Source organism: Carcharhinus amblyrhynchos, chromosome 24 (genome assembly GCF_965287045.1).
Source record: "Carcharhinus amblyrhynchos chromosome 24, sCarAmb.v2.hapA, whole genome shotgun sequence".
Classification (NCBI taxonomy): Eukaryota; Metazoa; Chordata; class Chondrichthyes; order Carcharhiniformes; family Carcharhinidae; genus Carcharhinus; species Carcharhinus amblyrhynchos.
The window spans coordinates 2,567,191-2,638,346 of NC_137347.1; the positions used below are offsets into that span (position 1 = coordinate 2,567,191).

General features: G+C 47.0%; 3 protein-coding genes across 4 annotated transcripts in view; 2 read left to right on the plus strand and 1 right to left on the minus strand.

Moving 5' to 3' along the window:
* LOC145357839 (uncharacterized) overlaps positions 1–1,075 on the plus strand; it is a 13,333-nt gene extending 12,258 nt beyond the window's left edge. Inside the window, exon 4 of the mRNA XM_080211375.1 lies at positions 1–1,075. This exon is cut by the window's left edge and continues 854 nt beyond it. The gene's annotated coding sequence lies outside the window, so the exon portion shown is untranslated.
* Positions 1,076–5,313: 4,238 nt separating this feature from the next.
* On the plus strand, positions 5,314–36,241 carry trit1 (tRNA isopentenyltransferase 1). 2 transcript variants are annotated; one of them, XR_013889412.1, is made up of 12 exons: positions 5,314–5,449; positions 7,346–7,483; positions 12,775–12,873; positions 14,592–14,764; positions 15,824–15,966; positions 17,017–17,128; positions 19,432–19,541; positions 20,685–20,762; positions 21,759–21,868; positions 25,241–25,358; positions 30,390–31,838; positions 36,028–36,241. XR_013889412.1 is itself a non-coding variant. In XM_080211685.1 (11 exons), the coding sequence occupies exons 1-11, from the start codon at positions 5,330–5,332 to the stop codon at positions 30,503–30,505; spliced, it is 1,317 nt and encodes a 438-aa protein (XP_080067811.1). In that variant the 5' UTR covers positions 5,314–5,329; the 3' UTR covers positions 30,506–31,865. The 2 variants fall into 2 exon arrangements, 1 of the variants encoding a protein (XP_080067811.1); XM_080211685.1 differs by lacking the exon at positions 36,028–36,241 and having other exon boundaries at positions 30,390–31,865.
* A 5,007-nt stretch (positions 36,242–41,248) lies between these two features.
* LOC145358007 (uncharacterized) overlaps positions 41,249–71,156 on the minus strand; it is a 79,471-nt gene continuing 49,563 nt past the window's right edge. Inside the window, exons 17-26 of the mRNA XM_080211684.1 lie at positions 70,128–70,181; positions 68,888–68,938; positions 68,268–68,357; positions 67,138–67,173; positions 62,220–62,264; positions 59,324–59,524; positions 54,202–54,268; positions 53,014–53,187; positions 49,554–49,631; positions 41,249–42,268 (exon numbers count right to left, since the gene is read on the minus strand). Of these exons, the coding sequence (XP_080067810.1) occupies positions 42,066–42,268; positions 49,554–49,631; positions 53,014–53,187; positions 54,202–54,268; positions 59,324–59,524; positions 62,220–62,264; positions 67,138–67,173; positions 68,268–68,357; positions 68,888–68,938; positions 70,128–70,181 (999 nt within the window). The 3' untranslated portion in view covers positions 41,249–42,065. The remainder of the gene's footprint in view (positions 42,269–49,553; positions 49,632–53,013; positions 53,188–54,201; positions 54,269–59,323; positions 59,525–62,219; positions 62,265–67,137; positions 67,174–68,267; positions 68,358–68,887; positions 68,939–70,127; positions 70,182–71,156) is intronic.

Here is a 71,156-nt window from a genome sequence, read left to right on the forward strand (position 1 = left end):
AAGTCGCCATAGTCCCAGAAGACCATAAACTGTTCTCCCATTTGAGTGGGGGGGGCGCGGGGAGAGCTGACTGCTGGTGATTCAACCTGAGGATCACCGCACCAACCTGAAGTGCTGAAAATCACAAGTATGCAGTGGTAGCATCAGTAAGAATAATGGAGTGTTTATGTTTCAGTGCTGACAATTCCGTATCATAATTCATCTCTTGGAAGACTGTCTGAAATAGAGACGAGCTCGTCAGGCTGCTGCTGGTTGTCTTTGTATCGTCACGCTGTTTTGATCGATTCCCACCACGTGTGACGGGTGCAGTTGAGGGTGGGGGAGGGACAGCACTACACTCGACAAACACAAGGATCCCACACAACCCGAACATCTGAGTTAAGAGCCCAAGTCTCCAGTCGCTCTAATTGCCTGGAATCAGGGTTAGACCCTGCACCTTTGCACCCAGAGGTTGAGAGGCTGGCGTTGAGACAAAGCCTCACTGGTGGTGGTTTGTGAAAGGTTAGGCTGACTTTTCTCTTTCAGGCACTGGTGATTTTCCAGCATTTTCAGGTTCTTGGAAGTTTTGGCTGGAGCAGGATTGACAGGAAGCTGTGTTGTGAATGATGCCGTGCAGAGAGTTGGGTACCTGCGATCATCGGCCAATGTTCAGCATTTAGACATCACCGTTAGCATTTCTGTACTATCCCTGCCTCCCCCCACCCCCCCCGTCAATGCAGAGAATGGTTTTGCTGCCACTCGTGGGGACAATCAGCATGAATGTTCTCCTTCTGCCTTCATTGTAAATGTACAATAATGTTTCAGGGAACTGGTCGTGAATCAAACAGCAAGAAGCTGAGACGAGGCCCCTGTGGTAATGACCTTAATCAGTAGGTTATTCTACAGTAACCTGGCAGATAGACACTTCTTAATACAGAAGATATTTGAAGCCACTGTTAAATGTAGATCCCAAAACCCAAAAATAAAATAAACCCTGCTGATTAACTTCATTAGCGATTTTATTTATTATGTTTTAAATCTTGTGCGACTGTAAAGACGGTGTGTTTGCCTCTCACTGTACTGGAGCACCATCCAATAAAACGGACATTTTGTAAAAGACAATGTTTTTCTGTCGCTTGCAGACAATCCCATTACGATACTGGCCATACACTGCTGCTCTGTATAGAGTCTGGTACACTGGCCATGCACACTACCACTCTGTACTCAGCACTGGTACACTGGCCATGCACACTACCACTCTGTACTCAGCACTGGTACACTGGCCATGCACACTACCACTCTGTACTCAGCACTGGTACACTGGCCATGCACACTACCACTCTGTACTCAGCCCTGGTACACTGGCCATGCACACTACCACTGTGTACTCAGCACTGGTACACTGGCCATGCACACTACCACTCTGTACTCAGCACTGGTACACTGGCCATGCACACTACCACTGTGTACTCAGCACTGGTACACTGGCCATGCACTGCCGCTCTGTACAGAGCCTGGTACACTATCCTTGCACTGCCACTCTGTACTCAGCACTGGTACACTGACCTTGCATTACCACTCTGTACTCAGCACTGGTACACTGGCCATGCACACTACCATTCTGTACTCAGCACTGGTACACTGGCCATGCACACTACCACTCTGTACTCAGCCCTGGTACACTGTCCTTGCATTACCACTCTGTACTCAGCACTGGTACACTGTCCTTGCATTGCACTCTGTACTCAGGCCCTGGTACACTGGTCATGCACACTACCACTCTGTACTCAGCCCTGGTACACTGGCCATGCACTGCCGCTCTGTACTCAGCACTGGCACATGTACCACTCTGTACTCAGCCCTTGTACACAGCCTTGCACTGCTGCTCTGTACTCAGCCCTTGTACACTGACTTGGAATTGCTGCTCTGTATTCAGCCCTTGTACACTGCCACTCTGTACTCAGCCCTGGTACACTGGCCTTGCACTGCCACGCTGTATTTAGACATTGTACTTGCAGCCTCACTCTAATCTTTATTTCTCTCTGATTGTTTTGGAATCATCGATTGGTTACAGCACAGGAAGCCATTCAGCCAGTTCTGTCTCTGTAAGAGCAACTCCACTAGTTCCACTCCCATCCATTCCCCTAGAGTCCTCCAATTTCTTTTTGAATACTTATCCAGTTCCCTTCTGAACATCACAATTGAATCTTGTGTCTTCAATACATTCTTAGCGCATTCCAGATCCTAACCACTATGTGCATCTGTCTCCACCACACTCTCAGACAGTACATTCCAGATCCTAACCACAAACTGTGCGAATCTGTCTCCACCACACACTCAGACAGCACATTTCAATTCCTATTGCAATTCCCTGTCTGCTCCAGTATCACAGAATCCGTACAGTTAAAAACAGAACATTCAGCATTAATTCTGCACCGATTCTCCAAAAGAGCATATCCTATCCCTGTAATCCCTTGCATTTACCACGGCAAATCCACCCATCCTAGGGCACTAAGGGCAATTTAGCATGACTAATCAACTTAACCTGTACATCTATGGAAGGTGGGAGGAAACTGGAGCACCCAGAGAAAACCCATGCAGACACGGAGAGAATGTGCAAACTCCACACACAATTGCCCAAGGCTGAAATCAAATTCAGCTCCCTGGCACTGTGAAGCCACAGTGGCAATCACTGTGCCACCCCACACTCTCCATTGGGACCTCCTGCAGAGAACAGATTCCTGTGTTTGAATGTATTAGCTTCTTGCAAGTGTAATGAGTCACGCTGTGAGCCTGACTGATAATCTTAAATTGGTTGTGAGTGTTAATCTTACTGTTTTTCAATGCAGAATCACATCTAATGTTGCATCATACATTAGTTGAGTAACAGTCAGGAATCTAACTGTTGTGAACATGTGAAGCTATGCACTATTTAGCATGTCTCACCACTGCCTGTCTTTGGGATGATGTGGAGATGCTGGCATTGGACTGGGGTAAGCACAGTAAGAAGTCTTACAACACCAGGTTAAAGTCCAACAGGTTTATTTGGTAGCAAATCACACAAACTTTCAGAGCGCTGCCCCTTCATCAGGTAAGTGGGAGTTCTGTTCATAAACAGGACATATAAAAACACAAAACTTAATTTACAAAATAATGGTTGGAATGTGTCTTTACAGGTAATCGAGTCTTAAAGGAACAAACAATGTGAGTGGACAGAGGGTTAAGCACAGGTTAAAGAGACGTGTACTGTCTCCAGCCAGGATAGTTAGTGAGATTTTGCAAGCCCAGGCAAGTCGTGGGGGTTACAGATAGTGTGACATGAACCAAGATCCCGGTTGAGGCCGTCCTCGTACGTGGAACTTAGCTATCAATCTCTGCTCAGTGACTCTGCGTTATCGTGTGTCGTGAAGACTACCTTGGAGAATGCTTACCCGAAGAACAGAGGCTGAATGCCCGTGACTGCTGAAGTGTTCCCCAACAGGAAGAGAACACTCTTGCCTGGTGATTATCGAGTGATGTTCATTCATCTATTGTCGTAGCGTCTGCATGGTCTCCCCGATGTACCATCCCTCGGGACATCCTTTCCTGCAGCGTATCAGGTAGACAACGTTGGCCAAGTGCAAGAGTATGTACCGTGTACCTGGTGGATGGTGTTCTCACATGAAACGATGGCACCTGTGTTGATGATCCAGCACATCTTGCAGAGGTTGCTGTGGCAGGGTTGTGTGGTGTTGTGGTCACTGTTCTCCTGAAGGCTGGGTACCTTATTGCAGACAATGGTCTGTTTGAGGTTGAGCGGTTGTTTGAAGGCAAGAAGTGGGGGTGTGGGGATGGCCTTGGCGAGATGTTTGTCTTCATCAATGATATTTGAAGGCTCCGGAGAAGATATCGTAGCTTTTCCACTCTGGGGAAGTACTGGACGATGAAGGGTACTCTGTCCACCGTGTCCCCTGTTTGTCTTCTGAGGAGATCGGTGCGGTTTTTAGCTGTGGCATGTCGGAACTGTCGATCGATGAGTCGTTGTCTACCTGATTTGCTGTTGGGGAACACTTCAGCAGTCACAGAAACATAGAACATTACAGCACAGTACAGGCCCTTCGGCCCTCAATGTTGTGCTGAGCTATGTCCAAACCCAAGATCAAGCTATCCCACTCCCTATCATTCTGGAGTGCTCCATGTGCCCATCCAATAACCGCTTGAAAGTTCCTAAAGTGTCCAACTCCACTATCACAGTAGGCAGTCCATTCCACACCCTAACCACTCTCTGAGTGAAGAATCTACCTCGGACATCCCTCCTACATCTCCCACCATGAACCTTATAGTTATGCCCCCTAGTAACAGCTACATCCACCCGAGGAAACAGTCTCTGCACATCCACTCTATCAATCCCTCTCATCATCTTATAAACCTCTATTAAGTCGCCTCTCCTCATCCTCCGCTCCAAAGAGAAAAGCCCCAGCTCCCTCAACCTTTCCCCGTCAGATCTACCCTCCAAACCAGGCAGCATCCTGGTAAATCTCCTCTGCACTCTCTCCAATGCTTCCACATCCTTCTGACAGTGAGGTGTCCAGAACGGAACACAATATTCCAAATGTGGTCTCACCAAGGTCCAGTGTAGTTGCAGCAAAACCCCATGGCTTTTAAACTCAAACCCCCTGTTAGTAAACACTAACACACTGTGTGGAGTTTGCACTTTGTCCCTGTGTCTGTAAGGGGACAGTACAGATTTGATGGGCCAAATGGTTTCCTTCTGCACTCTAGGGATTCTAACACTAACATAGTGCAATAAAATATTTTAGTTTCCATCTGCAAATCCTTCTAACTCCGTGTAAAAGGAGTTTAGACACAGAACAGTAACATAAATTACTGCAGATCCTGGAACCTGAAACAAAGTGCTGACAAATCCCCATCCCCTCCTCCTACAGCTGTTGATAAGGGCGCATGCGTTCCTCTTCACGCTGCCCCACATAAAGATGGAGACCACGCATGCGTTCCTCTTCACGCTACCCCCATAAAGATGGAGACCACGCATGCGTTCCTCTTCACGCTGCCCCACACAAAGATGGAGACCGCGCATGCGTTCCACTTCACACTGCCCCATATAAAGATGGAGACCGCACATGCGTCATTCTGCATTTGCCCCATATAAAGATGGCGGCCATAACTCGGACTCGGCCACGTAACTGCGCATGCGGATACTGGCGGCCATCACTGCCTTCCCGTCTCCCCGGAGTTCCGTAAACCCGGTCCCCCGATCATTTCCGGTCCCTTCTTCTCTATCCCTTCCCCCGATTATTTCCGGTCCCTTGTCTACCCCTTCCCCCGGTGATTTCCGGCTCCCTGTGCCGCTATGGCGCTGCCCCGGCCGCTGGTTGTGATTCTGGGGGCCACGGGCTGCGGGAAATCCCGCCTGGCGCTGGAGCTGGGCCGGCGCTTCAGCGGAGAGATCGTCAGCGCCGACTCCATGCAGGTCCCAGAGATTTGACTAGATTTATTATTGTCAGATGTATTAACATACAGTGAAAAGTGTTGTTTCTTTCGCGCTGTACAAAACATACCGTTCATAGAGAAGGAAAGGAGAGGGTGCAGAATGTAGTGTTACAGTCACAGCGAGGGTGTAGAGAAAGATCAGCTTAATGTGAGGTAGGCCCATTGAAAACTCTGACGGCAGCCGGGAAGAAGCTGTTTTTGAGTCGGTCGGTACGGGAGCTCAGGCTTTTCCCCAACGGGGGAAGGTGGAAGAGAGAATGTCCGGGGTCCATAATTATCCTGGCTGCTTTGCTGAGAGAACGGGAAGTGTAGACATTGGTTGGAAGGCTGGTTTGCGTGATGGACGTCGGAGCAGAATTAGGCCACTCGGCCCATCGAGTCTGCTCCGCCATTCAGTCATGGCTGATATTGTTCTCATCCCCATTCTTCTACCTTTTCCATATCCATGATCCCCTTATTAATCAAGAACCTATCTATCTCTATATTAAAGACACTTAATGACCTGGCCGCCACAGCCTTCTGCAGCAAACAGTTCCACAGATTCACCATTCTCTGGCTGAAGAAATTCCTCCTCATCTCTGTTTTAAAGGATCATCTCTTTAGCCTGTGCCCTCTGGTTCTAGTTTTTCCTAATAGTGGAAACACCCTCTCCGCATTCTCTCTATCCAGATCTCCCAGTATCCTGTAAGTTTCAATAAGATTCCCCCCCTCATCCTTCTAAACTCCAATGAGTACAGACCCAGAGTCCTCAGCCGTTCCTCATGCAACAAGCTCTTCATTCTAGGGATCATTCTTGTGAACCTCCTCAGGACCTTTTCCAAGATCAGAACATCCTTCCTTAGATACAGGGCCAAAACTGTTCACTATACTCCAAATGGGTTCTAACCAGAGCCTTATACAGCCTCAGAAGTACATCCCTGCTGTTGTATTTCTAGCCCTCTTGACATGAATACTAACATTGCATTTGCCTTCCTACTGCCAACTGAATTTGACATTAACTTTAAAAGAATCTTAAACAATGACTCCCAAATCCCTTGTGTTTCTGATTTCCCAAGCATTTCCCCATTTAGAAAATAGTCAATGCCTCTATTCCTCCTCCCAAAGTGCAGAACCTCACACTTTTCCACATTGTATTCCATCTGCTGCTTCTTTGCCCACTCTCCTTACCTATCCAAGTTCTCCTGCAGCCCCTCCCACTTCCTCAGTACTACCTAGATTGGGCTACATTCCTGACCTTCTGTACTTTCTTGCAGACTTGAGCTGAGCAGAAGCTACACCAAGCTGTGATATAACCAGAAAGAATGCTTTCTATGATTCATCTGTAAAAGTTGGTGAAATTCATAGTAGACATGTCAAGTTTCCTTAATCTTCTGAGAAAGTAGAGACGTTGATGGACTTTCTTAACTATAGTGTTCGCATGGAGGGACCAGGACAGGTCAATGGTGACTTCGACATCTAAAAACTTGAACCTCTTGACAATTTCCACTTCATCCCTGTTGATATAGACAGGGGGATATCCCCCCCCCATCCATCGTTCTGTTGCAGTAAACACTCTGACCAGTGCCCCCTCTGAGCTCAGCTCCCCCCTCTGTTCCAGAGATGAATATATAAACGTGTAATAAGTGGATTGTACAAAGGTGGAGAATTCACTGGGCTGTTGGGGTGCAGTTGTTGGTTGGGAAGGGTGGGGGGGGTTGAGGATTGAAAGTGGCAGATGATAAGGATGCTGGAAAGGAGCAGGATGAGATGTGAAATGGTACTGGGTGTTTAACAGGGGTGCAGTTCTCTGTTAAGAGGCTGTATATTGTGTGCAGAGAGTAGGAAAGTTCACACTAGGTGGAGCTGAGTAATGTTGATATTGGTGTGTACGTTACAGGTTTACAAAGGTTTGGACATCATCACTAACAAAGTGACACAGAAGGAGCAGCAACTCTGCACTCACCACATGATCAGCTTCCTGGATCCCCTTGTCTCCTATTCTGTTGTTGACTTCAGGAATAAGGCTTTGTCTGTAATATCCTTTTTTCAAAGTGGGGGTGTCATTTTGGGCTGTATCTGCGGTGGGCGGGGGGTGGTTTCAGTCTGATTGTTGGGGGGGAGGGATGTGTGAAGGGGTGTCATTTCAATGGGTATTAGGAAGGGGAAGGACGGTCGGGTATGGGTGGTGTCGGGGAGGTGGGCTGTCAGTAACTGCGGGGGTGGAGGAGTGGTGTGGTGGGAGTATGGTGGTGATTTCATGTCTCTATGGGCAGGGGGTGGGCTGTCATTTCAGTCGGGTGGTGGTGGGGGTGGTGATTTCAGTTTCTATTGGAGATGGGGGTTTTTATTCTGCTTCTTATATTGTTATGTCATTTTTGACATAAGGTGGAATACCCGTGGCTGATTTGTGTACCGATACGATTTGGATACCGATCCACTAAGACCAGAATCTTTGTCAGAGAAGTTGGTTGAGTGGCATTTTTTACAGTAGGAGAAAGATGTAGAGAAACTGAGAGGTTTGTGAATGTAACTCCAGAACTGATGCCAATGCTGAAATGATGAAGACTGGGTATACAAGACCAGAGAGAGTTATACTTCAGTTTGACAGGGTATTTGGAGGTTATATCTGCAATTAATCATAGAATCCCTACAGAAGGAGGCCATTTGGCCCATTGAGTCTGCATCAACAACAATCCCACCCCAGGCCCTATCTCACAACCCCGCACATTTACCCCACTAATGCCTCTAACATATACATCCCAGGACACTAAGGGACAATTTATCATGGCCAATCAACCTGACCCGCACATTTTTGGACTATGGGAGGAAACCGGAGCACCCGGAGGAAACCCACGGAGAAAATGTGCAAACTGCACACGACAGTGAGCCAAGCCGGGAATTGAACCCGGGTCCCTGGAGCTGTGAGGCAGCATTGCTAACCACTGTGTCCCCATGCTGCCTACCATGCTATGTATTGATCTCCTCATTTAAGGAAGGATGCAAAGGAAGCAGTTCAGAGAATGTTGTGTTTTCTTACGAGGAAAGGTTACATAGAACACTACAGCACAAACAGGCCCTTCGGCCCACAAGTTGCGCCGATCATTTCCATAACTACCAGGCCTATCTATAACCCTCAATCCCATTAAATCCCATGTACTCATCCAGAAGTCTCTTAAAAGACTCCAACGAGTTCGCCTCCACCACCACCGATGGCAGCCGATTCCACTCACTCACCACCCTCTGAGTGAAAAACTTACCCCTGACATCTCCTCTGTACCTGCTCCCCAGCACCTTAAACCTGTGTCCTCTCGTAGCGACCATTTCAGCCCTGGGAAATAGCCTCTGAGAATCCACCCTATCTATACCTCTCAACATTTTATAAACCTCTATCAGGTCGCCTCTCATCCTTTGTCTCTCCAGGGAGAAAAGACCAAGCTCCCTCAGCCTATCCTCATAAGGCATGCCTCCCAATCCAGGCAACATCCTTGTAAATCTCCTCTGCGCCCTTTCAATAACTTCCACATCCTTCTTGTAGTGTGACAACCAGAATTGTGCACGGTACTCCAAGTGGGGTCTGTCAAGGGTCTTATAAAGTTGCACCATTACCTCCCGACTCCTAAACTCAATCCCTCGATTAATGAAGGACAGTACACCATACACCTTCTTGACCACATCCTCTACCTGCGAGGCCGATTTAAGAGTACTATGGACCCGGACAGAAGAACATAAGAAATAGGAGCAGGAGTAGGCCATCTAGCCCTTCGAGCCTGCCCCGCCATTCGATAAGATCATGGCTGATCTGTCGCTGCTCAGTTCCACTTTCCCGCCCTCTGCCCATAACCCTTAATCCCCTCTCTTATCAAAAACCCATCAACCTGCGTCTTAAAAATATTTAGCGAGGCAGCCTCCACCACTTCAACGGGCAGAGAATTCCAGAGATTCACCACCCTTTGAGTGAAGAAGTTCCTCCTCAACTCCGTTCTAAACCGCCCCCCTTTTATCTTGAGGCTGTGCCCCCTAGTCCTACTGTCTTTTTTGAGCGGGAAGAGTCTCTCCACCTCTATCCTATCCATCCCATTCATCATCTTATACGTCTCAATGAGATCTCCCCTCATTCTTCTAAACTCTAACGAGTACAAGCCCAGTTTATTCAGCCTCTCCTCATAGCTCAACCCCCTCAACTCCGGTATCAGCCTCGTAAACCTCCTCTGCACTCCCTCCAAGGCCAAAATACCTTTGCGCAGGTGTGGCACCCAAAACTGCACACAGTACTCCAGCTGCGGCCTTACCAATGCCCTATACAGCTGCAGCAGGACCTCCCTACTTTTATATTCAATCCCCCTCGCTATGAAGGCCAGCATCCCATTCGCCTTCCTGACCACCTGCTGCACCTGCAAGCTGGGTTTTTGCGACTCATGCACAAGGACCCCGAGGTCCCTCTGCACCGTCGCCTGCTGCAGTTTTTCGCCCCGTAAGTAATAGTCCTTCCTACCATTCTTCCTACCAGAGTGGACCACCTCACACTTGCCAACATTAAATTCCATTTGCCATTTCCTGGCCCATTCGCCCAGCCTATCTAGATCCTTCTGCAGACTCTCCACACCCTCCGCACAATTTGCCGTTCCCCCAATCTTGGTGTCATCAGCAAATTTCGACACCCCACACTCGGTTCCCTCCTCCAGATCATCTATATAAATGGTAAAAAGCTGAGGCCCCAGTACCGACCCCTGGGGCACTCCACTAGTCACCATCCGCCAATCCGAATAGCACCCATTGACCCCCACTCTCTGCCTCCTATTTGACAACCAATCCTCTATCCACGCTAACACCCTACCCCCAACTCCATGTCCCTCGACCTTCTGCAATAACCTCTTGTGAGGTACTTTGTCAAACGCCTTCTGAAAATCTAGAAAGACCACATCCACCGGCTCTCCTCTATCCACCGCCCTAGACACATCCTCATAGAACTCCAGTAAATTTGTCAGACACGACTTCCCTTTAATGAAACCGTGCTGCGTCTGCTCTATCAAGCAATTCCCTTCAAGATGCCTCGCAATTTCCTCCTTAATGACAGATTCTAACATTTTACCTACCACAGACGTTAAACTAACTGGCCTATAATTCCCCGCCTTTTGCCTAACACCCTTCTTAAACAACGGCATAACATTAGCCGTTTTCCAATCATCCGGCACTTCCCCGGAATCCAGCGACGTCTGGAAAATAACCACCAAGGCATCCACTATCACCTCCGCCATTTCTTTCAGAACCCTCGGATGCATTCCATCCGGTCCTGGGGACTTGTCCACAATCAGCCCCTCCAGTCTGTCGAGCACCGCCTCTCTAGTAACAGTAATGTCATTAAGACCCTCCAGTCCTACCACCTTTCCATTGCTAACACCCGGCAAATTATTCACGTCCTCCTCTGTGAAGACAGAAACAAAAAAGTTATTCAATACCTTAGCCATATCCCCATCCCCTACCACTAGGTCCCCTTTCTCATCCTCTAAAGGACCAACATTCACCCTAGCCAGCCTCTTCCTTTTTATATATTTATAAAAACTCTTGCTATCCTTTTTTATATTAAGCGCTAGCCCAGCTTCATAGTTTCTCCTACCCTTCTTTATCAACTTCTTTGTCAATCTTTGTTGACATTTAAACCTCTCCCAATCCTCTTCTCGCCCACTACTCTTAGCTACTCTAAATTCCTCCGCTTTTAATTTAACACTTTCCTTCACCTCCTTCGTTATCCACGGCTTATTACCTCTCCTCCTACTATCCTTTTTGACCATCGGAATAAATTTCTGCTGAGCACCAAGAAAGATCTCCTTAAAGATCCTCCACTGCTCCTCAGCAGACCCTCCCTCCAACGCGCTCCCCCAGTCCACATTCGCCAATTCTTCTCTCATCCTACCGTACTCCCCTGTCCTTCTGATCCTCTACACTGCTAAGAGTCCTATCCTTGATATTGTACTCCTTTGGACAGGCTAGGCTTATATCCACTGGAGTTCAGAAGATTAAACGATGACTTCATTAAAATATATTAAATCCTGAGGGGTATAGACAGGGTGGATGTGGAGATGATGCTTCCTCTTGAGAGAACCTAGAATTAAAGGTCACTGTTTGTAAAGAAGGAGTTCCCCCATGTCAGACAGATTTGAGGGGGTTGCGTCTTTGGAACTTCCTTCCTGAAAAGGTCGTTGAGACAGATTCTTTGACTATCTTTAACACTGAGCTCAGGAGATTCTTCACAAGCAAAGGTTATCGGGGGTTGGCAGGAATTGGCTAAATGGGTTCAAATTAGACCACCCATGATCTTCATAGAATCACTACAGTGCAGGAGGAGGCCATTTGACCCATTGAGTCTGTACTGACTCCCACCCAAAGCCCCTCGCTGTAACCCCACATATTTACCCTGCTAATCCTCCTGACACTGAGGGGCTCTTTACCATGGCCAATCAACCAAATCTTATTAAATGATGGAGCAGGCTGGAGGGGCTGAATGGCCTTTTCCTGCCCCTAATTTTGTGTGTTCCAGTGTTAGGTATTGAAGAGGAGGTCAGCACTCACTGAGTGCAGGTAACTCCGAGGGTTGTTGGGTCCAGGGGGATTTTCAGGGACAGGGAGGGGTGAGGCCACAGAGGGCTTAAAAACAAGAGGAGTTTTAAACTGGAGACGTTGATGGACCGGAAGCCAATGATGTCAGCACAGGGGTGAAGGATGAACAGGATTTGATGTGATTTTGGATGGGGCAGGCAAGCTTTTGAAATGGTGAATAGGAGGTTAATGGAAGCCTGGATGTGGCAAAGACATGGATGAAAGCTTCAACAGCTGACCTGAGGCCGAGATGGGGTGGAATGATAATACAGGATGATCCCCGAGTACTGAGCAATCTGTGTGGGTTTCTTCCAGGTACAAGTTAGGGGGATTTCCCATGTTAAATTGCCCCGTAGTATCCAAAAGATGTGTAGGGTTAGGTGGATGGTAAATGTATGGGATTAGAGGGTGAGCTGGGTAAGATACTCTTTTGGAGAGTCAGTGCAGACTCGACAGTTTCATTCTGTACTGTAGGGATTCCATGGATTCAGCGGAGTCTCTGGAATGAGATTTGAACCCCATGACCTTTTGACTGGGGTGACAATGCTCCAACTGATCCTGATATTCCCAGACTTAGACTCTGCTCCTATTCCCTGGTTTGGCAAGAGATCGTACAGGATGTTGAGCCAATACCTACCTAATGGTGGCCTAAACCTTGTGTACTTTAATGTTCAAGTTGAATGTAGTCAGTCCTCAAACTTTAAACAAGAGAAATTTTCATTAACTTCACACATTGAAGATATCTTTGACAGACACAAGATTCCAATTATCGTGGGAGGAACCAATTACTACATCGAGTCACTGCTTTGGAAAGTGCTGGTGGACACAAAGGTACTGGGGAGCTTTCTGTTACAGTTCATCAGCCATCACTGAGCATTGTCACGGGGAGGGGGTCATAGAGAGGGGTAGGGGATACATATTGTATCACATAATGGCAGGGGAGACTGAACCCTCTGAATGAAAGATTTCAGGGCTAGTGTGCTTAGGTTGAAGTACAGAATACAGTTCTGTCAGTTAAGTAAGATGACTTGAATATGCCAGGGAGTGTAGCACATTAATTATTTTGTATTACCCTGGATCACAGAAATGTTAAAGCACAGAAGGCAGGCATTCAGCCCTGCTCCCAAAATGAGCAACTCACCTACTGCCATTCCCCTTTCTTTTCCGTATAACCCTGCACATTCTCCCTTTTCTCAGATAACAATCTAGTTCACTTTTGAATGCTTTGATTGAACCTCCTTCACGCAAACTCAGGCAGTGCATTCCAAACCCTAACCCCCATATCACTTGTTTGTTTCTTTTACTAATTCTCCCCGTGCTTGCGTGGGTTTTCTCCGGGTGCTCCAGTTTCCTCCCACACCCCAAAGATGTGCTATTAGGCTGATTGGAGGTAATAAATTGTCCCTAAATTAGTTTCCCTCAATGTGGAATGCTATAAGCATAGATAAGGGTCATGAGTGGAGGGGGGGACTGGTAATGTTAAAATGGCGGCACGGGCTCGTTGGGCCGAAGGGCCTGTTTCCCGGGCTGTTTTAGTTCTTTGTAAATCTGTAGCCCTGGTTCTCAATCCTTTTATGAGTGGGATCAGTTTCTGTCTATCCTGACTCTTCATTGTTTGAATACCTATCAAATCTTCCCTCAGTCTTTTCACAGTAACTTCATTGCAGTGTTAATGTAAGCCTACTTGTGAGACTAATTAATAAGCTAAAAACTTTTCTCTAAGGAAAGGTCTTAATTTTCCCAGTTTATCTTCATGAATGAAGTTCCCCATTCCTGGAACCATTCTTGTGAAGCTTTTCTGCACCCTCTTCTGTTAATGCCTTCACATCTTTTCTGAAGCGGTGGCTAGCTGAAATCGAACTAGTGACGTCTATAAATACAACATAATCTCCTTGTCTTATATTCTACACACCTATTAATGAAGGACACAGCATACCTTATAAACTGCTCTCTCAACCTGTCCCTGTCACCTTCAGTGGTTCCTGTATATATACCCATAGGTGCTCCAACCCCCTTTAGAGGTGTACCCCCTGTTGTCCCTCGATGTTCATCCAACCAAATAACTCACTTCACATTTCTCTGACTGCACTTTATCTACCACCTGTCTGCCCAGTCCACCAACTTGTCAATATCCCTTTGAAGTTCCACATGATCTCCCTCAAAACCTGTGAATTGTATCATTCACAGATTTTGAAGTTGTGCCCAGTATACCGAGGTCTAGGTCAATAAAAGCAGGAAAAGCGGGGGTCTCAGCACTGACTGCTGAGGCACTCCACTACGAGCCTTCCTCAGTCTAAAAAACATACATTTAATTATTTCTTCATGCTATTCTGTTGTTTGATGGATGTACAGAAGTGTGAGTAAAATCCTGTGCAAGTGAGGGTCTCTGATGAGACTGATGCTGCTGAACTTGTGAATGGTTTGATTCCAGTTGTGAATTTCTAGCCGTCTGTGTCTCTCACTTCAGGAGATCAGACTGCACTGCTCTATTTCTGACTCACTGTGATGAATTTGTGACACCCTGTTGGTTGGTATGCTCTGTCCCGTAGGAAGGGAAGATTTGTTCTGCTCCAGACGGGGGTGTTGGGAGTGGAACCTCATCGCCCAACAGGAAGGAAGAACTGGAGAAACTAGACCCTCAGGACCTCTACAAACGATTGGCTGAGGTCGACCCTGAAATGGCAGAGAAATTGCACCCACATGATAAACGCAAGGTAGCAAGGTCAGCTCAATCTGAGTGATAGCTATAGACTGAACATCATCAACTCTCCTTCATACAGAGCCGATTTAACAATTGTCCAATTCATTCCAGCCCACATACTGTTTTCTCACTTCTTGTCTTCACTCAAGTCCCTTGCATTGGAGTTACTGCTTAGACTTCACAAACTGCATGGTACCAGATGAGGGTGTCAGATGTGGCTCAGTCGGTAGTATTCCCTCACCTCAGACTCTGAAGGTTGAGGTTCTGTGACTTCAGCATGTAAGTCAGGCTGATGTCCCAGTAATTACAGGGGGAGTGCGGCACTGTTGAATGTGCCCGCTCTCGAGTACACCAGACGAAATGAGGGAGTTCTCCCTGGTGTCCTGATCACTATTAATCCTTCAGCCAATGGTACTAATGTATGTGGTCATCACATTAATATCTGCAGTTTCACTGCAGACAAGTGAGCATTCCGTACATTATAAGATAAATATATCGAATTGGCTGGAGGATGCTCATTAACGAAGGATGCCTGATCAACCTAGCACTGTTGAATTAAGGAGACTTTGGAGGTGCAGGTTATTCATGTTCATAATGTCCTCATCATTATCCTGGATTATGTGGGTGAAAGACTCACTCACAGCCCTGCGCTGACTGGAAAAGTAGCGGAGAGTCATCTAGGGCGCGTTCCCAATGCATTCCTCCCTCCTGGGAGCTGTTAGTTTCCTACTCCACAGAGGCAGGAAGCACATAGAAGCCTGGCTGAGCTGAAGGAGGTCATTTGGCCCATCAAGCCTGCATTATCCTTGTAACCCCACATTACCTTGCTAATTTCCCTGACAGTAAGGGAAACATTCGTAGCAAGTACTATATTCTGACCATTGTCTGGGTGAAGAAGTTTTTCCTTAGATCCATATTAAATTTATCAGTGACTGTCTGATGACTATCATCTCTAGTTTTGGACTTCCCACAAGTGGAAACATTTTATGTTAAAGTTATATCCATATCTAAGGAGGCAAAGTGCTGTAATAGTGGCCTGTCTGCTGGTAACTCGGTAACGTGCAGTGTTTCTCTGAGCAGAAGTCTGCAGGTCTATGAGGAGGCGGGAGTTCCTCACAGCAAACTTCTACAGCAGCAGCGCCAGGAGGAAGGGGGAGGCCCACTTGGAGGAGCACTGCGCTTTCCACGACCCTGCATACTGTGGCTGCACGCTGACCGAGCGGGTAAGAGAGAAAGTGAATAAACAAATCTGCTTAATGATTGCAAACCCTAGTGATTGGAAAATGCCTCACCAACTGGCCATCCTCATGGTTGTACTCTTTCCATGGTGGCAGGTTTCGAGCTCTCGAAAGGTGACAGGCTTCTGTAGTGTTTAAAGCAGCTTTCCACTGTGCAGCTGGGAACCTGTTTTAAATTGTATGATTGTTGCAGCATTTCCCAGGATCAGGAAACCTGGCAGTGTACTGTGTGCACCCATTGAAAGTAAATCAGAACTATATTGAGAACTGTACCTCTGACAGGACAGCAGAAGTGCTGAGATATATTTTGAAAATCTGTGCTTTATTTTTAAATATTAAATTTTGTTTCTTGTCTTTCTGCTGCAGAACATCCACATGGGAATTGGTTACATGTCACTGACAATATGTCCTGTGTTGTAGTCTTAAAGGATTGAAATCATTGCTGTTCACTGAACTGTAACCCCTCGGTGATTTGTAATGATTCTAAGATCTTCCTCTTGTTGGTTCAACTTTGTTTTAGATGCCCTTCGAGGAGTTAATTCTCTAAGAAATCAGCATGTGCAGAGTGAAATTGAGTGAGAGTAACAGTGCAAACTGGAGGGAAGGCCGAGGGGAATTCTCAATCGCAAGTCGCTAAGCGAAGAGAATATGAAGTGTTAGGTAACTGGGAAGAGTGAGAGGTTATGAAGGAGAAATGAAAAAAGGAGAAGATGCCAGATGATCAGGGATAGGTTGAGTTGGAACTTGGCAAAAAGAACTGAGAAGCCACCATCACCACAGATGATCAGGAATGCATTAAGGTTTGAGGGTTTACCTAGTAAGTGGAAGATGTTATAATCTGCGGCAGGTTTCAGTCTGGGCTAAGATGCACAATGCTATGTTACATCAGTGTTGGTTCCTGATGGCTGTGGTGTGATTCCCCTCCTGGTCCCTGCGAGTGCTTGTGCTGTGCACCTCCCCATCCCCCGAGCCTCCCCTACCCCAAATGTTTGCAAAGTGTTGCCAGTCTTACAGTTCTTTACATCCTGTCTCTAGTTCTAGATGGACGTCTGGATCGGCGGGTCGATGACATGCTCACCGCAGGCCTTCTGGAAGAACTGAATGGTTTTCATACACGATACAACCAGCAGAAAGTAGCTGAGAACAGGTCTGTACACAGGCAGGAAAATCTGTCCTGTTGGAATGTCAAGTTCAAAGCTGTTACCAATGCTGTTTTAAGACTAGAGGAAATTATACAAGTACGAAGGGGTGAAACTACAAAGATGCAGATTTTAAATTTGACTTGGTTTGGGACCAGGGTGATCGAGCAGGACTCGGTAGATACAGTTATCAGAATTGAACCTAGAGATAACAAAAAAGTGATAAATGAACAGAATAATTATCTTCTTCTGTGTCAACGATGCAGTCATTTCTCAGATACCTGAAACTCCTTTGGTATAATCTCCCTTTTCTGCATTGTTGAATTTCCCTCCTGTTGTACCATAACCACACACTTATCATTGTCAACAAGATCTCTAATTTTCTTGAACTGCAGTAGCTTATTTGGGTAATTCTGCGCTCAATAATTCCACACCGATTCCCTCTTCCCATCCCTCATATTCCTCATCTCTTTCATTTCTCGTTCTTTCAAGGCCTATGTCAAGACTTGTGTCTACACGAGACGTGAAGGCTCAGTTAGGGTGCTTGAGAGTTACAAGTTAGCCAGGAAGGACTTAAAGAGAGAGCTAAGAAGAGCCAGGAGAGGACATGAGTGGTCTTTGGCAGGTAGGATCAAGGAAAACCCTAAAGCTTTCCATAGTATGTCAGGAATAAAAGAATGACTAGAGTAAGATTAGGGCCAGTCAAGGATAGTAGTGGGAAGTTGTGCATGGGGTCCAAAGAGATCGGAGCAGCGCTAAATGAATATTTTTTGTCAGCATTAACACAGGAAAAAGACAATTTTGTTGAGAATAATACTGAGATACAGGCTATTCGACTAGATGGGATTGAGGATCATAAGGAGGAGGTAATAGCAATTCTGGAAAGTATGAAAATAAATAAGTCCCCTGAGCCAGATGGGAATTATCCTAGGATTCTCTGGGAGGCTAGGGAGGAGATTGCAGAGCCTTTGGCTTTGATCTTTAGGTCATCATTGTCTACAGGAATAGTGCCAGAAGACTGGAGGCTAGTAAATGTTGTCCCCTTGTTCAAGAAGGGGAGTAGAGACAACCCTGGTAATTATAGACCAGTGAGCCTTACTTCTGTTGTGGGCAAAGTTTTGGAAAGGATTCTAAGAGATAGGATTTATAATCATTTTAGAAAGGAATAATTTGATTAGGGATAGTCAACACGGTTTTGTGAAGGGTAGGTCGTGCCTCACAAAACTTATTGAGTTCTTTGAGAAGGTGACCAAAGAGGTGGATGAGGGTAAAGCAGTTGATGTGGTGTACATGGATTTGATAAGGCTCCCCACGGTAAGCTATTGCAGAAGATACGGAGGCATGGGATTGAGGGTGATTTAGCAGTTTGGATCAGGAATTGGCTAGCTGCAAGAAGACAAAGGGTGGTGGTTGATGGGAAATGTTCATCCTGGAGTTCAGTTACTAGTGGTGTACCACAAGGATCTGTTTTGGGGGCACTGCCGTTTGTCATTTTTATAAATGACCTGGATGAGCGTGTAGAAGGATGGGTTAGTAAATTTGCGGATGACATTAAAATCGGTGGCGTTGTGGACAGTGTGGAAGGATGTCGCAGGTTACAGAGGGACATAGATAAACTGCAGAGCTAGGCTGAGAGGTGGCAAATGGAGTTTAATGCAGAAAAGTGTGAAGTGATTCACTTTGGAAGGAGCAACAGGAATACAGAGTACTGGACTAATGGGAAGGTACTTGGTAGTGTAGTTGTGCAGAGAGGTCTCGGTGTCCATGTGCATAGATCCCTGAAAGTTGGCACTCAGGTTGATAGGGTTGTTAAGAAGGTGTACGCTGTGTTAGCTTTTATCGGTAGAGGGATTGAGTTTCGGAGCCATGAGGTCATGTTGCAGCTGTACAAAACTCTGGTGCGGCCGCACTTGGAGTCTGCTCTGCCATCCTTTTTGTTCCATTAATTGACAGATTGTGGGCTGCACAGTGGTGTAGTGGTTAGCACTGCTGCCTCACGGTGCCAGGGACCCGTGTTCAATTCCCGCCTCGGATGACTGTCTGTGTGGAGTTTGCATGTCCTCCCTGTGGGTTTCCTCCAGGTGCTCCGGTTTTCTCCCACATTCCAAAGATGTGCTGGTTAGGTGAATTAGCCATGCTAAATGTGCGGGGTCACAGGGCTGAGGCAGAGGGGACAACCAGTGTGTGGTGCTGTTTTGGAGAGTTAGTGCAAACTAGATGGGATGAATGACCTTCTGTGCTGTAAGATTTCTATGGATTTTATGAATATTGATTGATACTTGTGCCTGTATCTTTTTCCATTGGGACACAGCCAAGATTATCAACACGGTGTCTTCCAGTCCATTGGATTCAAGGAATTCCATGAATACCTAACCTCCAACAGCAACTGCAGTGAGACTAGGGAAAAACTGCTGACCCAAGGTAACAGCATGTACAGTAACACACTGAGAATAGTGCGATACTGGGGTTTGGTGATGTATCACTACCATCTGAGTGCATGAGATAAGGAGAGTTTGATTGGAGATCAGTGGATGTGGAGGCAGTTACAGTCTTGAGCTACATGTTGCAGCCAGACCCCAAAGCAAACTGAGCATTACCTCTGGCAGTAATGAACACTTTGTTGCCTCTGCAACAAGGGATATCATTGATTTCAGCCAAGCTGTAACTCACAATCGGATGGGTGTCTGACGTATCGCTTGCCAGAACAGATACCTTCTTCTCTGTCTATGGACGTGGGGAAACAGGCCAGCAGTTTACTGGTCCCCCTGTCCACTACTGTAATCCTGCCACCCATCTGAATTGCAAAGTCTGTATCTGTTCCGTGGGTGTGTGGTTAGCCAGTGGCAGTTTGCACAGGAGCCTGTGGGTAACTGCGTACTTTCCTGGCAATTCTCCTCTTCATCCATCCCTTCCCCTCCATCGCCACATCGTTGTTCCTTGGACAACATCTGCAAGATTAGCCTATTGGTGGCCATGGCCTTCCTCAGATGTCGATTAAACAGCTTTAAGGGAATGAAAATCTTGCCATTAAATGGCACCTTTCACATCCTCAGGACATCCCCCAAGTGCTTCACACTCAATCAATTATCTTTGATGTGTAGCCAGTGTTCTTATTTAATCATACACACCAACCAATGTACGCACAGCAAGATCCCATAAGCAGCAATGTGATGTTGATTGAAGGATAAAAGTTAGTCAGGACACCAGGTAGAACTCTCTGAATCATGCTATTGGACATTTCTTATCCACGTGAGGCACGCAGTTTAATACCTCCTCTGAATGACAGCACCGCTGACAGTGCAGATTTCCCTCAGTGCTGTATGGCATTACCAGTTGGATTGTGGGTTCAGCATCTGGAGTGGAGCATAAACCCAAAATCTCCTGAGTCCGACCTTTCCTGGCAGCCGTCATTGAGCCGATCATTGGAATCCTGAAGCAGATCTTGTTGTGGTTCTGTTACACTGTGAAGGAGTGTATTTACACACTGCTCGCTCTGACTCTGTTTGATGTGTGACGGGGCGAGTGCGTGCTTGTTCTATTTACACCATCTCCTTCTCCCGGCAGGTATCGCTGCACTCAAGCAAGTCACTAAGCGTTACGCAAGAAAGCAGAACAAATGGGTCCGCAATCGTTTCCTGAAAAGTAAGTGGCAGAACCAGAACTGAGGAACGAACCAGGAAGCCTGGTAAAGACGTGAGCCACCCACTTCTTGCGGGTAATATTAATGATCATATGTGCCCAGTCAGGAGTTTTATAGAAACATGCCGTCCTGATCTCCAAATAACTACACATGCTTATACCAACACTCTAGCAGGGACAGGTAGCAGTTTCCATTCATAATATGAATGGCTGATGGGGAGGAATCAGTAGTGAGAGTTACGAGGGAGATATTATTGTTCTTTAATACAAATTGTTACACTCTGGAATGGACGATCCACTGGTAACTTCCAAAAGGGAAATTGGATAGTTACTTGAGAAAGAAGGAGTTCTTAGGCCAGTGGGACTAATTGATAACTCTTTCATAATGTCACCAAAGATCTGATGGTCAAATTGGTACCTGTGCTCTGTGATTCATTGAGATAAAGGAGAACAAGTTAGTAAAAGTTACAATTCTTATAAATGTACTGTTTGTGCTTGGATTTAGCTCTTTAATGCTAAATAAATGATCACCAACGTGGTGGCAGTGGGATCAGCTTCAATAATGGCATTCTCTTTCCCCTCTTTTTCTGACACTTAAGCTGTTCTCCCTTCTTCACCTGCTTTCATTCTCTTTTCATTTCCTTTCTGATATTTCCTCTGGCTCGATTGCACCTTTCCTGTCTCTTACTCCTCTGGAGCTTGTGCTATCTCTCTCTCTCTCTCTCTCTCTCTATATCCTCTCCCTTACCCAGGGTATGTTTAAATTGAAATGATTTCAGGAAAATACAACTGAAGGTAAGCTGAAAGATCAAATAAATAAAAGCACAAACGGGACAGAAAATTGTGAAACCCTTTAAAGTGAGAGGTTGGCAAGTAGGAAGTGAAGTGTGTAAAATGTGTGGCAAACACTTGCTGTGGAATAACTAAAAGTAGATACGACCCATCCTGATGGATAACTGCAGATAATATGTCACCAGCTTGTGTGATTTTCTTTCAAAGGGCCAGGAGCTAACGTTCCCCCGGTGTATGGTCTGGACGTGACAGATGTCAGCCAATGGGAGGAGACCGTCCTGCGACCGGCGGCGCAGATCCTCGAAAGCTTCTTAAAGGTGTGGAAACCAAGAGGCATTGCTTGATGAGTGAGGTTGGATGCATTCTATTCCAATAACCTCTGGCTCCACATGTTCTTGCTTTGTTTGTTTAAGCCCTGAGTATCACTTGCTGAACGGTCTGTGACCCTCAGCAGTAAAACACATTGCAGTCATGAAAAAGAGTCAGCCTTGAGCCCACAGATCAAAGATAAAGCAGGGTAAGAATTGGAGCAAAACACATTCACAAAGAAAGCCACATTCCCATTGATCTTTGGGCTCCTGTGACTTGGGTCTCATTGCCTCACTCTGCCCATTGAAGCTGAAATATCCAGAGTATGTTGAGCTAATTTTGATCCCTCTATTAAAATCAGAACCATAGGAAGAAAAACTATTATAGTTCACTTCTCAAGGAATAGAATTAAAAGGTAGAAAAGGCATTTAAAACAAAGTGTGGCACCTTGGCTTTAGTAAGATGTACAGAGTAAAAAGCACAGAAATGATAAATCTTAATAAGAATGGTGGTTAGGCCTCCAGTAGACTATTAACATAGAACATTACAGCGCAGAACAGGCCCTTCGGCCCACGATGTTGCGCCAACCAGTTAAAAAACAATGACCCACTAATCTAAACCAATCCCTTTTCATCCATAAACCTATCCACGGAAAACCAATCCCTTTTCGTCCATAAACCTATCCACGGATCTATGGTTATTGTCACCAATTCCAGGCACTGCACTTTAGGAAGGATGTCAAGGCCTTGCAGAGGGTGCAGGCAGGGTTCTCCAGAATGGTTCTTTTTTTCTTACTAATTTACATGATGTAAACATCGCTGGCTGGGCCAGCATTTATTGCCCATCCCTAGTTGCCCTTCAGAAGGTGATGGTGAGCTGCCTTCTTGAATCACTGCTGTCATGTGGTGTAGGTACGCACGCAGTGCCGTAACAATCTTCTATCCTTCTGTCAGCCTGGACTTGTACCATTTAAACTTGTTATAAATGTGGATGTGCTGATAGCCACCATCTATCTCCTAAGTGAACAATACATTTTGAGCAGAGACACAGAAAGTGATTGATAACCTGAAACTGACACATCTATGGGCAACACTACATGATCTGAGATCGTTTGAAATGCTACATTCCTGGAATCCATTAGCCTATCGACACCAAAGCAAAATTCCAGGCTGACAACAAAGCTTGACTCAAGCCTAGCCTCCTCAGCCTGGTTCTCTGGATGATTCCTTGATTTGATTTCTTATTGTCACATGTATTAGTGTACAGTGAAAAGCATTATTTTCTTGCACGCTATACAATGCATACCGTACATAGAGAAGGAAAGGAAAGGGTGCAGGATTTAGTGTTACGGTTTTAAAAGATAGAATTAAGGGTGTGCTGGGCACAACTTGCAAGAAGTCGCCACGCTCTGGCACCATCTTGGAATTCTATCATCACCCGTAGAGTAGACCGTGTCTCTATACCAACCATATAATACTGCGTCAACACCAACTTTGAAGCAATTTGGCAACCCGGGAATTATAGACCGGTGAGTCTTACTTCTGTTGTGGGCAAGGTTTTAGAAAAAATTATTAGGGATAGGATTTATAGTTATTTGGAGAGTAATGAATTGATTAGAGATAGTCAGCATGGTTTTGTGGAGGGTAGGTCGTGCCTTACTAACCTTATTGAGTTTTTTGAGAAAGTGACCAAAGAGGTGGATGGGGGTAAGGCAGTTGACGTGGTATATATGGACTTTAATAAGGCGTTTGATAAGGTTCACCATGGAAGGCTTCTGCAGAAATTGCAGATGTGTGGGATTGAGGGTGATTTAGGAAATTGGATTAGGAATTGGCTGGCGGATAGGAGACAGAGGGTGGTGGTTGATGGTAAGTATTCGTCATGGAGTTCAGTTACGAGTGGTGTGCCTCAGGGATCAGTTTTGGGGCCACTGCTGTTTGTAGTTTTTATAAATGATCTGGATGAGGGTATAGTTGGGTGGATTAGTAAATTTGCTGATGACACCAAAGTCGGAGGTGTGGTAGATAGTGAGGAAGGGTGTCTTAGTCTACAGGGAGACTTGGACAAGTTGCAGAGCTGGGCCGAGAGGTGGCGGATGGAGTTTAATGCGGAAAAGTGTGAGGTAATTCACTTTGGCAGGAATAACGGATGTGTAGAGTATAGGGCTAATGGTAGGACTCTGAATAGTGTGGATGAACAGAGGGATCTAGGTGTATGTGTACATAGATCCCTGAAAGTTGGGAATCAAGTAGATAGGGTTGTTAGGAAGGCATACGGTGTCTTGGCGTTTATTGGTAGGGGGATTGAATTTAGGAGCCACAGTGTCATGCTGCAACTGTACAAAACTCTGGTGCGGCCGCACTTGGAGTATTGTGTGCAGTTCTGGTCCCCAAATTATAGGAAGGATGTGGAGGCTTTGGAGAGGGTGCAGAGGAGGTTTACCAGGATGTTGCCTGGTATGGAGGGGAGGTCCTGTGAGGAGAGACTGAGGGATTTGAGGCTGTTTTCGTTAGAAAGAAGGCGGCTACGAGGGGACCTTATTGAAACATATAAGATGATTAGAGGTTTAGATAGGGTGGACAGTGATAGCCTTTTTCCTCGGATGGAGAAAGCTAGCACGAGGGGGCATAGCTTTAAATTAAGGGGTGGTAGTTATAGGACGGATGTCAGGGGTAGGTTCTTTACCCAGAGGGTGGTGAGGGATTGGAATGCCCTGCCTGCTGCAGTTGTAAATGCGCCTAGTTTGGGGGCGTTTAAGAGATCCGTGGATAGGTTTATGGATGGAAAGGGTTTGGTTTAGGTTAGAGGGTCATTGTTTTTTAACTGGTCGGCGCAACATCGTGGGCCGAAGGGCCTGTTCTGCGCTGTTATGTTCTATGTTCTGCTTTCAGCTAGCTGAATGTGGGTGAAATTTAACATGAAGTAACCCTCACTGAATTCTGACATTCAGGACTCTTAACACTTGTGTGAATTAATATTCCTAATTTCTCTATGTTAAAGGTTATTTCCAGTTCTAAAACTCTTTCTGTGGGTGTGTACTGTTGTGGGTCAAAATATGTTCAAAACTTGGAAATAATTCCCTAACACCACAGTAGGTGTACCTACACCACTGCAGTGGTTCAAGACAGCAGTTCAACACCACTCTGTCTCTTGGGGACAGTTAAGGATGGGCAATAATAAATACTGTCAAGCCAATGAAACCAAACATACTCTGCTCAATTATGGGCTGTTTTGGGACTCTTTGGGATAGTTTATGGATGACTCAGTTTAATGGAAGCTGATGGTTTTATTCACCTCAGTGATTTCCAGCCCAGCATGTTGCTGTCATTTGATGTAGTTCCTCAAGTGATTTCACACTGCATCCTGTTTGAATGTTGCAGGGAGAGGAGCCCACAATGCAGCCTCTGACCATGGAATCAGACCAATACGAGGGGAAGAGGAGTCGGCGGGTGTGCGAATTGTGTGACAAAATCATCCTCGGGGATCAGGAATGGAAGGGTAAGAATGGGTTTGAGTTGCAGCCATAACCCAGAGTGAATGAGTGAGACTGAAGGGGTTCATTCTCACTGAGTGAGTGCGACTAAGTGCAGATGATCTTGTTAATCCCATCAACTGATACCTTGGCACAGAGCATGACTGATTGGCCTCCTTCGCTGTAAGTCTGTTGCTAATCTTTTCCTCTCTGACAAATAGAAGCTCTTTTCTGTCTGTTTTGTAGAAATATCCATCTGTGTGTGAGGTTAGACAGTGATTACTTCACCCTGTTGACATCCAATCTCCACTTTCAGACATAGAGGTAAAGTCGCCATAGTCCCAGATGACCATAGGCTGCTCTCTCCTTTGAGGGGGAGGGCTGACTGGTAGTGATTTAATCCAGATCATCACAAAGCATGTGAGGGGCAAGGTTGAGAATAACCTCAGCCGATACGGGAATTGAACCCGCACTATTGGCATCACTTTGCATCATTATCCAGCTGTCCAGCCAACTGAGCTAAACGACCCCTGAATAAGAATGTTTCTGCCCAGTTTTTAATGTATGGGGTGGGGAGGGAGGTGACAGCCAGTGATTGTGGAACAGATTCCCACCCAGTGCCCGTTTACCCGGATCCTGATTGGTACTGAGGTCTGTTGTAGCCTGCCTGCTAGTTCCTGGCAGAAATCAACAAACTTAAATCTGTGTCCTCTCGCTATGAGAGGACACAGGTTTAAGGTGCAGGGAAGCAAGTACAGTGGAGATGTTAGGGGTAAGTTTTTCACTCAGAGGGTGGTGAGTGAATGGCTGCCATCGGTGGTGGTGGAGGCGAACTCGCTGGGGTCTTTTAGAAGACTTTGGGATGAGTATATGGGATCTAATGGGATTGGGGGTTATAGATAGGTCTATGGCTTAGTAGGTATAGAAGTGATCGGCGCAACTTGTGGGCTGAAGGGCCTGTTTGTGCTGTAGTGTTCTATGTTCTAAACTTGCCGCAGGTTGGCAAAGGGGCTGGAGACCAATCTGCTCTGAGGTGTTAGAGTAACAACTTCAATTTATCAAAAGTCTTTAACATTCCCAAAGCAATTCATGGGAAAGTTATGAAAGAAAGTTTCACACAGAGTCAGATGAGGAGGTATTAGAGAGCTGATCAAAGTTAAGATTTGAAGGAGACGCAGGGAGATTTAAAGAGGGAAATCTAGAGCTTTAGACTGAAAGCACAGATGGAATGATTCAGTTCAGGGGTACATGAGTGTTGCAGTTAAACATGTTGTCGGGTTTGGAGGAGATTAAAGAGGGCAAGGCCATGGAAGGATTTGAAGATGCGGATGAGAATTTTAAGATGGAGATGTTATTTAGCTGGGAGCTGATTTATGTCACCAAGTTTGGTCTAATGGGTAAGCAGGACTTGGGATAAGCTGCAGTAGTTTAGATGACTTTGAGCTCGTGTGTAGAGTAGAGAACCAACCAGAAGTGTAGTGGAATAGTTAAATTACAGGTAGTAAGTTCATGGGAGGGTTTCAGCAGCAGATGAATTCATGCAGGAGTGGAGTTGGGCGGTGTTATAAGCATGGACAGAGGTATTATTAATAATACCATGAAGAAACTCAACTTGGGGGTCAATACCCAGATTGTGAACATCTTGTTCAGCTTCAATGTTGGAGAGGGATGGAGTGAGTAGGGAATGGGGACTCCCATTTGCACATCCCTGTGTGATTACTGGAAATTTCAGTCCTTTCAGTACTGGATGTTGGAAAAGCAGCCTGACAATTGAGGGTCTGTGAAGAGATCGAGAGGTGGGTAAGGTAGAGCGGGGTGTCGTCAGCATACATGTAGAAAGTGGTCATCTGTTTTTGGATGGTGTTGCTTACAGACAGCATGCAGATGACAATGAGGAGGGGCCAGGGATAACTCCATGGGAAACACCAAGGTATGGCAGCAGGAAGAGCAGCCTTTGTGGTCTACAGCTAGAAAGTTAAGAACAGATCTCACTTGGAGTAGCTTGATGACAATGGAGAAACATTGAAGGAGGTTGGTGCGGTCAAACAGGTTGAGAGGGTTGAGAGTGGATGGTTACCTTTGTCAGGGTGATATTTGTGATTTCTCTGGACTGTGGCGGGACAGGAACTTGACTGGAGTGATTCAGAGATACAGTTCCTGCAAAGCTGGCCAAAGACTTGAAGTGACAACAAATTCAAGGACTTTGGAGAGGAACTCGAGGTTGGTGATAGGGTGATAATTTGCAAGGGCCAAGAGGTCAAAGGTTGTTTTATTTTTGAGGAGAGGGATGAGGACTGCAGATTTAACAGAGAGGGGGACAGCCTCTGAGGAGAGAGAATCATTAATGATAGAAACCAATAGGGGGAGCAGGAGGGGAAATTAGGTGATCTGTAATTTAGCGGGAAGGGGATGAAAGGGGCAGGAGGTGGGTCTCATGGACAAGATGAGCTCAGGGAGGGCATGGAGAGAGAGGGGGAGAATATGTTCAGAGCTCAGGTGGGGGAGCCTTAGAGGAAGTTAGGCCAGTAGGTTAGGGAAAGCAATGAAACCATCAGAGGCAGCTGAGCAGTCTTCTGTGACAAAGACATTTGTGAGCTTTCATTTTATACCGCTCTTTCTGGAAACTGGATATCAAATACAGCCTGTCTTGTGACCCTGAACATAAGAAATAGGAGCAGGAGTAGGCCATCTAGCCCTTCAAGCCTGCCCCGCCGTTCAATAAGATCATGGCTGATCTGTCGTGTCTCAGTTCCACATTCCTGCCCTCTCCCCATAACCCTTAATTCCTTTGTCTATCAAAAACCCATCAACCCGCGTCTTAAATATATTTAGCGAGGCAGCCTCCACCACTTCAACGGGCAGAGAATTCCAGAGATTCACCACCCTTTGAGTGAAGAAGTTCCTCCTCAACTCCGTTCTAAACCGCACCCCCCCCTTATCTTGAGGCTGTGCCCTCTAGTCCTACTGTCCTTTCTGAGCGGGAAGAGCCTCTCCACCTCTATCCTGTCATCCCATTCATCATCTTATACGTCTCAATGAGATCTCCCCTCATTCTTCTAAACTCTAACGAGTACAAGCCTAGTTTATTCAGCCTCTCCTCATAGTTCAACCCCCTCAACTCTGGTATCAGCCTAGTAAACCTCCTTTGCACTCCCTCCAAGGCCAAAATATCCTTGCGTAAGTGCGGCGACCAAAACTGCACACAGTACTCCAGCTGCAGCCTCACCAGTTCCCTGTATAGTTGCAGCAAGACCTCCCTACTTTTATATTCAATCCCCCTTGCTATAAAGGCCAGCATCCCATTTGCCTTCCTGACCACCTGCTGCACCTGCAAGCTGGGTTTTTGCGACTCATGCACAAGGACCCCGAGGTCCCTCTGCACCGTTGCATGCTGTAGTTTTTCGCCATGTAAGTAATAGTCCTTCCTACCATTATTCCTACCAAAGTGGACAACTTCACACTTGCTAACATTAAATTCCATTTGCCAGTTCCTGGCCCATTCGCCCAGCCTATCTAGATCCTTCTACAGACTTTCCACACCCTCCGCACAATTTGCCGTTCCACCAGTCTTGGTGTCATCAGCAAATTTCGACACCATACACTCGGTTCCCTCCTCCAGATCATCTATATAAATGGTAAATAGCTGAGGCCCCAGCACCGATCCCTGGGGCACTCCACTAGTCACCAACCGCCAATCCGAATAGCACCCATTGACCCCCACTCTCTGCCTCCTATTTGACAGCCAATCCCCTATCCACACTAACACCCTACCCCCAACTCCATGCCCCCTAACCTTCTGTAACAACCTCTTGTGCGGCACCTTATCAAACGCCTTCTGAAAATCAAGAAACGCCACATCCACCGGCTCTCCTCTATCCACCGCCCTAGACACATCCTCATAGAACTCCAATAAATTTGTCAGACACGACTTCCCCTTAACGAAACCGTGTTGCGTCTGCTCTATCAAACAATTCTCCTCAAGATGCCTCGCTATTTTCTCCTTGATCACGGATTCTAACATTTTACCTACAATAGGCGTTAAACTAACAGGCCTATAATTCCCTGCCTTTTGCCTGCCACCCTTCTTAAACAACGGCATAACATTAGCCGTTTTCCAGTCTTCCGGCACTTCCCCGGAATCCAGCGAGGTTTGGAAAATAATCATCAAGGCATCCACTATCATCTCCGCCATTTCTTTCAGAACCCTTGGATGCATTCCATCCGGTCCTGGGGACTTGTCCACAATCAGTCCCTCCAATCTGTCGAGCACCGCCTCTCTAGTAACAATAATGTCATTCAGGCCCTCCACTCCCACCATCTTTCCATCGCTAACACCCGGCAGACTATTCACGTCCTCCTCCGTGAAGACCGAAACAAAAAAGTTATTCAAGACCTCAGCCATTTCCCCATCCCCTACCACTAAGTCCCCCCCTCATCCTCTAAGGGTCCAACGTTCACCCTAGTCAGCCTCTTCCTTTTTATATATTTATAAAAACTCTTACTATCCTTTTTTATATTAAGCGCTAGCCCAGCTTCATAGTTTATCCTACCCTTCTTTATCAGCTTCTTCGTCATTCTTTGTTGATATTTAAACCTCTCCAAATCCTCTTCTCGCCCACTACTCTTAGCTACTCTAAACGCATCCGCTTTTAATTTAGTACTCTCCTTTACCTCCTTCGTTATCCACGGCTGATTATCTCTCCTCCTATGATCCTTTTTAACCATCGGAATAAATTTCTGCTGAGCACCAAGAAAGATCTCCTTAAAGATCCTCCACTGTTCCTCAGCAGACCTACCTTCCAATGCACTCCCCCAATCAACATTTGCCAATTCTTCTCTCATCCTATCGTACTCCCCTCTGTTCAAACAAAGGACACATGTCCGGGAACCCACTTTCTCCTCCGCCATACAATGATCGCTCCTCCCAAGAGGAGCCTTCACCACAAGGTCCTTAATTCTACCCTGGTTTTCTGTATGTTTTGCCTGTTGACTTGAGATTATTGGGCAATAAAATTTCCTGCCAGGCTCCTCATAATATTGGTCTGTTTATCTTTCAGCACATCTCAAATCCAAGAATCACCAGCACCATTTGAAGAGAAGGAAAAAAGCTGAGGCCCACTTAAATACACAAAGCTCCCTGGGCAGCAGTGAAAACATCCCACAAAACACTTAGAGACTGTTCCAATGTGTGACTGTGTCATAGGAAGACACCCAAGGACCTTTGTGGTTGGTATTGGGTGATAAATAACACATGGCTACCTACTATTGAGTTAAGGCTGCTTAGGCCGGAAGCACGCTCCATGGAGCTGAAAAGCCCTCCATTGCTGCCCACAGAACTGCCTGTTGTTTGTGTTCTACATGAGTTGCATTGGAATTCATCTTGGATACAGTTGGGCTGCAGTCAGAGAGCTTCCTGATGGATCATTGTTAGAAGGAAGATTTCATGATTTTATTGAATTTTTGTGATACATGATTCTTGGAGGGTTCCTCGTCCGACATCCTCTCTCTTCGATCAATTGGCTCGCTCTCCCTACCTCCAATAGTGCTACAACTAACTCAGAAAATTAAAAGGAAATGATATTTTTTTAAACCCCCAATGATTCTTCTGTGTTTGCTCACAGCAATGGATCTTAAACTTTAAAGTCCTAACCTGAGCCGATGGTAGTGATATGGTGGAAGGTGGTTCCGGGTCATTCCTTGAGTGCTGGCAGTCGGCTGCTCCTCCTCTCTAGGCTGTACCTGTCAGGGTGTGTGTACAGCAGGAGGATCGAGTGGCCCAGTCATTGATGTGAAACGTGGCACTCAAAGGACTGGATGCCTGTGGGCAGAGATTTCTCCCAAAACATGCAACGCCATATTGTCCTTAATGTGGGTTTCTGTTAGACCATCTTCATGCCTTTCCTCCGGGTGCCCCGCTTTCCTCCCACACTCCAAAGATGCGTGGGTTAGGTGGATTGGCCATGCTAAATTGCCCCTTAGTCTCAAGGGGGGGGGGAACTATCGAGGGTAATTACATGGGGTTAGGGACTGGGATTGTTGTTGGTGCAGACTCGATGGGCCGAATGGTCTTCTGCACTGTAGGATTTAATGATTGTGTGACATTGATATGAGGAGATCAGGGGACATTTCTGAAATCTTAGTAAAGGAGGGAGATGTTCCAGTCAGACACACTAAAAACAATGAAGGGACTTTTATACCGATTTTAATTCCACATCGCTTTTAACATATCAATAAAATTGGATGTCTGATGGTTCTAAAATGATATGTGACTCCTCCATCTGTCAGTAACTCGGAGTAAATGCACAAGTAATGCAGCAAGTATCAGAACACTCTGCACGTGTGTTTAGTCAGCTGATGTTAGTGCTTCTGAAGAATCCAGTCTTTCAGACTGTGGGAGGAAACCGGAACACCCAGAGGAAACCCACGCAGACACGTGGAACTCATTGTTCCTGTGGAGCAGAGTCGAGAGGCAGCGATTTTTGGGCGTGTGAGGAGGCAAAAACAAGGTACATTTTTCTGTTTATACCGTTTAACTTTTTATTTCTAGTGCTAAGTCGCGAGTTTCGGCGGTTTTTTTTAAACTAGTTAGAAACCGGAAGTCGTCACTAAGACGCTTACCGGTAGTTGTAGTTTTTCTTTTCTCGTGCCCCTAACCCTATAAATTAGTGCAGAGAGGATACCCGATTCTCTACACTGGTAGAGAATCCCACCCTCCCACCTCCTCTAACCTAATTACAAGTGTGTGGGAAGTTTTTTTTATATATTTTTATTTTTCTGCTGGTAATTGATTCAGGGATGGCAGTTCAGGCTGTAAGCTGCATCTCCTGTGGGATGTATGTGGTGAGGGAATCTAGTAGTGTTTCAGGGGAGTTTACCTGTAGGAAGTGTGATAGATTGCAGTTTCTGGAGGAGCGTGTAAAGGAGCTGGAGGTGGAATTAGAGGAGCTCCGCATAATTCGGGAAGTGGAGGAGGACATAGATAGGAGTTATAAGGAGATAGTCACTCCTAGAAATAAGTCTTGGGTCACTGCCAGGAAGAGGGGAAAGAAGCAGTTGGGGGGACAATCACCTGGGGCTGTTCCCCTCCAGAATAGGTTTTCGGCCCTGGAGGCTACAGTTGAGGAGGAATCAACTGGGGATAGCCAAAGGGAGCAGGTCTCTGGGGGTGAGCCTATTGGGAAACCTCAGGTGGTTAGGGGTAAGAGATTGGGCCTCGTGATTGGGGACTCCACAGTTATGGGGACGGATAGGAGAGTCGGAGGTAAGGGTAGGGACTCAGGGCTGGTGTGTTGCCTACCAGGGGCTGGGGTCCGGGATGTATCGGACAGGGTATTCAGGACTCTTAGGGGAGAGGGAGATCAACCCCAAGTTATAGTTCATGTGGGGACGCATGACATAGGGAGGTTAAGGGAAGGGGATATTAAGCAGAGATTTATGGAGTTGGGGTGGAAACTAAAGGCCAAGTCTGGAAGAGTAGTTATATCCTGACTCTTGCCTGTGCCACGGGATAGTTTAGAGAGGAATAGGGAGAGGAAAAGTTTGAACTCGTGGCTGAGGGGATGGTGCAGGAGGGAGGGGTTCAGGTACTTGAGCAATTGGGGCTCGTTCTGGGGAAGGTGGGACCTCTATAAGAGTGATGGTCTACACCTGAACCAGAGGGGAATCAATATCCTGGGGGGGGTAAATTTGCAAAGGCTATGCAGGGAGGTTTAAACTGATTCGGAGGGGGGGTGGGATCGTGAGTAGAGGGGGTGAAAGTGAGGGGGACATAGTTGGGGAATGCAATGCACGGCATAGTGGGGGTGGGGCGGAGCAGGGTTTGAAATGCATGTACTTTAATGCGAGGAGTATTCGCAATAAAGTGGATGAACTTGCAGCGTGGATCAGTACCTGGGACTTTGATGTTGTGGCCATTTCAGAGACATGGATAGAGCAGGGTCAGGAATGGTTGTTGCAGGTTCCTGGGTACAAATGCTTTAGTCGGAGTAGAGAAGAAGGTAGAAGTGGGGGTGGGGTAGCATTGCTAGTCAAGGACTGTATCACAGTGTCGGAGAGGAAGTTTGATGAGGACTTGTCAGTTGAGGTAGTATGGGCGGAGATTAGAAATAGGAGAGGAGAGGTCACCCTGTTGGGAGTCTTTTATAGACCTCCTAAAAGTTCTAGAGAGGTTGAGGAAAGGATTGCGGAGTCAATCCTGGTTAGGAGTGAAAGTAATAGGGTAATTGTTATGGGGGACTTTAACTTTACGAATATTGATTGGAATTGCTATAGTTCTAGCTCGTTAGAGGGGTCAGTGTTTGTACAAAGCGTGCAGGAAGGTTTTTTGACTCAGTATGTAGATAGGCCAACTAGAGGTGAGGCTATATTGGATTTGGTGCTGGGAAATGAGCCAGACCAGGTGCTAGACTTAGAAGTTGGTGTGCATTTTGGTGATAGTGACCATAATTCGGTTACGTTCACCTTAGTGATGGGAAGGGATAGGCATGAACCTCGGGTCAGTAGTTTTAGCTGGGGTAAGGGTAATTATGAGGCTATTAGGAGTGAATTAGGAAGCATAGATTGGACTAGGAGGTTACAGGGACTGGGAACGTCCGAAATGTGGAGTTTTTTCAAGGAGCAGCTACTGCGAGTCCTTGATAGGTATGTCCCTGTCAGGCATGGAGGAATTGGTAGATCTAGGGAACCGCGGTGCACTAAAAGAGTTGAGTCGATGGTTACAAAGAAAAAGGAGACTTATGTTCGGATGAGATTTGAGGGCTCAGGTAGTGCACTAGAAAGCTTTAGATTGGCTAGGAGGGAGTTGAAGAGAGAGTTAAGAAGGGCTAAAAGAGGACATGAGAAGATCTTGGCTGATAGGATTAAGGAGAATCCTAAGGCATTCTATAGGTATGTCAAGAACAGAAGGTTGGTCAGGGCAAGATTAGGGCCAGTTACAGACAGCAGAGGGAAGTTGTGTGTGGAACCGGAGGAGATTGGGGAAGCATTGAACCAATATTTCTCTTCGGTGTTCACGCAGGGGGACATGAATATAGCTGAGGAGGACACTGGGTTGCAGGGGTGTAAAATAGACAGTATTACGGTTGATAAGGGGGATGTGCTGGATATTCTTGAGGGTCTGAAAATAGATAAGTCCCCTGGTCCGGATGGGATCTACCCTAGGATTCTCTGGGAGGCTAGAGAGGTGATTGCAGAGCCTCTGGCTCAGATCTTCAGGTCGTCATTGGTCTCTGGTGTAGTCCCGGAGGATTGGAGGATAGCGAATGTTGTCCCATTGTTTAAGAAGGGGAACAGAGACTTTGCCAGGAATTATAGACCAGTGAGTCTTACTTCTGTTGTGGGCAAGGTTTTAGAAAAAATTATTAGGGATAGGATTTATAGTTATCTGGAGTGTAATGAATTGATTAGAAATAGTCAGCATGGTTTTGTAGCGGGTAGGTCGTGCCTTACTAACCTTATTGAGTTTTTTGAGAAGGTGACCAAAGAGGTGGATGGGGGCAAGGCAGTTGACGTGTTATATATGGATTTTAGTAAGGCGTTCGATAAGGTTCACCATGGTAGGCTTCTGCAGAAAATGCAGATGTATGGGATTGGGGGTGATCTAGGGAATTGGATCAGGAATTGGCTAGCGGATAGGAGACAGAGGGTGGTGGTTGATGGTAAATATTCATCATGGAGTTCGGTTACGAGTGGTGTGCCTCAGGGATCTGTTTTGGGGCCACTGTTGTTTGTAATCTTTATTAATGATCTGGATGAGGGTATAGTTGGGTGGATTAGTAAATTTGCTGATGACACCAAAGTCGGAGGTGTGGTAGATTGTGAGGAAGGGTGTCATAGTCTGCAGGGAGACTTAGATAGGTTGCAGAGCTGGGCCGAGAGGTGGCGGATGGAATTTAATGTGGAGAAGTGTGAGGTAATTCACTTTGGTAGGAGCAACAGATGTGTCGAGTATAGGGCTAACGGGAGGACTTTGAATAGTGTGGACGAACAGAGGGATCTAGGTGTATGTGTACATAGATCCCTGAAAGTTGGGAATCAAGTAGATAAGGTTGTTAAGAAGGCATACGGTGTCTTGGCGTTTATTGGTAGGGGGATTGAATTTAGGAGTCGCAGCGTCATGTTGCAACTGTACACTACTCTGGTGCGGCCGCACTTGGAGTACTGTGTGCAGTTCTGGTCCCCACATTACAAGAAGGATGTGGAGGCTTTGGAGAGGGTGCAGAGGAGGCTAGGATGTTGCCTGGTATGGTGGGGAGGTCCTATGAGGAGAGACTGAGGGATTTAGGGTTGTTTTTGTTGGAAAGAAGGCGGCTAAGAGGGGATCTTATTGAAACATATAAGATGATTAGAGGTTTAGATAGGGTGGACAGTGATAGCCTTTTTCCTCGGATGGAGAAAGCTAGCACGAGGGGGCATGGCTTTAAATTAAGGGGGGGTAGTTATAGGACGGATGTCAGGGGTAGGTTCTTTACCCAGCGGGTGGTGAGGGATTGGAATGCCCTGCCTGCTGCAGTTGTAAATGCGCCTAGTTTGGGGGCATTTAAGAGATCTGTGGATAGGTTTATGGATGAAAAGGGATTGGTATAGGCTAGTGGGTCATTGTTTTTGTAACTGGTCGGCGCAACATCGTGGGCCGAAGGGCCTGTTCTGCGCTGTAATGTTCTATGTTCTATGTTCTAATGTGCCAACTCCAATCAGACAGTGACCCGAGCCGGGAATCGAACCTTGGCCCCTGGCGCTGTTGAGGCAGCAGCGCTAACCACAGTGCCCAGGCAAGATTGGATAAGGGTCGCAGTTCTAACCAGGACTGTGTATAAGCGAAACATGACGTTTACCTGGCTACAAAGACGAGCTTTCCTTTTTGACTATGCTGTTCCTGATTTATGAATGATCTGTGTGACTGGATCACGAAGTCTCTGGGGCAGTGTACCTGGTGGCTGTGGTGAGTGTTTGATTTTACTTCAAAAACTTTTGACTGCATGTCCGGTTCGCGGGGTTTTTGTGAGTACTTTTTATTTCCGTAGCGGAAGTCAGGCGAGGGGCTAGTCGGGAAGGGAGAGTGGGGGGGGCGGGGGGGGGGGGTATAAGAAGAAGGCAATAATAGACAGCGGGCAGCATCGGGAGCGGGCAGCGGAGTGAGTGGGGGCAGAGTGAGCGCTATAATGGCTTTGGCTCGCTGGGCTTAGGCGAGAGCAGGCTTAGGCAAGGTGAGTTGCTGGTTCTATCTTTCCTGTGTTCCATTTCGGTGTATATAATTCCAAGGGCGGTCAGGACGTGGCAGGGGCTATGGGGAGATGCTTTAGCTGTGTCAGGTGCCACATGTGGGAGTTCTTGGAGGCGTCACGTCTCCTGAAGGCCCACCTCTGCGTCAAGTGTTTAGAGTTGCAGCGTTTGAGGGCCCGGATCAGGCAACTAGAGCTGCGTTTAGAGGATGCATTTCTGGTCAGGGAGAACGAGGAGTTAATGGCTATGAACCATGGACAAGTGGAGGTCCCAGGGCCCGGGGGACAGGATGGGTGGGTAACTGTTAGGAGGGGGAAGAAGAAGAATAGTCCTGGTCTAAAGACCACCCCAGTGGCCCCCCCCCAAAAGGCATTGACGGGGGGTACCAAAGGTATGTCAGGAGGACCAGAATGACTCAGAGGGAAGGAAAGGGGGCTGGCAATGAGATAGTGGTGGGGGATGGGAGGGTCAAAGGAATTGATAGGCGGTTCTGTGGGCAAAAGCGTGACTCCAGGATGGTAGTCTGCCTCCCTGGAGCAGGGGTACAGGACGTATCAGAGAGGATAGAGGGAATTTTGAAGGGTGAGGGGACCCAAGCAGAAATAATAATACACATAGGAGAAAAGGATGTAGGAAGGCAGAGTAGGGGGGATGTACGTAAGCAATTTAGGGAGTTGGGGGCCAAGCTGAAGAGCAGGGCCTCCAGGATGGCATTCTCTGGGCTGTTGCCTAGTAACAGCAGGGCTAGGAATAATGAGATCCTGCAGCTGAATGCATGGCTGAGGGATTGGTGCAAGGTAGAGGGCTTTACTTTTGTCGATCACTGGGAAGTATTTGTGAGGGAAGGGAACCTGTACAGGGATGGGGAACATTTGAATGGGAGGGGGACAAATATCTTAGCTAGGAGGTTAGCTGGAGTGTTTCGGCAGGGTTTAAACTAATATGGAGGGGGGGTGGGGATGAGACTGATAGCTCATTAGGCACTGGGGTCGGGAGCGAGTTGGGTGACAGGGTAGGTTTGGGTGAAAGGAAAATTATCCGGGGGAAGGAGGATCCAAGTAGGCCTGGAGGGTTGGAGTGTGTCTGTTTTAATGTGAGGAGTGTAAAGGGTAAGACGGATGAGCTTAGGGCCTTGATGTTCGTGAGGAATTTAGATGTGGTGGCTGTGACGGAGACATGGTTAAAGGAAGGGCAGGACTGGCAGCTGAATATTCCTGGGTATAAGTGTTTTAGGTGTGACAGAGGAGGGTTGAAGAGAGGTGGTGGGGTGGCGTTGTTAGTTAAGGAGCACATCACAGCAATGCAGAGGGAGGACAAAATGGAGGAGTTAGGGATTGAGTCGCTGTGGGTGGAGTTGAGGTTTAGGAAGGGAGCGATTACTATGCTAGGGGTGTACTATAGGCCACCCAGCAGCCCAAGGGCAGTGGAGGAAGGCATTTGTAAAGACATTTTAGATAGGTGCAGTAAGAATAGGGTGGTTGTAGTGGGTGACTTTAATCTCCCTGGAGTGGATTGGAAGGTGCCTAGAGCTGGGGGTACGGATGGGGAGGAATTTGTAAAATGTGTGTTGGAAGGGTCCTTGGAGCAGTATGTAGATAGCCCGACTAGGGAGGGGGCTATACTGGATTTAGTTTTGGGTAATGAGCCGGGTCAGGTGGTTGAGGTTGCAGTAGGCGAACATGTGGCTAACAGTGACCACAAGTCTGTCTACTTTAGGATAAAAATGGAAAGGGATGAGTTCCGTCTGAAGGGGAGGGTGCTGAACTGGGGGAAGGCGAGCTATAGCTGGAGCTGAAGGACACTGATTGGGAGGTGTTGTTAGCTGGCAAGTCCACGGTTGGCAAGTGGGAGGCTTTCAAGGGCAAACTGATAATGTTGCAGGAAAGACATGTGCTGGTAAAGAGGAAGGATGGGACAGGCAGGATTAGAGAGCCGTGGATTACAGGAGGTATCGAAGACTTGGTCAGGAAGAAGACTGGGGCATATGTTAGATCTAAACAACTGGGAACGGAGAGAGCGCTGGAGGAATATAGAGAGCAGGAGGGAGCTTAAAAGGGGAGTTAGAAGGGCGAAAAGGGGGCATGAAATGGCTTTGGCTGATAGGATTAAAGAAAATCCAAAGGCATTTTACTCATATTAGGAACAAGAGAGTGGTTAGAGGGAAAATAGGTCCTCTTAGGGACAAAGGAGGGGAACTATGCATAGAGTCTGAGGGAATGGGGGAGATCCTGAACTTTGCGTTGGTATTCACAAAGGAGAGGGGCTTGGTGTCTTGTAATGTCTTGGAGGGAGCTGTAGATCAGTTGAAGGAGATATCCATTACGAGGGAGGAAGTGTTAGGGTTTTTATGTAGCATAAAAACTGATAAAAGCTCCGGGGCCTGATGGTATTTATCCCAGGCTGCTTAGGGAGGTGAAAGATGAAATTGCTGGGCCTCTGACGCAAATCTTTGTCTCTTCTTTGGACACAGGTGAGGTCCCAGGGGACTGGAGGATAGCTAATGTGGTACCGCTGTTTAAAAAGGGCAGTAGGGATAACCCTGGTAATTATAGGCCAGTGAGTTTGACATCGGTGGTAGGAAAATTGTTGGAGAAAATTGTTAGGAATAGGATGTATAAGTATTTGGAGCGTTACGATCTGATTAGGGATACGCAACATGGCTTTGTTCAGGGGAGGTCTTGCCTTACGAATCTGGTAGAATTTTTTGAGGAGGTGACAAAAACGGTTGACGATGGGTGAGCCGTTGATGTCAATCTATATGGATTTCAGTAAGACGTTTGACAAAGTCCCTCACGGTAGGCTGGTAGAAAAGGTTAAGGCACGTGGGATACATGGACGGGTATCTAGATGGATTGCAAACTGGCTAGGCAACAGGAGACAGAGTAGTAGTGGAAGGGTCCTTTTCAAGCTGGAGGTCTGTTACCAGTGGTGTGCCACAGGGCTCAGTACTGGGACCTCTTCTCTTCGTAATATATATAAACGACTTGGAAGAGGGCATACGTGGTGTGATCAGCAAGTTTGCAGATGACACCAAGATGGCAGGATTGGCGGATAGTGAGGAAGATTGTCAGGTGACGCAGCAGGATATAGATAGGCTAGTATGCTGGGCAGATAGATGGCAGATGGCATTTAATCCTGACAAATGCGAGGTGATGCATTTTGGAAGGAATAATGCAGGGAGGAGTTACATGATAAAAGGTAGACCCTATTAAGACTATAGAAATGCAGAGGGACCTGGGGGTGCAAGCGCACAAGTCTCTGAAGGTTGCGAAGAAAGCTTATGGAATGCTAGCCTTTATAGGAAGGGGTATAGAGTATAAGAGCTGGTGTCTAATGCTTCAGTTGTACAGAACATTGGTTAGGCTGCATTTGGAGTACTGCGTCCAGTTCTGGTCACCTTACTACTGGAAGGACGTGGAGACCCTGCAGAGAGTGCAGAGGAGGTTTACCAGGATGCTGCCTGGTATGGAAGGACTGGGATATGAGGAAAGATTGGGTAAACTGGGGCTTTTCTCCTTAGGAAGACGGAGATTAAGGGGGGATCTGATAGAGGTGTATAAAATAATGAAGGGTAAAGATAGAGTCAACAGTGGCAGGCTTTTTCCTAGATTGGAGACAAATATCACGAGGGGTCACGAGCTAAGGGTGAGGGGGGAGAAGTATAATATGGATACTAGAGGGAGGTTTTTCACACAGAGGGTCGTGGGGGTATGGAATGCGCTACCAAGTAAGGTAGCGCATGGGGTTTGAATGCCAAGTGTGACCAAGTCATTGCTGGAGATCAGAAAGGTGCCAAAATCCACTCAGTTAGATAGCTGACACCCTTTACCAAGGAAACAGCCCTGATCCTCATTCCAGAGTGTGCCGAGGAGCAGATTGTTGCCACATTTCAACAGTGTGAAAGAGGAGAAAATTCAACCAATTCCAAAGAGCAAGCTCGTTCAAAATTCTTTTTAATGCTCTTTAATACAGGAGTCACACAGAACTCCCTGATCTTCATCGGCTGATGTTTGGAATTTACAACACTCGATTGCAATGACACATTTCAGTAGACAACACCCGACAACGTATTCCTATTTTGTGGTGATTCTTTGGCAAGTGAAGACTGAACGGGACAGGCTGTGGGAGATTCCCATCAAAGGCAAGAGAGGGGATGGTGAGGGCCAGGGGAGATGGGGGCGGGGAGGGGGGAGTTTTGCGTTTATGCTAGTCAGGAAGTCCCGCTTCCATAAGTTGTATGTATGTTGGCACTGTTGCTGTGGTGAACCCGCAGTCTCCTGTACCAGCAGGAACTGGCATACTGATAGAAATGTGAAGCCAAGCGTGAGCGGAGAGCATCACTGGGACAAGAGAGTGGGAGAGCGTGGAGTCAACATCTCCAGTTTGAGACCCACTCTGCACTTTGTCTCATGATGGAAAACTGGTAATTAAAGCAACTTACTGGGGATACTGGTATCTGAAACCGAAAGAGAAAATGCTGGAAAATCTCAGCAGGTCTGGCAGCATCTGTAAGAAAACAGCTGATGTTTCAAGTCCAGATAACCCCCTTGTCAAAGCTTTGACATCTGGACTCAAACGTCAGCTCTTTTCTCTCCAGACCTGCTGAGATTTTCCAGCATTTTCTCTTTTGGATGGAGAATTTGTGTTTTTTTCCAGAGAAATGTTTAAGGAAGGAGTGAGGTTGAGTGAGGTTCCAGGTGCAGGGTGAAAAGAAAAACATTTTCTTACTTTAACCCCGCATGCCTCAATGAGCAGAACAGTTCTTGATCGTGTTGGAGAGTGGACCAGTCCCAGCCACATGCTGAGTGTTTAAACTCTGCTTCTCCACAATTACTGTAATCCAACTGGCCAAAATGGCTCAGATCCCTCCTCTGGCTCTGACCAGTGGTGGTGTCCCGATGAGGGGGAGTAACTCTCCAGGACTCGCCCTGCTTTTCCGCAAATTAAATATTTACCTCACCCGCAATACTTTCATTTTCTGAAAGAGTATTACAATATTGGAGAAAAGAACAAGGTATTTTGACAGTTAGATATGGAAGAGGCTACGTACTTGTCAATTGGTCAGCTGAAGATGGGACCCACCGTGACGGTCGACATGTCAAGGGGTTGAGAGGGCGGAGCTGTGGGAGGTCATGTGATGAAACGTTTTTGGAAATGTGTCCAATCAGAGTTAGCAATTCTAAGCCTCAGCTGGTGCCCCAGGGCGTGGGACAGACTGTCTCCCACAGGGGCGTCGATAATGCACCTTTAATGGTATTTGAAAGGTTACTGGGACTGAATTGTAAAACGTCGCGCCTGTTGCCACAAGCAGGAGAGGCTCAGAAACCTTTACAAACACCACTTCCGTAATCCACTGGGTGGATAGACCATTGCTCGGGCCTACCTTTGAAGGCTGTTGGCATGATTCATTCGATAAGAGGAGTAAACGAGGAAAAAAAAATAATCAGACATTTCAACCACCCCTGCCTCCCCCCACCCCACCGCTAAAAAATGCAAATGAAGAAAAGTCTTTGTTAATTGATCCAATGAGGTGGTCCTTTCGAATTCTTGGCATTAAAAGGCTCTGGTGCCCTCATCATGCAGTCAGAGGGTATACAGCGGCCATTTTTCCCTGATGTTCCTTGAAGTCCTGGCGGGCCTGGAACGCCTGGCACACCCTGTTGGCCGGATGGACCTGGTGGGCCAATTTTACCATAACCTGGGAGACCCGGTGGACCTAAGGGAAGGCATTGGAGACAGTCAAGTTATAACATTATAAGCTGTAACGTAGGCTGCCCATTAACATCATGAGTGCTTGAGGTTAACAAGCCAATCAAAACAGAGAGAAAAGCAGTAACAACTGAGGATCCCAAACTAGATAATTCCAGCCTGGCAACAATGACAAGGCTTCTGACCCTCATCAGTGACACCACAAACCTAGAAGATAAGCTACAGGCGGCCAAATGGGGTCCTGGTGCAGCTCACTGGCTTGAGGCCTTATGTAAGAAGTCTCTCAACATCAGGTTAAAGTCCAGCAGGCTTATTTGATAGTAAACACCACTAGCTTTCGGAACACTGTTCCTTCATCAGGTGAGTGGAGAGTTCTGTTCAGAAACAGGGCATGTAAAGGCACACACAGTTTACAGAATACTGATTAGAATGCGAGTGGAGATAGATCTCAACTCACATTGTTCCTGAGGAGCAGCATCGAGAGGCAGTGATTTTTGGGCGTGAGAGGAGGCAGCAAACAGGTACATTTTTCTGTTTTACTTTTTATTTATAGTTTTAAAGTTGCGAGTTGCGGCGGTTTTTTTTTTAAACTAGTTAGAAACCGGAAGTCGTCACTAGGACGCTTGCCGGTAGTTGTAGTTTTTTTTTCTCGGGCCCCTAACCCTATAAATTAGTGTAGAGAGGATACCCGATCCTCTACACTAGTAGAGAATCCCACCCTCCCACCTCCTCTAACCTAATTATACGTGTGGGGGAAGTTTTTTTTTATTTTTTTTATTTTTCTGCTGGTAATTGCTTCAGGGATGGCAGTTCAGGCAGTAAGCTGCATCTCCTGTGGGATGTATGTGGTGAGGGAATCTAGTAGTGTTTCTGGTGATTTTACCTGTATGAAGTGTGTTCAATTGCAGCTTCTGGAGGAGTGTGTAAAGGAGATGGAGGTGGAATTAGAGGAACTCCGCATAATTCGGGAGGCGGAGGTGGAAATCGATAGGGAGTTATAAGGAGATTGTCACTCCTAGAAATGAGTCTTGGGTCACTGCCAGGAAGAGGGGAAAGAAGCAATCGGGGGGACAATCCCCTGGGGCTGTTCCCCTCCAAAATAGGTTTTCGGTCCTGGAGGCTACAGTTGAGGAGGAATCAACTGGGGATAGCCAAAGGGAGCAGGTCTCTGGGGGTGAGCCTAGTGTGAAAGCTCAGGTGGTTAGGGGCTGTAAAAGATTGGGCCTCGTGATTGGGGACTCCACAGTTAAAGGGACAGATAAGAGAGTTGGAAGTAAAGGTAGGGACTCAGGGCTGGTGTGTTGCCTACCAGGGGCTGGGGTCCGGGATGTATCAGAAAGGATATTCAAGACTCTTAAGGGAGAGGGAGATCAACCCCAAGTTATAGTTCATGTGGGGACACATGACATAGGGAGGTTAAGGGAAGGGGATATTAAGCAGAGATTTATGGAGTTGGGGTGGAAACTAAAGGCCAAGTCTGATAGAGTGGTTATCTCCGGACTCTTGCCTGTGCCACGGGATAGTGTAGAGCGGAACAGGGAGAGGGAAAGTTTGAACTCGTGGCTGAGGGGATGGTGCAGGAGGGAGGGGTTCAGGTACTTGAGCAATTGGGGCTCATTCTGGGGAAGGTGGGACCTCTATAAGAGGGATGGTCTACACCTGAATCAGAGGGGGACCAATATCCTGGGGGGTAAATTTGCTAAGGCTATGCAGGGAGGTTTAAACTGATTCGGAGGGGGGATGGGATCCTGAGTAGAGGGGTTGAAAGTGAGGGGGGCATAGATGGGGCCTGCAATGCACAGCATCGCAGGGGTGGGGTGGAGCAGGGTTTGAAATGCGTATACTTTAATGCGAGGAGTATTCGCAATAAAGTGGATGAACTTGCAGTGTGGATCAGTACCTGGGACTTTGATGTTGTGGCCATTTCAGAGACATGGATAGAGCAGGGGCAGGAATGGTTGCTGCAGGTCCCGGGGTTCAAATGTTTTAGTCGGAGTAGAGAAGGAGGTAGGAGGGGGGGAGGGGTAGCATTATTGGTCAAGGACTGTATCACAGTGTCAGAGAGGAAGTTTGATGAGGACTTGTCTGTTGAGGTAGTATGGGCGGAGATTAGAAATAGGAGAGGAGAGGTCACCCTGTTGGGAGTCTTTTATAGACCTCCTAAAAGTTCTAGAGAGGTTGAGGAAAGGATTGCGGAGACGATCCTGGTTAGGAGTGATAGTAATAGGGTAATTGTTATGGGGGATTTTAACTTTACTAATATTGATTGGAATTGTTATAGCTCTAGCTCGTTAGAGGGGTCAGTTTTTGTACAAAGCGTGCAGGAAGGTTTTTTGACTCAGTATGTAGATAGGCCAACTAGAGGTGAGGCTATATTGGATTTGGTGCTGGGAAATGAGCCAGACCAGGTGCTAGACTTGGAAGTTGGTGTGCATTTTGGTGATAGTGACCATAATTCGGTTACGTTCACCTTAGTGATGGAAAGGGATAGGCATGAACCTCGGGCTAGTGGTTTTAGCTGGGGGAAGGGTAATTATGAGGCTATTAGGAGAGAATTAGGAAGCATAGGTTGGACGAGGAGATTACAGGGACTGGGAACGTCTGAAATGTGGAGTTTTTTCAAGGAGCAGCTACTGCGAGTCCGTGATAGGTATGTCCCTGTCAGGCAAGGAGGAATTGGTAGGGCCAGGGAACCGTGGTGCACCAAAAAAGTTTTTTCGTTGGTTAAGAGGAAAAAGGAGGCTTATGTTCGGATGAGACATGAGGGCTCGGGTAGTGCACTAGAAAACTTTAGATTGGCTAGGAGGGAGTTGAAGAGTGAGTTAAGAAGGGCTAAAAGAGGACATGAGAAGACTTTGGCTGACAGGGTTAAGGAGAATCCTAAGGCGTTCTATAGGTATGTCAAGAACAGAAGGTTGGTTAGGGCAAGATTAGGGCCAGTTATAGACAGCAGAGGGAAGTTATGTGTAGAACCGGAGGAGATTGGAGAGGGATTGAACCAATATTTCTCTTCGGTGTTCACACAGGGGGACATGGATATAGCTGAGGAGGACACTGGGTTGCAGGGGAGTAGAATTGACAGTGTTGCAGTTGATAAGGAGGATGTGCTAGATATTCTGGAGGGTCTGAAAATAGATAAGTCCCCTGGTCCGGATGGGATTTACCCCAGGATTCTCTGGGAGGCAAGAGAAGTGATTGCAGAGCCTCTGGCTCTGATCTTCAGGTCGTCGTTGGCCTCTGGTATAGTACCGGAAGATTGGAGGTTAGCGAATGTTGTCCCATTGTTTAAGAAGGGGAACAGAGACTTCCCCGGGAATTATAGACCGGTGAGTCTCACTTCTGTTGTGGGCAAGGTTTTAGAAAAAATTATTCGGGATAGGATTTATAGTTATTTGGAGAGTAATGAATTGATTGGAGATAGTCAGCATGGTTTTGTAGCGGGTAGGTCGTGCCTTACTAACCTTATTGAGTTTTTTGAGAAAGTGACCAAAGAGGTGGATGGGGGTAAGGCAGTGGACGTGGTGTATATGGATTTTAGTAAGGCGTTTGATAAGGTTCACCATGGTAGGCTTCTGCAGAAAATGCAGATGTATGGGATTGGGGGTGATCTAGGGAATTGGATCAGGAATTGGCTAGCGGATAGGAGACAGAGGGTGGTGGTTGATGGTAAATATTCATCATGGAGTTCGGTTACGAGTGGTGTGCCTCAGGGGTCTGTTTTGGGGCCACTGCTGTTTGTAATTTTTATTAATGATCTGGATGAGGGTATAGTTGGGTGGATTAGTAAATTTGCTTATGACACCAAAGTCGGAGGTGTGGTAGATAGTGATGAAGGGTGTCATAGTTTGCAGGAAGACTTAGACAGGTTGCAGAGCTGGGCCGAGAGGTGGCGGATGGAGTTTAATGTGGAGAAGTGTGAGGTAATTCACTTTGGTAGGAATAACAGATGTGTCGAGTATAGGGCTAACGGGAGGACTTTGAATAGTGTGGATGAGCAGAGGGATCTAGGTGTATGTGTACATAGATCCCTGAAAGTTGGGAGTCAAGTAGATAAGGTTGTTAAGAAGGCATACGGTGTCTTGGCGTTTATTGGTAGGGGGATTGAATTTAGGAGTCGCAGCGTCATGTTACAACTGTACACAACTCTGGTGCGGCCGCACTTGGAGTACTGTGTTCAGTTCTGGTCCCCACATTACAGGAAGGATGTGGAGGTTTTGGAGAGGGTGCAGAGGAGGTTTACCAGGATGTTGCCTGGTATGGAGGGGAGGTCCTATGAACATAGAACATAGAACATTACAGCGCAGAACAGGCCCTTCGGCCCACGATGTTGCACCCACTAGCCTATACCAATCCCTTTTCGTCCATAAATCTATCCAGAGATCTCTTAAACGCCCCCAAACTAGACGCATTTACCACTGCAGGGCATTCCAATCCCTCACCACCCGCTGGGTAAAGAACCTACCCCTGACATCCGTCCTGTAGCTACCCCCCCTTAATTTAAAGCCATGCCCCCTCGTGCTAGCTTTCTCCATCCGAGGAAAAAGGCTATCACTATCCACCCTATCTAAACCTCTAATCATCTTATATGTTTCAATAAGATCCCCTCTTAGCCGCCTTCTTTCCAACGAAAACAACCCTAAATCCCTCAGTCTCTCCTCATAGGACCTCCCCACCATACCAGGCAACATCCTAGTAAACCTCCTCTGCACCCTCTCCAACGCCTCCACATCCTTCTTGAGGAGAGGCTAAGGGATTTGGGGTTGTTTTCGTTAGAAAGAAGGCGGCTAAGAGGGGATCTTATTGAAACATATAAGATGATTAGAGGTTTAGATAGGGTGGATAGTAATAGCCTTTTTCCTCTGATGGAGAAATCTAGCATGAGGGGGCATGGCTTTAAATTAAGGGGAGGTAGTTATAGGACGGATGTCAGGGGTAGGTTCTTTACCCAGAGGGTGGTGAGGGATTGGAATGCCCTGCCTGCTGCAGTTGTAAATGCGCCTAGTTTGGGGGCGTTTAAGAGATCCGTGGATAGGTTTATGGACGTAAAGGGATTGGTTTAGGTTAGTGGGTCATTGTTTTGTAACTGGTCGGCGCAACATCATGGGCCGAAGGGCCTGTTCTGCGCTGTAATGTTCTATGTACCTTTAAGACTTGAATAACAGATTAACTTGTTGTCTAACGAGGGGCATATACGTGGTGGGTCGTGCGTGGGCTGCTCTTAGATGTTTCGAGAGTAGCCTAGTACTTTGCGTCGTTTGTGTACGCTTAAAACTGGACCAGCAGATGGGCACCATGACAGCTCAGTGACTATCACTGTTTGCTGTGCAGATACATGGATTTGGGTCGGTGTCTGTGGGAGTTTGAGCATTCTCCCCGTGCTTGCGTGGGTTTTCTCCGGGTGCTCCGGTTTCCTCCCACACCCCAAAGATGTGCTCTTAGGCTGATTGGTGTAACAAATTGTCCCTAAATTATTCTCCCCTCAATCTAGTTTCCAATGGGGATACCACACCCATAGACATGGGTCATGGGCGGAGGAGGAAAATCACATTGTTAAGATGGCGGTGTAGGCTCGTTGGGCCGAAGGGCCTGTTTCCTGTGCTGTGTCGTTCTTTGTTCTAACTGTAAAGACTCGCATTCTAATCAGTATTCTGTAAACTGTGTGCGCCTTTATATGCCCTGTTTCTGAACAGAACTCTCCACCCACCTGACGAAGGAATAGCGCTCCAAAAGCTAGTGGTGTTTACTATCAAATAAACCTGTTGGACTTTAACCTGATGTTGAGAGACTTCTTACTGTGTTTACCCCAATCCAACGCTGCCATCTCCACATCATGAGGCCTTTGGCCAGCCAGTGGTGACTGTTGGTGAGGGGAGGCGGGGGGGGGGGGGGCGTTGCTCAGATTGGGGCTCCCGAGACACAGACAGCCCAGGTTAATTTCGAAGGGGTTGCAGAGAAACTTCAGCTCCCTGGGACTTGCAAAAATTAATTTCACACTTGGTTTTCCAGCCTCCTTCCCGCTGCCCACTGGGTCCAGTAGAGCTGGATAAAGTCTGCATGGTGCAGCCTTTCACAGAGACTCAATGTCTCCTTTAACAAAAAGATGGTGACGGAAAGTTTGGACATTTTGGACAGCTGGGAGGAGGCTCCTTTCAGTATGGCATCAGTGGTATTTGCTGCCCCTCCTTTGGAGGCTGTTATCATCCAATAAACACCAGGGAAGGCTGCTGGATTTGTTAGGGATTATTTCCTTTTTACGGTCACTATTCCAAAATCAGAAACATTTTCACCATCAAGCCCATCCATAATTTTAAAGAATCTTTCTCAGGTCAACTCTCAGTCTTTGCTATTCGTAGAAGCATAGAACCCTACAGTGCAGAAAGAGGCCCATCGAGTCTGCACCAAACACAATCCCACCCAGGCCCTACCCCCACGCAGACACGAGGAGAATGTGCAAACGCCACACAGACAGTGACCCGAGCCGGGAATCGAACCCAGGACCCTGGAGCTGTGAATCAGCAGTGCTAACCCACTGTGCTACTGCAATTCTGTGTCGTTATTTATTAGTGTCACAAGTAGGTTTACATCAACACTGCAATGAAGTTACTGTGAAAATCCTCTAGTCACCACACTCCAGCGCCTGTCCGGGTACACTGAGGGAGAATTTAGCATGGCCAATGCATTGAACATATCGCTCAGAGGAAACAGGAGCACTGGAGAAATGGGAAGAACATGCAGACTCCGCACAGACAGTGACCCGAGGCTGGGAGTTGAACCCGGGTCCCTGGCGTTGTGAGGCAGCAGTGCTAACCACTGTGCCACCGGTCTGCCGGGAATGAAGACTCCCAGTTTGTTTCATCTTTTCTGAGAGTTTTAGTTCCAGTGTCATCTTTACAAATTGTTTGTGCATGTTTTGGAATCCTAAATCATTTTTTATAATATAGAATATTCCGCAAAGGCTGCTTTGAGGCCTTCCTCTGACAGGCAGTCAGTAAATGTCAGTCCTCTGAGTTTTCAGAAACCAGAATGATTTCCCATTGTAATCTAATTTAGATTTAAATAGGTTTAGAATAACTTCAACGCTGTTCGATTCTATTCCACCACAAATAAACCCCAATACTTTGTCTACTTTATTATGGTCCTGTGAACCTGTGTTGCTAATTTTAATGATATATGAATCAGAAACCCAAGTTCCTTCTGTTCCTCCAGCTCATTTTTAAACTCCTTTACATGGACATTATTCATTTTATCAAAATTCAATCAACGCCAACCAATCTGCAAATCTATCAACTCACCTGGAGCTCCCGGTGCACCAGGTTCCCCCAAACGGCCAATGCCAATTTCACCACGGTCTCCCTTAGGACCAGCAGGACCTGTTTAAAAATGTAAAAATCATTAATTAAAGACCAGGAAATAAAAGATTCCAATAATACCAACAGAAGCAATTCAGTCACACTTTGTCAGATATAATTTAATTCTTCAAAGCCTCTGGTACCAGCTACAGCACAGGTTCAGAGTAAAGCTCCCTCTACACTGTCCCCATCAAACACTCCAGGATAGGTACAGCACAGGGTTAGATACAGAGTAAAGCACCCTCTACACTGTCCCCCATCGAACACTCCCAGAACAGGTACGGCACGGGGTTAGATACAAAGTAAAGCTCCCTCTATAATTCCCCATCAAACACTCCCAGGACAGGTACAGCACGGGGTTAGATACAGAGTAAAGCTCCCTCCACACTGCCCCCATCAAACATTCCCAGGACAGGAGAAAGCTAGCACGAGGGGGCATGGCTTTAAATTAAGGGGGGGTAGTTATAGGACGGATGTCAGGGGTAGGTTCTTTACCCAGAGGGTGGTGAGGGATTGGAATGCCCTGCCTGCTGCGGTTGTAAATGCGCCTAGTTTGGGGGCGTTTAAGAGATCTGTGGATAGGTTTATGGACGAAAAGGGATTGGTTTAGATTAGTGGGTCAGTGTTTTTTTTTAAAAAACTGGTCGGCGCAACATCGTGGGCCGAAGGGCCTGTTCTGCGCTGTAATGTTCTATGTTCTACACTGCCCCCATCAAACACTCCCAGGACAGGTACAGCATGGGGTTAGATACAGAGTAAAGCTCCCTCTACACTGTCCCCCCATCAAACACTCCCAGGACAGGTACAGCACGGGGTTCGATACAAAGTAAAGCTCCCTCTACACTGTCCCCATCAAACACTCCCAGGACAGGTACAGCACGGGGTTAGATACAGAGTAAAGCTCCCTCTACACTGTCCCCCCATCAAACACTCCCAGGACAGGTACAGCACGGGGTTAGATACAGAGTAAAGCTCCCTCTACACTGTCCCCCAACAAACACTCCCAGGACAGGTACAGCACAGGGTTAGATACAGAGTAAAGCTCTCTCTACACTGTCCCCCATCAAACACTCCCAGGACAGGTACAGCACGGGGTTAGATACAGAGTAAAGCTCCCTCTACACTGTCCCCAGCAAACACTCCCAGGACAGATACACTAAATTTTTTTGTTAATTGTTCAAATTTACTGCACAATCAGCTTCAATCCTGTACATTAAAACCGTATTGATACAGATTCACAAGAACAATTCCAGGGGATAATAATTTGTAGTGAAGAGAATAGTTTGAAGGTTTGAAGGAGAATAGTTTGAAGGTTTGAAGAGATTGTGTCGGTTTTCCTTGGAGAAAAGATTGTGAGATATTCGGGATGCTGAGGGTTATGACCAGGGTAAATAGTGAGAAACCTTTCCCTCTCAAGACAGCATCAAGAACCAGGTACTGATTCAAAATAATGGACCAAAGGAGTGATGTGAAGAAGAGTTTTTTTCACCCAGGAGATGGTTGGAGTCTGGAACAAATTTCCTGAGAGGGTGGAGGAGGCAGGTTCAAATCGAGGTTTTCGATAGGGAGTTGGTTCGCTATCTGAAAAGAGAGAATGTGCAAGGGATGTGGCAGGGGAGTAGGACTGGGTAGAATGCTCTTTCAGAGAGCCAGTGCAGACTCAATGGGCCTCCTTCTGCATAGTAAAGATACTGGGATTAAATTCATTCACTGCGGGGAACATTGCGATGTCTTGTGGATGAGTAAGGCGCTATATAAGTGAAGGTTCCTTCAGTAGCTGTGTGTTTTTTTTGATCTGAGAGTGATAGTGCCAATACAGCACAAAGTGTGGTGAGTTAGCTGACTGGTGCACCTTGGCTACTGTCTCTCATACACCTCGATCGGAACCTGTCACTCAGCAGGAAGACTGCATTCTCAATTCCAGTTTACAGATGTACCAAATCGCCAGAAACAATCTGGAGATGGTAAGTATTAATTTAAACGCCGCTTTAACATGACGGACAAATGCTGTGTGATGTTCAGTCCAGTCTTCCTGTTTTGATGGACAGTAACTTTATTTATCAAGCCTTTATGCAAGAGGGCTGTCAGCAATGCAGCTGTGATCTCACACAGTGTGATCCCACAACCTCTGCAAGCAAATGGATAATCATATTAACCACCAGGTTAAACGAGTCCCCTCTCTGAGGCTGGAAAGGTGAATTTCATTTCAGGTTAAGGCCAGAGGGAGTTTAGCTTTTTCAGTTCTGACGCAAGGCTGTCGAGCGGAGAGACTAATCCTGCCTGATCTGCTGGGGGGGCTGTCGTCAGAGCCCTTGCTCGGGAAGCTAGCACAGAAATGGGCCGAGTGGCGGAGAGGCTGAATGTGAGGCCACTCACACAGAACAACATCCACACGGAGCGCCTGCTATTTAACAGGATCACAGCTCCTGACAGCCTATATCTTTAAACTAACACAGTGACCTTAGTGTTTGTAGAACTATTAAAAAATAGTAAAAATGCTAAGAATTGTAAAATTGTATTGTCTGCTTAAAACTAAAGATAGTTTTTTTTTTGCCTTGCTTAGAGAGTTAAAAGAGACGCAGATACAAATGCAGGTACACAGAGAACATAGAGTGAAACAATATAGCACAGGCCTAGGCAGGGGTGAACAAAGAACAACACAGCACAGGAAACAGCCCCTTCAGCCCAACATTTTGCTACCAAAATGACAGCTTTTTTTTGAATTTTAACCAATCAATTTAAAACAGGTATTTGAATAGCCTATCAGATTTGAATTTGATGTTTTGATAACCTGTAAACCAATCCCACAGTGTGAATTTCGGTATGTCATCAGGAATGTAAAACCAACTACTAGTTCCAGAGAACTGCCAGATGACTATCAGTCAGCTACTGCCACAGATCACAGCTCTCAGCTTGAGAGACACACAGGCAGTAACTGTTCTCAGCCAGTGCAACAGCCACATTTATGTCTGAAAAGAAAACCTCATCTCAATCGTAACGGTACCAACAGACCACAGAAAAAAAAGCAAAGATGACAGAAGGTCCCAGAAGATGACAAACCTGATTGAATTTTGAGAGTGATGAAAAATTCTGTTATTTTTTGTTAAAAAATGGAAATTGTATCTATCTAAACAGCATTCCATTAGAATAGTATTTTATTCTGTTTGTTAATAGTTTAGTTAACCTGTTTACTGTTAGTTAGCAGAATAAAGTGTTACTTGTTGATTTTTCAGAGAGAGTCTCAGGTTATTTTGATTTAACCACTAAAAGCTGTTGAAATGCAGATAATCCCCCTTCTCACACACACATAAACAGATGATGAAGGGAGGTACTTCTCTTTGAGTGGCTGAGTGTTAGTTCTCAGAGAGGAGATGAACCTTCCCGTCATAATGTTAAATTCTACCTTTGGGTCCAGGTATCCCAGGCCGTCCATCTCTTCCACTCTGTCCTGGCAATCCAGGCTGGCCTGGCTGCCCAGGGTGTCCGGGGCTGCCAATTTTACCAGGGGGTCCTGGCCTTCCTTGGCTTGCTAAGTCTGATGGGCCACGTATTCTGGCTAGATAGTACGCCATTCTTTCTAGAAAACAGAACATAGGCCAATGAGTGAGCTGCAATCAGTTCTCCTGATAACGCTAATTCCTGGATTTCCAGTCTGGTAAATGATGGGAACACCTTCATGGACTGGGATTCTCTGACCTCGCCCATGGCCAGGATTCTCCGACCTCGCCCCCGGCTGGGATTTTCCAGTCCTGCTGCAGTGAATGCTGATTCGGCTGAGCCCAAATTCGCCGTTCTCGCTGGCAGCCAGAGAATTCCAGCCTGGAACTGAAGAAGAGGGATGGTCTGGAATTCGGGGAGACGTTAGCCCACAGGTGTGTGCTGACCATATCCACTACTCAAGAGAGAGCTCCCCCTGTATTGGAGCAAGGAGTTTCCTTATTTCGGGAAGGGGGGGCCGCCCCCATTTCGGGAAGGGGGGGCCGCCCCCATTTCGGGAAGGGGGGGCCGCCCCCATTTCGGGAAGGGGGGGCCGCCCCCATTTCGGGAAGGGGGGGCCGCCCCCATTTCGGGAAGGGGGGGCCGCCCCCATTTCGGGAAGGGGGGCCGCCCCCATTTCGGGAAGGGGGGGCCGCCCCCATTTCGGGAAGGGGGGGCCGCCCCTATTTCAGGAGGGGGGGGCTGCCCCTACATTGGAGGGAGGGATGGTGTGAATTAACATTTTTCCTGCGATGGAGTATCAGTTGTGTTAATAAAATCCAATGAGATTATTTATAGGTTCTTGTCCTTGGAATATGATGGAATGACTGATCTCCAGATGCCAGTCATTATCGATGTCACCCCACCCCCCCCCCCCCCCCCCAGTTGATGGGAGGTGTGTAGCTGGGCTCAGATATTGTTATCTCCTCCTACACCAAGTTGAGGGGGTGGGGAAGGGTTCCTGCCTTCCACTCAGCATGGTCAGACCGAGATCAGGAATGGGGAGGATCCAGCTGTCTGAATACGCCTCTGGTAAACTGATTCCCCAGATCCCGTTGTCCAGTAGTGTGAGCTGAAGGAGATAAAGGATTGTGAATAAAAAAGGTTCACTCACCATCAAAGATCTTTGTCGCTTCTTGTCTTATTAACCTCTTTATCTCATCAACATTAATGGTTTCAGCCTGCAGGGAGGAATCACAGGTTGACTGCCTCAGTATCAGGAGGTATCACTTTTCAAAGTATCACTTTGGCAGGAATAACAGATGTGTTGAGTATAGGGCTAACGGGAGGACTCTGAATAGTGTGGATGAACAGAGGGATCTAGGTGTATGTGTACATAGATCCCTGAAAGTTGGGAATCAAGTAGATAGGGTTGTTAGGAAGGCATACGGTGTCTTGGCGTTTATTGGTAGGGGGATTGAATTTAGGAGTCGCAGCGTCATGTTGCAACTGTACACAACTCTGGTGCGGCCGCACTTGGAGTATTGTGTGCAGTTCTGGTCCCCACATTATAGGAAGGATGTGGAGGCTTTGGAGAGGGTGCAGAGGAGGTTTACCAGGATGTTGCCTGGTATGGAGGGGAGGTCCTATGAGGAGAGACTGAGGGATTTGGGGTTGTTTTCGTTAGAAAGAAGGCGGCTAAGAGGGGACCTTATTGCAACATATAAGATGATTAGAGGTTTAGATAGGGTGGACAGTGATAGCCTTTTTCCTCGGATGGAGAAAGCTAGCACGAGGGGACATGGCTTTAAATTAAGGGGTGGTAGTTATAGGACGGATGTCAGGGGTAGGTTCTTTACCCAGAGGGTGGTGAGGGATTGGAATGCCCTGCCTGCTGCAGTTGTAAATGCGCCTAGTTTGGGGGCGTTTAAGAGACCCGTGGATAGGTTTATGGATGGTAAGGGTTTGGTTTAGGTTAGTGGGTCATTGTTTTTTAACTGGTCGGCGCAACATCGTGGGCCGAAGGGCCTGTTCTGCGCTGTAATGTTCTATGTTCTAGATGTCACTCGATTGAATGGAGATTCCCAGTTAAAGTGGGATTCTGGAAACTGCAATGGGAGTGTTCCTCTTTATGTGAAAGGGTCAGAAACACATTTGGAAAGAACAGTTCAGCAGTTTTGATATGAGTTGCTGTGAGCCCGGTGTGATGGTTTGTGTAGTAGCGTGGTTTGGGCTTAATGAAATAATTACATCAAAATGTCTTGGAACGACAGAATTAATCGACTCCCGTCAGCGAGGTTCCCACTCTGCAGTCTCTGCTCTGCAGCTTGACACTTAAACAGGCCTAGGCTGGCCTATCTGCCCTTGTATTCACTGGGGGCCTTAATTATTAACCATTTAAGAAGCATTTCTTAACATTAATCCTCAGGTTGGCAGGAGGAGTTCAGGGAGGGGTGTTTGAGAAGAAATTGTGTTCACGCCTCCTGTGGGAGGGGTGGGGGAAATGTGAGGGTGGTGGGGAACCATGGGGGGGGGGGGGGGGGGGCGTTGGGAGTAAGCGTGGGGGGGGGGGGGGGGCACTGGGAGTAAGCATGGGGAGTAGGGGTAAGTATGGGGGATATAGAGCTAAGCATGGCGGGGTAAGCATGGGGGGCTTTGGGGTAAGTGTGCGGGGGGAGTACAAACAGAAACGTGGAGGAATTATCTCACTCAAAGGATGGTGGATCTGGGGAATTCTCTGCCGTAGAGTGCAGTGGATGGCAGAACACTTGAGCAAATTTAAGGAGAAGGTAGATAAGTTTTTAATTAATAGAGGGATGAAGGGTTACAGGGAGCGGGCAGGAAGTTGAAGATGAGGCTGACATAAGATCAACCATGATCATATTGATAGCAGGGCAGGCTTGAGGGGCTGAATGGCCTACTGTTGCTCCTAGTTCTCATGTAAATAGCATTGGATCTGGTGAGTCTCTCATTCCCCAACAAGTGTCAGAGTGAAGGGGCAGGGGCATGGTGAGTGGAGGCACCATTTAGAAAAGTAATGGCCAACACTGGTAGATATGGTTCTGTGCTGGACTATCACAGACTTCTGGATGTGGAATAGAACATAGAACACTACAGTGCAGTACAGGCCCTTTGGCCCTCGATGTTGTGCCGACCTGTGAAACCAATCTAAAGCCCATCTAACCTACACTATTCCAATATTATCCATATGTTTATCCAATGACCATTCGAACGCCCTTAATGTTGGCGAGTCCACTACTGTTGCAGATAGGGCATTCCACACCCTTACTACTCTCTCTACCTCTGACGTCCATCCTATATCCATCACCCCTCAATTTAAAGCTATGTCCCCTCGTGTTAGCCATCACCATCTGAGGAAAAAGGCTCTCACTGTCCACCCTATCTAACCCTCTGGTCATCTTGTATGCCTCTATTAAGTCACCTCTTAACCTTCTCTCTAATGAAAACAGCCTCAAGTCTCTCAGCCTTTCCTCATAAGACCTTCCCACCATACCAGGCAACATCCTGGTAAACCTCCTCTGCACCCTTTCCAATGCCTCCACATCTTTCTTATAATGCGGCGACCAGAACTGTACGCAATACTCCAAGTGCGGCTGCACCAGAGTTTTGTACAGTTGTAACATGACCTCACGGCTCCGAACATCAATCCCTCTACCAATAAAAGCTAACACACCGTACGCCTTCTTAACAACCCTATCAACCTGGGTGCCAACTTTCAGGGGTCTATGCACATGGACACCGAGACCTCTCTGCTCATCCGCACTACCAAGTAACTTCCCATTAGCCCAGTACTCTGCATTCCTGTTACTCCTTCCAAAGTGAATCACCTCACTTTTCCACATTAAACTCCGTTTGCCACCTCTCAGCCCAGCTCTGCAGCTTATCTATGTCCCTCTGTAACCTGCAACATCCTTCCGCACTGTCCACAACTCCATCAAAATCCATAAATTTACTAATCCATCCTTCTACGCCCTCTTCCAGGTCATTTATAAAAATGACAAACGGCAGTGGCCCCAAAACAGATCCTTGCGGTACACCACTAGTAACTGAACTCCAAGATGAACATTTCCAATCAACCACCACCCTCTGTCTTCTTACAGTTAGCCAATTTCTGATCCAAACCACTAAATCACCCTCAATCCCATGCCTCCGAATCTTCTGCAATAGCTTACCGTGGGGAACATTATCAAATGCTTTACTGAAATCCATATACACCACATCAACTGCTTTACCCTCATCCACCTCTTTTGTCACCTTCTCAAAGAACTCACAAAACCGTGTTGACTATCCCTAATCAAATTATTCCTTTCTAGATGATTATAAATCCTATCTCTTATAATCCTTTCCGAAACTTTGCCCACAACACAAGTAAGGCTCACTGGTCTATAATTACCAGGGTTGTCTCTACTCTCCTTGAACAAGGGGACAACATTTCCTATCCTCCAGTCTTCTGGCACTATTTCTGTAGACAATGATGACATAAAGATCAAAGGCTTTGCAATCTCCTCCCTAGCTTCCCAGAGAATCCTAGGGTAAATCCCATCCGTCCCAGGGGACTTATCTATTTTCACACTTTCCAGAATTGCTAACACCTCCTCCTTATGAACCTCAAACCCGGAACCTGCAACAACCATTCCTGTCCCTGCTCTATCCATGTCTCTGAAATGGCCAAACATCGAAGTCCCAGGTTCCAACTCAAGCTGCAAGTTCACCCACCTCATTCCGGATGCTCCTGGTGTCGAAGTAGACACACATCAAACTGCCTTCCTGCCTGCCGGTACACTCCTGCGACCTTGAAACCTTATTCGTGACCTCACTATTCACATCCTCCTGTGCATTGGAGTGACAATTCAGGTTCCCATCCCCCTGCTGAATCAGTTTAAACCCTCCTGAAGTGCATTAGCAAATTCCCCCCCAGGATATTGGTACCCCTCTGGTTCAGGTGTGGACCATCCTGTTTGTAGAGGTCCCACCTACCCCAGAATGAGCCCCAATTATCCAGGGATCTGAATCCCTCCCTCCTGCACCATCCCTGCGGCCACATGTTCAACTGCTCTCTCTCCCTATTCCTCACCTCGCTAGCACGTGGCACGGGCAACAAACCAGAGATAACAACTCTGGCTCTAAACTTCCACCCTAACTCCCTGAACTTCTGTCTTACTTCCCCATCCCTTTTCCCACCTATATCTTTGGTGCCTATGTGGACATCGAGTTGGGGCTGGTCCCCCTCCCCCTTAAGGATCCCGAAAACGCGATCCGAGACTTCACGGACCCTGGCACCTGGGAGGCAACACACCAACCGCGAGTCTCCCTCATTCCCACAGAGTCTCCTGTCTGTCCCCCTAACTATGGAGTCCCCAGTGACTAATGCTCTACTCCTCTCCTCCCTTCCCTTCTGAGCAACAGGGACAGACTCTGTGCCAGAGACCTGTACCCCACGGCTTACCCCTGGGAAGTTGTCCCTCAACAGTATCCAAAACGGTACACGAGTTATACAGAGGAACGGCCACAGGGGATCGCTACACTGACTGCTTTTTACCCCTCCTAACAGTCATCCAAGTATCCCCATTTCTAGGAGTAACTACCTCCCTGTAGCTTTTATCTGTAACTGTCTCTGCCTCCCGAGTGATCCTGAGTTCATGTAGTTCTAGCTCCAGATCCCTAACACAAATAGGGAAAGGAGAACTCATTCTATTTCTCTCTCTCTGGATGGGGAAGATTCACTACCGCTGATGTTCCCGAAACCTAGGTAGCAGGAATTGGGAACTCTCCACCCAGAAGTCAATGTACACTGGGGCTGATTGAAATAACTTTTTGATTTTTGTTGGGTTTTGAGGATTAGGGAAGCAAAGCAGGTTAGCGAAGTTGAGTTATGGATGAGCCATGATCAGGATCGAGGGGCCCGATGGCCTTTCCCTGCTCCTATTCTCCTATCTTTGTGTTGGCTACAATCCGAAAGGACATTCCTGTTGGTTTTCCCTCTGATCCCGTCCACTTCAGCCGTTATCAGTGGCATTTCTCGGTCCATACGGACACCTTCCCAGTGCGAACAGTGGGATATAGTCTGAGGCCTTCAGAGTATCCAATGAATGTAACAGGAAGGGTGTAGGGAAAATGGATCCAGCATAGAATGAGTCAAGTCCATAACATGATTCAGTCCTTGGCAAAGAAACAGGAAAAGCATGCATCTGCTGAAAGATTTACTGTCCTTATTACATCAAATATATTGAAGTAACTGGCACTGAGGTGGCACAGGCTGCAGTATAACTCCTTACCGCTGTTCCTGGTGTTCCGGGTGCTCCAGGCCTTCCAGGAACACCTGCAGCTCCAGGAGGGCCAGGTGATCCTCTTTCTCCAGGAGTACCTGGGGGTCCTGGGAGTCCCATGCCGCTACTTTTGCCCGAGTACCCTCCATATATCCCAGGTGCTCCTCTCGCTCCCTGGGCACCCTTCTCACCCGGCGTTCCTGGCTCACCCTTGGGAGAAAAAGTGCGGAGAGAGTATTAGAAATTGATTTACCATCAGGGAGGGGATTCCTCCCCACATTCCCAGGGAGAAATGGACACAATATGACAGCTTGATTCTGCCAGTGTGTGATATAGTCTATAAGAACAAAGAACAGTACAGCACAGAACAGGCCCTTCGGCCCTCCAAGCCTGCACCGCTCATGTGCCCAACAAGACCATTCGTTTGTATCCCTCCATTCCCAGTCTGTTCGTGTGGCTATCTAGATAAGTCTTAAATGATTCCAGTGTGTCCGCCTCAACCACCTTGCTTGGCAGTGCACTCCAGGCCCCCACCACCCTCTGTGTAAAATACGCCCCCCTCACCTTGAACTTGTGACCCCTTGTATTCGTCCCCTCCGACCTGGGAAAAAGCTTCCCACTGTTCACCCTATCCATATCCCTCATAATTTTACATACCTTTATTAGGTCTCCCCTCATTCTCCAACTCTCCAGGGAGAACAACCCCAGTTTACCCAATCTCTCCTCATAGCTAATACCCTCCATACCAGGCAGCATCCTGGTAAACCTTCTCTGCACTCTCTCCAAAGCCTCCACGTCCTTCTGGTAGTGCGGCGACCAGAACTGGACGCAGTATTCCAAATGTGGCCTAACCAACGTTCTATATAGCTGCAACATCATATGCCAACTTTTACACTTTATGCCCCACCCAATAAAGGCAAGCATGCCATATGCCTTCTTCACCACTCTCTCCACCTGTGCTGCCAGCTTTAAGGATCTGTGGACTTGCACCCCCAGGTCCCTCTGTGTGTCTGTACTCCTGATGGTTCTGCCATTTATTGTATAGCTCCCCCCCTACATTAGATCTACTAAATTCATCTGGAGGCTACATAGGGTTGTGAATGTAGCCTAATCCATCACACAAACCAGCCTCCCATCCATTGACTCTGTCTACACTTCCCGCTGCCTCGGCAAAGCTGCCGGCATAATCAGGGAACCCCACACACCCCGGACATTCTTTTTTCCGCCTTCTTCATCTGGAAAAAGATACAAAAGTCTGAGGTCACATACCAACCGACTCAAGAACAAGACTTTTGAATGGACCTACCTTGCATTAAGTTGATCTTTCTCTACACCCTTGCTGTGACTGTAACACTACATTCTGTACCCTCTCCTTTCCTTCTCCTCTATGTACTTTATGTACGGTATGTTTTGTCTGTATAGCTCACACTTTTCACTGTACATCAAATTCAAAAGGACACGAGCTCAAATCCCAACTGAATGAAAGCTGGAACAATAAACACGCATTAACAAACATAACCATGAAACTATTGGATTGTTTTAAATACTGAACTGGTTGTTTAATATCCTGAGGAACGTTATTCCAATGCTGTGTCCAGTCGCTTAATCAAATTACCGATATCTACAGTATGATTCAGATAACAAGACCATGGAAAACTTCTCCAGACACATACCAACGTGGGTGAAGCTAACTGCCCTCTGAGGTGGCCTAGTTAGCCCTCTAGAAACTGTTATTCCAGAAGGAATACCATCACAAGGCGACTTGTGCATCAGTGGCATTCGTCGGCCCATACGGACACTTTCCCAGTGTAAACAATGGGATAGTCTGAGGCCTTCAGAGTATCCAAGAGGAACTGATCTTGCCAGCAAAGTCCGCACACTTCCCACTGTCATCAAAACCTACCTGCTTCATGAATATCCTTTTGGCCATCGCTATCTGTTTTTGACTCTAGATCCACAGCAATGTGGGCTTTGAACTGCCCTCTGAGAGAGCCAGCTAGCCACACAGCCTTACTAATATATAAAAAAATCAAACCACACGGACTCAGGAAGGTGGCTCCACCCACCTTCAGACAATCACAACGCAGAACGAGGCCATTTGGCCCATCATATCTGCACCGGCTCTCCAAACCTGCCGTTCCCTTGCCTTTCCCACACACCCCTGCACATTATTTAGATCCAAGAAAGGAAGGTCAGTTAAGGATAGGCAAGCATTGCTGCCTCACGGCGCCAAAGACCCAGGTTCGATTCCTGGTTCGGGTCACTGTCTGTGTGGAGTACAAAGAACAAAGAACAACACAGCACAGGAAACAGGCCCTTCGGCCCAACGAGCCCGCGCCGCCATTTCAACATTGTGAGTCCCCTCTCCAGCCATTACCCTTGTCTACGATTATGGCACTCCACATTGGAAACCAGGTTGAGGGGAGACTAATTGAGGGACAATCTGCACATTCTCCCCGTCTCTGCGTGGGTTTCCTCCAGGTGCTCCGGTTTCTTCCCACAGTCCAAAGGGTAGGTGCACTGGCCGTGCTAAATTCTCCCTCAGTGTACCCGAACAGGCGCCGGAGTGTGGCAACTAAGCAATTTTACAGTAACTTCATTGTAGTGTTAATTCAGCCTACTTGTGACACTAATCAGTAAATAAACTCTAAAATGCTGGGTAGGCCAGCCCACCCACACCCCATCAAAGAATTCAACAAATCCTCCTTATCAGCCACACGTAGAAAGGGTTAATCCTCAGATAGAATCTTCTAGTGAGCGACTCGTATTGAGATACTAACTGGCTAAGGAAACAACACGCTTTACAATGGTAGAGATAATACCAGGGGTATTCCACTGAACAAGCCATTCAGTTTACACAGAAGATAGACAAGAGATGTGATCCACTCTCTGTATCATTTCTTACCTTTGGTCCAGGTGGACCCGTAATCCCAGGTGCACCAGGTGAACCCTAAGAGAACAGGAAGAGTACAGGTTAAAGTGTGAACACATCAGAAGGAACTGTGCGCGATAAGGACCCAGAACTGCAAAGCCCACCAACATCTTTTGTCTTGGATTTCAGTTACACTTGACTGGCTGTAGCCAAGTGACACCCAGCCTGACTTTCCCACACTAAACAGAAGGAAGTCTCTGCTAATCGTGACCACTGAAATGTGAGCCCACCATCTCCTCCCTAAAGTGCCCCCACACCGCCGCTGACTCGATACAAAGCTGTTCAACAAATTGCAAAGAAGGCCTGGAGGCTGAAGGAATGAGGAAGCAAGAGTTTGTGTGTTGTTTCGATGTCACAGAGTGAGCTGTGAGATATTAATCAGAGTGGGTGGTGATTCTTAATACACAATGGAGGGGAATGGGCACCAAGATGGAACATAAGGGGGTTGGGGGGGTGGGGGGGGGGGGGGTGGGAGGGTCATGGTGCACAGGCGACCGACTGGGTGAGAAAATATACGCTGCAGGAAGGGATGTCCCGAAGCATGGTACACTGGGGAGACCTGCAGACGTTATGACAACGGATGAACGAACATCGCTCGACAATCACCAGGCAAGACTGTTCCCTTCCTGTTGGCGAACACTTCAGTGGTCACGGGCATTCGGCCTCTGACCTTCGGGTAAGCATTCTCCAAGGTGGCCTTCATGATACACAACAGCGCAGAGTCACTGAACAGAGACTGATAGCCAAGTTCCACACATGAGGACGGCCTCAACAGGGATCTTGGGTCCATGTCGCACTATCTGTAACCCCCGTGACTTGCCTGGGTTTGCAAAATCTCACTTACTGTCCTGTTTGGAGACAATACACATCTCTTTAATCTATGCTAATGCTCTCTCCACTCACATTGTCTGTACCTTTTAAGACTTGAATAGCAGGTTAGCTGTAAAGACTCACATTCTAATCAGTATTCTGTAAACTGTGTGTGTCTTTATATGCCCTTCTCTGATCAGAACCTTCCACACATCTGACGAAGGAACACTGTTTCTGAAAGCTTGTGGGATTACTATCAAATAAACTGGTTGGACTTTAACCTGGTGTTGTGAGACTTTTTACTAAGAAAAATAACACAGGAATGAAAAGGTTTTTAGAAGTAGTTTGGGTGGATTAGCCACGGTAATTAATGGGGTTACAGGGATAAGGCAGGAGGGAGTGGGCCTGGGTAAGATACTCTTTCGGAAAGTCTGGGCAGATATGATGGGCCAATTGGCCTCCTCCTGCAATGTAGGGGCTGTATGGTTCTGTAGTCAGAGGGATTGGATGGGGTTAGGGATGGTGATACACAGGCAGGCAGGAGAATGGGTTTGGATTGCATGGAATGCCCTCAATCAGGTACAAAGTCCCAGAAGATTTGGCAGCAGTAATAGGGATATGGATCAAACAAGGAGAGCTTTGACCACTTGATGTTCCCGTTATAATCTATTCCAGAAAGAATAGGGAATGGGAAAGGTAGCAAAGCAAGAATGGTTATATATTGATCAAAGCAAGTGTACAACACTGAAGAGGGTGTAGTTGAACAACTGATGTCAAATATTACTGATAATCTTTTGTGTGTTCCGAATGCAAAAGTAATGCCAAAGTGTTCAGCTATGATATCCTTCACAATGCAGAGAGGGTTGGTTCAGCCTTATCCCAGAGCAGCGAGGATTACGCTGGACTCTAACAGGAACATTCGATAAGAAATGAACTGAAACACAACATTACTTGTTTCTTCCGCATTAAAGAAACGTCCCTAATTCTCCACTAAGCATTGCCAGCCATGTGATGTAGCAGAACAGTCAGCTCTCTGACTCCGTTACTCTCAATAAAGTGACACCAGTGTGAAATTTAAATCTTTGTGCTCTGAGGTTTGATATGAATGGAAATGGGTTTGGTCAGTGAGTTTGCCTGGATCTGCAATGTCAACGGATGGTGATTTCACAATCAAAAGACCCGCGCCCTCTGCTAACTCCCACCCATTTTCCATTCACACTACTGCACTGCGGGTTTTACTTGTAATCTCGGGGGGAGTTGGGGGAAAGAGAGAAAGTGGAAGTGGTTCACATATCCGGCATGGGGATGACACACAGTTCACAAAAATCCCAGCTAATAATCTCAAATAAAACAAATTGGCGTCAGGATAAGTGTGGGTTAATAAATAGAAGTGGGTAAGGATCTGCTAAGAGACAGGCGAACTCAATATAATACATTATAAAGGCTAGTACAAGGGGGCTTAGCTTTAAATTGAGGAGTGATAGATATAGGACAGATGTCAGAGGTAGGTTCTTTACTCAGAGAGTATAGAACATAGAACATTCCAGCACAGTACAGGCCCTTCAGCCCTTGATGTTGCGCCGACCAGTGGAACCAATCTAATGACCCTCTAACCTAAACTATTCCAATGTTATCCATATGCCTATCCACTGACCATTTGAACGCCCTTAAATTTGGCGAGTCCACAACTGCTGCAGGCAGGGCATTCCACCCCCTACTACCCTCTGAGTACCTACCTCTGACATCCGTCCTATAATTACCACCCCTTAATTTAAAGTTATGTCCCCTCGTGTTAGCCATCACCATCCGAGGTAAAAGGCTCTCACTGTCCACCCTATCCAATCATCTGATTATCTCTGACCTTCTTCTCTCTAATGAAAATAGCCTCAAGTCCCTCAGCCTTTCCTCATAAGACCTTCCCACCATACCAGGCAACATCCTGGTAAACCTCCTCTGCACCCTTTCCAATGCCTCCACATCTTTCTTATAATGTGGCGACCAGAGCTGTACGCAATACTCCAAGTGCGGCCGCACCAGAGTTTTGGAGAGTTGTAACATGACCTCACGGCTCCGAAATTCAATCCCTCTACCAATAAAAGCTAACACACTGTACGCCTTTTTAACAACCTTATCAGCCTGGGTGCCAACTTTCAGGGAGCTATGCACATGTACCCCGAGATCTCTCTGCTCGTCAACACTACTAAGAATCCTTCCATTAGCCCTATATTCTGTACTCCTGTTACTCTTACCAAAGTGAATCACCTCACACTTTTCTGTATTAAACTCCATCTGCCACCTCTCGGCCCAGCTCTGCAGCTTATCTATGTCCCTCTGCAAACTGTAACATCCATCCTCACTGTCTACAACTCCTCCGACTTTGGGATTGTCAGCAAATTTAGTAAGGGTGTGGAATGCCCTTCCTGCAATAGTAGTGGACTTGTCAACATTAAGGGCATTTAAATGATCATTGGATAAACATATGGATGACACTGGAATGGTGTAGGTGAGATGGTCTTTAGATTCGTTTCACGGGTCAGCATAACATTGAGGGCCGAAGGGCCTGTACTGTGCTGTAATATTCTATGTTCAATGTAGTAATGGGGCGGGCTGATGAGGGTATGTAATAGATGGCATGCATGAGGTTTGATGAACCACTGTATGATAGAGTTGTTAGGAAACTTAGAGGCTGCGGGATCAATGGATGTAAAATTAGCTGATGGATAAAGAGCAGAAAGTTTTAGTGGATGGTTGCTTTACAGACTGGAGGAGTGATGTTCTCCAAAACTGGGTCTTGGGACTACTGTTCTTTTTGATATATATGAATATATAAAATAAGAGCAGAAATGGGCTAGGTGGTGGCTCGAGCCTGCTCTGCCATTCTGTGGGAGGGAGGGGGGAGTGACGGAGGGGGAGAAGGATGGAGGAAGAAGAAAGAGTTGGCGGGGTAGGAAAGAGTTGGAGCACGAAGGAATGAAGGTAGAGAGTTGGAAAGGGATGCAGGGCCTGGAGGGAATGAGGCTGGGGACGAGTTTAGATCAGCAGAGTTTGGAAGTGGGCGGGTGAGTGGAGAGTTTAGACATGGAGACTAAAATGAATGAGCTGATGGGGATCAGGCGGTGCTCTCATACATGAACTGTATAACAAAACTATTCTTTTGGACTAAATGAAAAACTGAATAAATCATAATAACCAAATAATTAATTCCCTTGTAGTTTTCAATGCAGATTGCCAACCATATCGGATAGCTTTGAGCGCACACGATCGCTTTGAGCATTATATCAAATTTGATATCAAATTCATTCCAAACAAGAACTATTGATGTCAAACTGTAATTGAGAGACTAAATACAAAAGCAAAAATGACATCACCATTCTTAGGTTTACAATCAGAGGTGAAGGATTGGAGGAGGGCTTATCCATAGGGCACAAAACTGACAAAGGTGAGTGAAATCTATGTTTTTCAGACTCATGAAGAATATTTACCGGTTTCTGGGGAGCGCTGGTCAGGGGGCGGTGGACAAATGGGAGAGAAATGTGGCTAAACAAAGGAACAGGCACAAAATCCTCACACACGGTTCCCTTCAGGATCAGAAACAGCAGCACGTTTCCACGCTGGGACGTTGTACCTTGAGTTTTTTTCCCCAGTTGCCAGCTGTTTATAGGGTGTGGGGGTAAGGTCTCTGAAAGTATTTGTTGTCTATGGAGGGAACGGACCCAGTCAGAGGAATGGTTTGAGCCTGGAGCACAAAGTCTGGACCTCCCTCCACAGGAGGCAGTGCGTGTGGTGGACATTAACTGGGGATTCACTTGTGCGCCTGTCAATAGGAACAGACAACACACGTGGTTGCTTTGTTGCGAGGTGCATCTTTGTAACGTGTATCTCTTATATAAGTGTGGAAAGTTTGGCTCCGGTTCTACCCTACAACAGCCGGCTGCCTGGAATATAACAAGCAATCAGTAAATTTATCCTTTCCTTCTTCTTTGAACAAATGAGAATGACATTAAAACTCTCCATTTTACTGACAGTACAAAGTAATATCACTTTTGACTGATATCAGAAATACATTATGGACCCATCTTACCTCTTTTCCCACAGTGCCATCCTGGCCTGGCTCTCCCTAAGGGAACGGAAGGAGGTGGAGAGGTTATAATGGTTACGTACAGCTAGGAGATCACAGCTATCGTGTCTAATAACGCCTTTGAGGCTTCATCTAGAACATTGTCTCTGAGCTTGGCCAGGCTATTAGTCTTAAATTTAACCCCCCCCCCCACCACACTAAGGGACCCAAACAGCTACGTCAAGCTGCTTAACTGTGACCACCACTACCTCCCCTCCCCCAGCAACCCCCCCTCCCCTTCCCCACAGGTCAAGAATCTAGAGTGATTTATTGACATAATGTTGTGGCTATTGGCCCATTCCTGGCCTTGCTCGACTTACCAGCTACAATGGGTGTGACACCCATCCTCCCCAACCCCGGCATCCCTCCCCGCCCCCCCCCTCCCCACTATCGGGCTGGGTCCTGACCCAGCGAATCAGCTGTGGCAGAATTAGATTGGCAGCATAATGATAACGGGCTAGGCTGACGGTGACAGGGTTCGAATCCCACCACCGTGGAAACTAAATTCAATGAATCAATAGATCTGGAATTATACAGGGCTGATAGATGATGCTGAAACTATCACTGATTGTTGGGAAAACCCATCCGGTTCGCTAATGTTCTTCAGGGAAGGAAATCTGCCATCACCCTGATGTGTGACTCCAAATCCACAGCAACGTGGCTGTCTCTTGACTGAAATGTCCGAGGGAGCCCCTCGGTGGTAGACGGTTCATGACTAGATGTTCAAATGTTCACAGCCCCAGCAGAAGAGAATGGGAATCAGTTTAAACTGCAGCGATTACAGACAGTACAATCCTCTACCCAGGCAGAGTGAAACGAGGGGGCAGAGTGTCTGCAGAAAGTGCTAGTTTTATCGGCGAACTGTGCAGAGTCTGGTTATAAAAGATACACAGCCGCGTCTTACGTTTTGAGGGCATTCAGAGGCCACAGATGCCACCAGTCTAGAATGGAATGGTAGTGCAGTCTCAGAGAGCGTTACTAAACAGAGCCTCGGAGCAGCCAGCCTAAGCAGCGTCAGTGACAAGCAGCCACTCAGTGTGATGTTCACACTGTGACTGTGGCGAAGGGGCTTGTACAGCATAGTGCGAACCTACCATTAACCCGGGGGCTCCAGGCACGCCAGGGGGACCCACCAGTCCAGGGAGGCCTCTCTCTCCCATCGGTCCTCGATCACCCTTTGTTCCCTGAATAGAGCCAAACAGTAGAAGGAAAGACAGACAGTCAGTTATCGGAGGAAATCTTAAACTGAACGCAGAGTGGAACAGTGCTGACACTGAAATTTCTGTAAATGGATTATCACTGTCTCTGTCACTGCCACAGGTAATGATGGAAAGGAGAGAGGGAGAGAGAGAGGGAGAGAGAGAGAGAGGAAGCTGAACTGTCAGTGATGGTTTAACAGAGAGAGAGAGAAGGGGGAGGGGGGTGGAGAGAGAGTGAGAGAGTGTGAGCTGAATTATCAGTGATGATTTAACCGAGAGAGAGGGGGTGGAGAGAGAGAGAGAGAGAGAGGGAGCTGTACTGTCATTGATGGTTTAACAGAAAGAGAGAGAGGGGGGAGAGAGAGAGAGAGGGAGCTGTACGGTCATTGATGGTTTAACAGAAAGAGAGAGGGAGAGAAGGAGCTGTACTATCAGTGATGGTTTAACAGAGAGCGAGTGGGAGCTGTACTGATGAGCTGTGCCTCCCATGGTTGATCACTTGCTCTGAGACTCACCATGCCTGGTGACCCGGCAGGGCCCGGAGGTCCTGGAATTCCAGCTGCCCCCTGAAATCGAGAAAGAAATTCCATTGAACATGGGAGAACATCGGAGAGGAATTATCCCCAGCTCCTGCATAACCCCAGACCCTGTGTCACACAGACAGGCACACAATACCAAGCTGTGTGTGTGTGATCAGACACAATTTATGGGCGACACGGTGGCACAGTGGGTTAGCACTGCTGCTTCACAGCTCCAGGGACCTGAGTTCAATTCCCAGCTCGGGTCACTGTCTGTGTGGAGTTTGCACATTCTCCCCGTGTCTGTGTGGGTTTCCTCCAGTTTCTTCCCACAGTCCAAAGACGTGCGGGTTAGGTTGATTGGACATGCTAAGAAATTGCCCCTTAGTGTCCAGGGATGTGTAGGTTAGAGGGATTAGTGGATATAATATGTAGGGATATGGGGGTAGGGCCTGGGTGGGATTGTGTTCACTGCAGACTCGATGGGCTGAAGGGCCTCTTTCTGCACTGTAGGGTTTGATGTTCTAATTCTACACGCCTTAGATCTGAGGTGGGACCAAACCTGAGGAGATCGGATTGTCAAAGCCAGGGGGAGACGCTGGGCTCTTCTTTAACTGTTTATTATTGATCTGAACTCAAAAGAGTGGTGGAAACACCAAATGTTCCAAAAGCAAGTGCATATATGTTGCAGAGCCTCAGAGACCTCAGGGTCAAATGACTTCCTTTGATTCAATTATCTGAGTCCAAACTGGGAACTCTCTGACTGGACAGAGAATCTCACTCCTGCAGTGACCATGTCTGCAGACACAGTGCCTCTGCCTGGAGTGTTGACAGGAGATTGCCTCTTCGCCTCCTTGGACTCTGTTGACCCTCATGTTCTGCTTTGTAAGCCCCACCGCAGCTCGGACGAGGCCAGCTCTTCTTATCGTCTCCTGTAGGCCGAGAAGCCTGCCCTACCCAGGAAATGACTCCAGCTCCCGGTTCGGTGTCTGTCATCAGGAATCGTTCACATCTGTGATGGTGGAACTGACCCTCCCCGAGAAAGCTCAGAGCCAGTGTGTGTGTTGCGAGGAGCTCATGAGTCACTGTATCTATGCCGGAGTTCTCCAGTCTCCTGGGAAGAAATCCCTGGAGAAAACATGGCACAAGTCCCAAGGCCCAAAAGTGACATTGCGAGTCTCCTTATGGACATGCCCATCCCAGGAAACACTGACTGAGCTGGTATTAATATACTCACAACGTGCCCAGGAACTCCCGGAGGCCCAACAGGTCCAGGTTGGCCAGGTTCACCCTGCAAGCAAACAGAAGTCCACACATTCACTCATCTGCCTTCCGCGTTGAGGTCACCCATCATTCTGAAGACTGGCACACAGTGGGTGAGCATCACTGGCACTCTTGCCTTAAGCTAGCTGGTGCCTTTCAGCCCAGAATTGTTACAGAGACAACTTTATGCATCAGGGGACACTGAGGAGATATTTATCATTAAGGTTTAGTCTGACAACGGGCAAGGAGAAACAGCTATCCAGATTGAGAATAATTAACTTTGGGGGGGACAGGTAATTTCAATAGGGTGAGGATGGATCTGGCTCAAATAAATTGGCAAAAAAGATTGGCAGACATCGGATGGCACGGTAGCACAGTGGTTAGCACTGCTGCTTCACAGCTCCAGGGTCCTGGGTTCGATTCCCAGCTCGGGCCACTGTCTGTGTGGGGTTTGCACATTCTCCTCGTGTCTGCGTGGGTTTCCTCCGGATGCTCCGGTTTCCTCCCACAGTCCAAAGATGTGCAGGTTAGGTTGATTGGCCATGCTAAAATTGCTCCTTAGAGGTCTGAGATGCGTTGGTTAGAGGGTTTAGCGAGTAAATATGTAGGGATACAGGGTGGGATTGTGGTCAGTGCAGACTCGATGGGCCGAAAGGCCTCTTTCTGCTCTGTAGGGTTTCTGTGATTTCTATGGAAACTGTAACTGAACTTCAAAGTCTTTAAAGAAGAGATAACTCAAGCACAATCAAGGTATATTCCCAAGAAGGGGAAAAGTAGAGCAAACAAACCTGGATTTCCCCAGATGCCAAAAGAGAGATTAAAATGACAAATGCCAGGTGAATAGTACAACTGGAAAGGAGGCTGAATATGGAAAGTTCAGAGGGGAAGTGAAAATGCAAATAAGAGAAGCAAAGAGAGAGAATTAGCAGCTAACTTAAAGGGGAATTCAAAAGTCTTCTCTTGGCATATATAAAAGGATAGTAAAAGGAAGAGGGGGATCCGA

Bases quoted from the DNA above. Each gene is read 5' to 3' on its own strand.
- trit1 (XM_080211685.1), top strand. From the start codon at position 5,330: ATGGCGCTGCCCCGGCCGCTGGTTGTGATTCTGGGGGCCACGGGCTGC. The intron at 20,763-21,758 runs GTAAGTGGCAGA...TTTCTTTCAAAG, and splicing joins CCGCAATCGTTTCCTGAAAA to GGCCAGGAGCTAACGTTCCC. The intron at 21,869-25,240 runs GTGTGGAAACCA...TGAATGTTGCAG, and splicing joins TCCTCGAAAGCTTCTTAAAG to GGAGAGGAGCCCACAATGCA.